Here is a 72,089-nt window from a genome sequence, read left to right as displayed (position 1 = left end):
CACGCAGGCCGGGGCTTACCTTGTGGACGTATCTCTTCCCGGGATCGATAATTTCTTCTTTACACCATTAACTCTCCGCCATCTTCAGCACTGTTTGTTTAAATGGGAAACACTCTCGGAGCCCAAGAAGCCAGTTCTGTAAGTTGAGGCGCCGCGGTGGCTTGTGGGAAACCGAGTCCGGAGCGCCGGAGCCGCGCGCATCCCGCCGCTGCGTCCCACCCCGGATGCGGACTACAGGCGGACTCCACCACCGCAGGGGGAGTGGACGAGGAGGAGGAAGGTGGGAGGTGGGAGGTGGAGGTGGGGAGAGCAGCCGCTGTCTGTCTCTTCTGCCTACAGACGGAGGAGAGACGATGCCACGGTGCGGCTCTCCAGTTAACCCCCGCACGCCACGCAAAAGCAAACGCTGACTTGCTTGTTTTGATGGGCGGGGTGTGAGGCAGGGAGGGAGAAAAAAAAAAGCCCACGATCACCAGACTTTTTTTTTTTTTTTTTTTTGAACCAAAAGAGGACGTCTGGATAAAGAAGAGAGCCTAAACTTAAGAGAGAATTAGGGCACAGAGGTTTTATCCTTATCTGATGAAGATGAGTTGGTGCAGTTGAATGTTGGAAGAATTAAAGCCTCATTTCTGTGCTTGTCGCTAAAAAGCTGTTGGTTAATTCTCACAACTTAAAAAAAATATGTCTTTCAGGTTGCATGCTTTGACAAGTTTATATTGAAACATTTGCGATGAGTAAAAATATTAGATGTGAAACAGGTGTTGAATGTATTTTAAACTGAACCTCTTCAGAAATTAACGTTTTCACTTCTATATCGTGCTGTCCATATTAGCATATGACATATGCATCTATTTCGTTCATATTATTCTAAATAAATGCAACCAGTCAACTTTGTAATATAAATGTGTGTTGTATTTATGAAATCACTGTCACCAAAATCAACGCATTAATTTGTTTCGGTAATAGGACCTAACAGTGAATGTCAAGTTTTCACTTATTTTATCACATTATTCAGAGAGACAGCTCAAGGGTTTACAAAGCCAGTGAGACCTGGTTGAGATTGTTTGGGCAAAGGGAGAATCACAACAACAAGAACACCCAAAGTCCTAAAAAGAGCAAACCTTAGCACATATAATCAAGTCTTAAGGTTTAATTAAAGGGAAGCAAGAAGCATCCAGATTGTTGTAGCCAAAATACATTTATCCATAACCAGTTTATTTATAATATATCTTTATGTGCCAATTCTTTAAATCTTATTTTTGCAGAGAAAGTTCAAAGCTATGCCAAACCTTAATACACATCTTTCCATAAGTGATGACTCCGGGGACGTATTTACACATGCTATATTGTTTTGTTATAAACCTTTTTTGTTTTCCCTGTGATTTTTATTGACAAACATTTTAAAGATCCCTTTAACAAAGTGATCCTGATTTAAAACCAGCATCTCATCCATTATCATCTTCTACAATCTGGAAGTAAAAGATAATTGACTGTGCACATTTACATTTTATTTTCAGGGAGAAGCTTGAAGAAACAAAACTGTTGAATGTGTTCTCCACTTTTAATCCTGCTCCTCAGACTAGGACCTGCTTTATTTTCTCTCTTGAGGTTTCTGGTGTGTTTTGGTGACTTTGTCTCGGATATTCTTGATCTAAAACTACTTGCTCTCTATTAGCTTGTGAGAACTTGCCATATGAAAACAATATTAAGTTTTCCTTCAGAAGAATACATAAATTTTATTGACCTCTATTGATTTCTTTGATAAGACAGTTTCAAGAGTTTCCGCTCTTAAACTCATTGGAATAGAGTCACATGAAAACCAAAAAGACCGAGTAAAACAATGTTACTGTGAGGTAACTTAATAGCTAAGCATTTACAGGTCATATTACTATTCAGTCACAGATCAGCTCAACTGTACCATGATGACATAGCACTGCAATTAAGAAAAAAAAAGTGTTTCAGACAGATGAACCCATCAAATATGATATTTTTATTTGAATCAACTTTAGAAATAATTTGTATTCTGTCATAAAATTCTTAAAATCTTGTGGTTTTCCAGCTCAATTCTTGTTGTAAAGGCGTCCGGTCAAGCTTGACATTTTGAAGACGTGTCACCTCTCATCTGAGGGCTGTTCTTGGAGGTATGGCAGGTTTTTACAAGCTGAGAGAGAAAAGTGATCTCTTTTTAAATCTGGCATTTCTGAAAATGTAACCTTCAAGCCTCATGCAAAATATTAGAAAGTACCAAAAAATTATATAAAAGTAGGTCTTAACTTGAAGAGCAGGATTCCTTTGGGGGTTGAAGGATAGATTTGATGCTTAAACTTTATGTAGCTTAATGTTGCAGGGCGCTGGAACAGATCCAAAGCGAAGGCATGGTTCAGACCCATCTACTCTTAATAATCTCAAATGTATGTTTTGTTCTTAACTGGCAGAGGAAAAGTAGAGTGAGAACATGCATATTGTGCACTGAAAGGCCGGGACTTCAAACTGGGAGATATTTCACTATGAGGCCAGAGTGCAAACCGCTATATTATTGTCTGCACCGCTCCTCATATAGCCATTTTATTCTGGTTATTATGAACCACACTTGAGGATGATGTGGCTGAGTATGCGTAACCATAATCTGTGATAAGCAGCATTATGTGCAACTTAATGTCACACATGGTGCTGCTGATTGTGCAGCAGCTCTCAGATGTTCACAGTGTGTCAAAGGTGAGTCTTTCTGTTCTTTTGAAACATTAATAAAACTCCTCATCCTGCAGTGAAAACATGAAATATACACTTTGACGCGGAAGAAAACTTTTCCATTCTTTTGTTATCTGTAGCGCGCGGCGGCGGCGGCAGCGTCTGTGACAGATTGTTTCAGTCGTGTTTTTTTGGGGGGTTTTTTGCGGACAAACGCTGAAATGTCACATTACATCCCGCAGGCTCTACGTAGCTCCGGCCCCTCCTGTGAACTGGGTTACTGTGGCCTGGAGGGGCCTGCAGCTCCTCCAGGCCACCTATCTCTTATAGATGAGGCCCATATGCAGGCTCCATATGCGAGCTGGCAGGGTCACTGTGCGGCAGTGACGTAGGAGCCGGGTGGCCTATGAACTGGGACGCGTCAACACAACTCCCCGACCGCTGCCAAGATATACAAGGCGGGGACAGATAGCACCAAAATCCGTCACCATGGTGATACCAGCCAGACAGGAGTGCAGATAGACGGATAGATACACATCCAAACACACACACACACACGCTGAGTGTAAGGATCCTGTTGTGTCAATGACAGTGGGAATGAAAGAAGAAGGTGAGAGAGAAGTGAGACAAGATGATGAGATAGCAGAGTTTAGTTTAAGGCCGTTTTTTTTTTTTTTTTTTAAAGGTGCCAAGACAAGATCACAGAAAATGATAAATGGCACCTTTTTTTTTTTTGCTGGAAGAGAGGAATACCTGGGGAAAACCTATGGGTGTTGAAGACTCAAAGTAGAAGAAGACGAGCAGCGACGAGAGGGCGGGGTTGTGGGTGGGTGTGACGGAGGAGGAGAAAAAGGAAGTGTTGTGGCTCAAAAAATAGCAAAGCGTGAGTGAAAATAAGGCAAAAACTACACGGGTTTGGCTCAAAAAAGTGATTGAGGACGAGAGGAGACGAAGTAGAAACTAAAAATCTGTCGTAATGGGCTTGTTGAGAATATTTAAAGCAGCTATCCTCACGGGTTAGGCATAATTCATCATGCAAAAAAACCAAAAGAGCCACCGAGGAGGAGAAAATGTGATAGGAGAGTATAACTCGGGGAGAGATGCAAAAATTCAGATTTTCATGAAGAAAGAGTGTCAGACTTTTTGTGTGTTAACAGCAGCTGCTCATTCTGCGACAAAAAAAACACACGTGTGCTTTAAGTTTGCTTCATCCTCTCCTACACACACACGTACACACACACACACACACACACACACACACTGGGATAAGTCCCGGCCAAAAGATTTGAAAACATTTAAGCCTCCTTTAAAAGAAATTAGACTTGGAGCACATTTGAGGTCCAGTGCAGGCTACAACTTCAAGAGTTAAAGCTTCGAGGCGTTGAAAGAGAGAGGAGAGAAAGAGAACATTGGGGAACCGGGGAAACATGAAATGAGGCCCGTCGTCACTGCTCGGTAGAGTAATGAATAAATAATGGTGTCCTGGTCTGTTTATGGTGTCTTGCTGTAGATAAACAGACTGTATCTCGCTTTGGACAAAGTATGATATAAATTTTCAATGAGAAAGTTTTGAAAAAGTGCCAGAGAATGATGTAGTGGTTAGCGCCCCTGCCTCACAGTGAGGATGTCCCGGTTTAATCGCCGGCTTTCTGTCTGGGTTTTGCATGTTTTTCCTATGAGATCTGTGAATTGGCTGATTGGTTACTTGATTTACCTGTGAATAGTTTCCATTGAAACAACAGGGAAGGAATTTCTAGAACAACTTCACTTACACATGGAGAACAAGGACACTTCTGAAAAACAAAACAAAAAAAAACACGCACACACAAGGTGATCCTGGTTAAACTATTTGTTCATCTGTTTTGGTGACGCTGGACTTTTTTTTTCTTCCCACCAATAATGGTTGATTTTAGTTGTGTTTGCGTGAAATGACACTACAAGCACTCAGTCAATTTAAGGCATTTATTAATGAAACATGTTTTTCTTGATCAAACTTCAGCTGGTGATCAAAGTCTGGGACAAATAATAAAAGACACGGAGAAAAGTTAAAGGGCCCCGTTAAAAAACAAAGCGACCAAATACAATAATTGAACTGGAGATGTGATGTGAGGATTTATAGTCGCTGTTGTGACCATTAATACAATTCAAATACTGAACTTCACCTGCAAGAGGGGAACTTCACACAGAAAGACACAAATGTTACTTTTCTTATGGGTTTTTTCTGTCTTCAACCTTACCTGTATATTGAATGTAGCAATATTCATACGTACAATATCTAAATGATTTAAAAGAAAAAATATAGCTCCTCAAAATCAGTACACTTTCTTTGTAAACAAATGAACATGCTGATGTTTGAGTTGAACCAGAAGCATCGCTGTGCCTGAACTTTGTCTCACAGAGCTGTTACAGTGTGCGCCCTTGTTTTAAAAATGTATTTGTGAAGCTTTCTTTTTGCATTGATTCACTAATGTACTGTAAGTTTTGATTGAAGACGGAAGCTATCGTGTTTCTAAGATAAGAAAAGGTGTTTTTGTCATGTTGACAGTAACAGTGCTTGAGGATTTATTCAATCAGTTTGTGCTTGATGAGGGTTGAAAATCATATACCTGACATATAAAGACCCATTTTATACTCTTAATAATGCTTGGCAATGTCATTAAAAACACTTGTAACAAATTGGACAAGTTAGATTAATGCACTTGTATAATCAGATATCCATTGTTTCTGTGGGTTTATGTGTGTCACGCTCAAAAACTGAAATACTTTGACAAAATGATAATGATGTGTACAGCATTACTGTTAGAAATGCTCTCCGGCTTCTATTTACCAAGAATTTCACACGCAAAAATGTATTTAGTGGAGCAGCTCGTTGACAATATCTGCTGGGCATGCTGAAATGGATATTTCTCGATTGCATTTTGGTGTGAAACATTTTACTTCATTAGGTCAGTGAGACTGAAACAGTGGAGAATTGTTTTTCAATAGCCAGCCGGCTTCAGGTTGCGGTTCCACGATTTTTAAAGCCACATTATTGCGGTGCTTACTGTCCATCATTGAGAAAAATGTATAAGGTTGCCTGAGGCTGAAAGGGAACAGAAGCAGTCGCAAATGAAATGTGATGTGAGTACACACACACACACACACACACACGCGCGCAGACAGGAAGTGTCAGTGGTTTTGACAGTATTGACAGTAGTAACACCTCGACCCTGACCTGAGCCTTTACAGCGCGACTTGCACATAATCCTCAGAGATAGAATAAGGCACATGCACTACCTGACGCCAATCCATTAGGCGGTTACAGCACGGGCCGAAGATGAGAGAGCTTTATTTGCTGGCGCACAGTTTATTACGGAGGCATTTTCTCAGTGAGAATTTAAGGGACTGCAGAGAGAGTTGTGGGAAGGTGAGAGGAACAGCAGAGCTGCTTAAAATTCCAAACAGGTAGAGATGAGGCTTCAGGAGGGTAGTGGAACAGCTCCCAGCTCTCTCTCTCTCACACACACACACGCACACACACACACACGCACGCACGCACGCACACACACACACATTCAGATGCAGACATATGCACAAACACATGCATGCTTGCACACCAAAAAGCACACGCATCATATATGCACACACACATGTACAAACACATGCAGCTGCACATACAACAAACCCATGCACACACACACACACACATGCACACACTCAGATGCACACACAGAGAGAAAAGGAAAGTGTCAACCTATGTGCAGAAAACACAGTTTCATTAGTACGTGGAGCTTAAAGGTCCTTTTGAAGAAATTCACAAAAAATGTTTTTTTATATATTTAATTGCGTTCAGCTGTTTAAAAATGATTACTTTGCTTTAAAACATTTTAAACACATTTTACCACCAGGTTCTAGATATTTGAGGTGGCTTGTAGGCAATTAATCAAGATCATGACTGATAAATTAATTGACGATTACACATAACTGTTGGCTGCTAGCTTTTTTTTTTTTTTTTGTACAGTCCTACAAAATGACTTGGAAAATATTCAGTATTTCAAGTATCTGCACTGGTAAATAATTCCTGGCGCATCTAATCGGCTGGCGAAGGCGCGTCGGCACCTTGAGACGCCTCTCGGAGACAGAAAGCCGCCGTCTTTCTGCTCCACATTCAGAGGAGCTTGTGCCGAGCATGAAGACACGGCAAGGTGAAGGGGTGACCTTGCCGGCATAGACACAGCTGAAGTGGGCTTACAGCCACTCAAACAGATGCGTTACATATAGAATGTATTAGAATATTATCTGAAGGGAAGGAATTCGCCCGAAGGTCACTGAGAGAGAGAAAGATCTGTCCACAAATACATGATGGACCGTAAAGGTCTGGCTATGTTAAGCCACTGGCTTGTCGCATCGTGTGGCGTAGTCCAGCGCAGCCGTTTACCCTCTGCCTCCATTTCTGGTTTGTGAAATCTGCCTCAGCATCATACAATGCAAAAAAAAATAAAAATCAATAGAACATGATTGAACAGATAAAGCAAAAATGGGGGGCAGTTGTGGAATCGCTGGCTTGACGTGTTGACGGCCTCAAGGGACGATAAAGATGCTGTTTAGAAAAACTAAAACCCAACAAAGTAAAGTGGGCCGGGGTGGGGGGGGGGGGGGGGGGGGGGGGGGGGTGATGGAGCCCAGGGTTGTGTGTTTACTGTCAAACCACACAAAACCGAGATTCACCACTACAGTTCAGGCGTCGGAGCACTAGAGGAGGTTGTGTGACGACACGCGACCCCACATATGCTGGGACAGCATGTGTGAGTGTGTGTGTGTGTGTACGTTCACCAAGCGTCATGTTCCGGACGCACACCGTGTTTCTTCACAGCCACATGTGTGCAAAAAAAACAAATAAATAAATAAATTAAATTAATCCCCACAGTGTGGAAGACATGCATAAATCCTATTTATATTGCTCCTGCGTTTTTGTTGATTTCGGTGTTGCTCAATGTGTGCGCTTCAGGCAAAACCCCCACATGCCTACTCCGTAACAGAGATCTTCTTCAGCATGATAAATCTCACAAAGGCCACGGTATCATGTGGTGGTGGTGCAAACCGCCACAGGCGGCGATGACCAGATGCAATAAGAATATCTCAGAATAATCAAACAATCCAAACGTAGAGGTGTTAATTAGTTACAAAAACTATCGATGAGACGGAGGCAGGATGCAGGCTGTGCAGCGCGAGGAGCACACAGGTTGGTTGTCTTTTGAATTCCTTTCTGAAATGTGGAAAATGTCTTTGAGCATAATTTTTTTCAACGCGGTCTTGGCAGAGTTTGAGCTTTTGGGAACTTCGGGAGAGGCAAAAGATTTGAGGATAACATGCTTCAAAAGGAGTGGCTCCCAACATAACGTATGGAAGCCACAGGAAGTGAGGCCAGCGAGAAATGAGCGACGCTCAATTCAGCAAATAGACAAGATAGTTCGGATGATACCACCTTAGTATAAACTCCAACAGGGGAGGTTAAATCAGCAAATCGCTGATTCAAAGTGACGAACAGGTGAGGGAATATTTTCTATGAATACCAATGGAGGAAGTCTACTCTTGCAAGTCTCACTCGCAGAACTGACCTTGCATATAATGGTATAACCCGTATTTAGGTCATGCTCAACAGATTGTCCCATTTATTCTCCGTAACTACTTTATTCAAGTTAATGTGGCAAGTGACTGAGAGAGAAACTTTAGCAGACACTCATTATCACCGATGGCCTTAAGAAACGTGACTTTAAATTGTGGCAGGAAGTCAGAACATGCAAACTCAACGGAAAAAAAACAAAAGCTTGTAAAGCCTGGGCATTGTGGCTGAACTAACCACTGTACCAGCATGCCACCTGACTTTAAAAGATCTGCTTCTTGGTTCAAATACGTCTGTAAAATATTTTTTATATCGGTTGCTGACATGACTGGAGAGGAAACAGCCGACACTCGCGATCGAGCAAGCTCTTTAAAATTATTTCTGACTTGTAAGTTTGTCCGTTGACGGAGTCTGAAGGAACACTAATGCTCTCTGAGGCTGGAGTCGTGCAGCTGCAGAGCGAAATGTTTTTAGATTCTAGTTAGAAATTCAGTTTTAATGACGTTTAAAAAAATAATAATTATTTAAGAAAAATATAGTCCAGTGTCTCAGAGTTCAACTGAAGTGTTACTAATCTGTTATTTTCTTTTCCTAAAGGAAGAGTCGCCATCAGCTACACTTGTTGCATTAAAGTAAACTGAGCGCACTGTAAACTTTTACTGGCTTGAATTTCCAGACTTGAACTTTACGACTCCCGGGATTCTCAAAAACATGGACTGTTCCCAAGGATACAAAGCAAATAATGCTTGATCTTGGATACTGATATTCATAATCAGTTCCTTTAATGATCACTTTCACTATTAGATGTTCATGAACAGGGTGGGATTGTTGAAAATTTAAATACACGTTTCAGAAGTTGATGATTTGAAAGACAAATTACAATTGTATGTAAATGACAAACATGTCAAGCAATACCAGATTATTATTTGAGGATATCTGACTTTATACAGGCTTTACAGCATCCTTTATATTATCCATAGACGATATATTGTATTGCAAAAATACTCCCTGTATTCAGCCAGAACTTCTGAATTAGCAAGTGCAGTAGGTGTTTCACTGCTTTCTGTTTAAATATAGATGTTAAGAAAAGTTATTTCACTCCTTGTTTGTAAACGATGTAAGGAAACAAACATTTTATCTTCCTCTTGCATCAGTCAACATCCCCTCCAGCGGGCTGCGACCTGCTTACAAACACAAAATATAACTTGAACACTCATTTGCATTTAATTTTTCAGCCGTTGTGCCATTATTGACCTTCCACTCACACTTCATACTTTTACATTTCTTCATCTGCTGTTGTTGGACTGTCTGATTTCCCCCTCTCCTTTACATCAATGTGTCTCAGTGATTTCTTCTGAAGAGATTTGCCTGATTAAGAGCAACAGAGACAAACACACATTATCACGGTGCCACGTGAAACGGCACAAAGCTCAACGCTGCAGAAGGTAAAAGAAAAGCAGTGTGAACGAAAAACAACCTAACATGTATTTTGCCAGTGTGTCTTTTATTTTACCTCCTTCTTCCCATTTATCTTACTGCTGCCTATAGCTCCTACACTTCTCCTCTTTGAATTTGCTGGCTCTGACTGATAGACCGACGACACACACACACACACACACACACACCTCTTTTCTTCTGCTTAGTTTTACTGTAAATCATCACGGCTGTCCTCGACGCTGCTGTGCCTTCATTATTTTTTACCTTCCCTCCCGTCTGCTTCTCATTCCCGCCCATCAGATCCTTCCAGATGTTTGCACCCCTCTCCACACCCTGTCCTTCATCGGCCTACACCGGCTCTGCCGCTCACCTCAACACACTCCACTCTTGTCTGCTCACCCACAAATAAGCACAAGGTCACCGGCGTCTTAGATCTCCACCAAGCGTCATGGATCACTGCGAGCAGACCTGACTGGGAGAGCAGCTGCTGCCCAATTTGCTCATTCGAGACAATCAATGAAACTGGGACTGAAGGACTACAATGCTTCCAAGAGATTACACACACCCCCACACACACGCACGCACAGCCACACACACACACACCGCTGTCCTGCTAATTGTTGGCTATTAGTCTGCAAGTCTGGGATTACATGTCTTATTAAATACAGAATTTCAAATGAGCTTCGTTAAATAAGAAAGTACTCTCATTTTAATGAAGCTAATTTATATGGAAATTACACATAATACTGACGATTCAGCCAGAGATTTATCCTCATTGGATGAAGGGGAGGAAATAAAGAAAAAAAAAAAGAGTGGGATAGTGATTTTTTTTTTTTTTTTACTCCCCCTTCCTTGGGTGCTTTTCTGCAAGTTTGCTTTTAAAGCACAAGCCTCACAGGGTCGCAGGTCATGTACGTCGTTCACGTTTGGGGATGCACGTGGTTGATGGAGAGCGTGTGCGTGAACTCCTGTCCTTGTGACGACCCTGCAGAGCTCCAGCCTGCCTCCCTGGCTGCCACTGATCCATCATGCTGTCTGATTGCCCAGAGAGAAGCCATTAGTCTGAAACAACATCACACATTAGCAGTGAGCTGCAGGTGTCTCGTTTTTCCTGCGGGCGTCATCCACAGTGCACGTCGAACACATCGGAACCGAAACGCCTATATGTGGATTAAATAACTTTGATTGTGCAGATGCATTGCCACTTAGATCTTCTGTAACGGTGCTGTGGCTCATATTGTGTGATAAGACAATGTTTCTGTCGTTCCCACTCTTGCCTGGTGATTTATTAATGCAGGTCTGTATGCAGCTTTGCCCCAGCAGACCGCTTCGGTCCCTCAGGCAAAATAGCTCACTGTTGCCCCCTGGTGGTAATTATCCCGGAATTACCAGTTGGACAATATCCCTCACGTCTCATGACACAACCAACAGTGATTAATGTACATTCAGAGTGTTATAAATTAAGATTCTCCAAATATAACCTGGAGGTTTAATGTGTGAAAAAGATGCAGTGAGAAAAAGAAATAAATATCCCAAACCAATAACTCGTGTGTGGCGGTGCTTTCTGAAGGACACTTTACTTGCCGGTTCACAATAAGAGTGGATAATTATCTGGAGCGCTCATAATTTACTGTGCACTTTGAAACCACCATGTGTTTGCATGCTTTTATTTTTTTCTTCTTCCCTGGGGTTTCCATGGAGACAGATGATTCAACCTGCAGGCAACATGTACCAAAAAAAATGTTCAACAAGTTGCTTGTAATGAACAAAAAGCTTTATTTAAAACATGAAATAATAAAAAAAAAATATATATAGTGACAAAGAAAAAGGATCAGAACTCACAATAATTTGCATAAATATATACCATCAGAGCAGTTCAGAGACAACGAATTAAAAAAAAAAAGAAAATATCTCGCAACATCTATAAACAAGCCGCAAAATTAAAAAAACAAACAAACAAAAAACAAACAAATCCAAGGACAATGCAGAAGGAAATAAAAGAATACAATAAACATTGTGTCTCTTCTGTGCAGGTGTTTTTTTTAATGCAGTCTCATGTTTAAATGCATCGTCCACTGTTGCCACCTAGAGGTTGCTCAACACAGTTAATTCACTGCAGTCTCTTTTTACATAAAAGTTTTCAACAAGACAAAAATGCACACAGCAACTCCAATTTGCACTTCATTGAATAGAATCGATGCAGGAACAGCCCGGAAGTGAGCAGTGTTATGGTGCATAATGCATACAATGCAAAAAAAAAAAAAAAAAAAGAAGAAGAAAAAAGTGCATTCCTGTGGGATTATACAGGCTATTGTGTCTCCAAGCGAGGGGAGGTTCATGTTTCACAGCCTGATTGTTGCACAGCATGACATCTGATGAGCAAGAAAAGCCTACAGATGTTTTCACTCTGCAAAGAAAAAAAAACCAAGCAAACCAAAAAGTCCACATCTTTACTTAGCGGGCCAGTCACCTGCCCGACTTGGAACACGAGAGAACACAATACTGACCTTTTTGTTTTGTTTTTTTAACTACTCGACTGATCGCATATTTAAAAAAAAAGTGTGGACGACTGGTGTCGGTATGACGGTGCAAGTCACTACCATGAAAGGAAAAAAAAACAACGATTATTCGTGAAAGGCGCCGTGTTCGTCAGCCGCCGAGTGTCAACTGCAATACGACTCGAGTTCACTTTGCTCTAATTAAGGCCGTGAAGTTAAAGAAACCATCGGGCGAAGTACAAGTTACACCCATACCACAATGCACACCAACAATTCAGCAAGCGTCATTCTTATATTTAAAAAAAAAACAACAAAACAAAACAAAAAAAACAAACAATTTATAACATGGATGCATAACAATTATTCACACGTGTGTACTGAACAACAGTTTTAACAGTTTTCCCTCTATAAAAATAGCTTAAAAATCTGACACATAATTTAGTACAGTGTAGGGTTAAGTCAGTTTTTTTGTTTGTTTTCGTTTTCATTTTTTAACATCTGAGACGGTTTAATAACAGGCTGGTACATAAGTCCTCTGCTCTTCCTTCCCTCCTATGACACTGCTGTACAACGGACGTGTGGCTTTAAAGACCACCAAACTCCCGGTAAGGAGTGCTAAAGGGAGTGTTTTAAAATAAAAAAAACAAAAAAAACTAATCAACAAGTGGCATCTTTTGTCTCCTCCCTACTTTTATGACTCCAGCCATATGCCAACAAGTGGTACAGTCTCTTCTGTACAGCGCTTTTACATGCACAGTGCTTTTAGGAGTAGAGAAGGACTTGGTCCAGAAGAGGAAGGAGCACCACCCACAGTACAATACTCGTGCTCAGAGCAATGTCAGAATCATTGAAAAGGTGAAGCAGGAAGGACGAAACATGCCGCGTTTGGCAAACAAGCACGTCTCTCTCTCTCTCGCCCCCCCCCCCCCCTCTCTCACAGCAGCGGCGGGGCAGAGACACCAAACACAGAAGCATTTAGTAACCTATAGAACAAACACACCGATCCACAACTCGGTGTATTACGGACAGGAGGCCCTGACGACTATAGAGGATTGTGAAATACAACCAACGGGCAGGAGTCAATGAACAGATTGTCACATTTCATGCTCTGCTCACAGGCAAAAAAAAAAAAAAAAGAGATATATATATATTTATATCTTTTTTTTTTTTTAACGAGACAAGCAGTAAACATCGTTGTCACCATCATCATCATTCAGGCCCAGTTATTTCACAAACATACACGGAAGGCAAAAACAATATTGTACACACAAGAGTAAGTGCACTGGCAAATACAAATGCAGTCCCTGGCAAACGCGCCCCCCCATGGCACCCCGGGATGTAATTCATGGTGTTAAATGGTGAATAACGTGTCCCCTGATACCCAAGAAATAATAATAATAATAATAATAATAAAAAAAAACAAAAAAAAACACGACGAAGAGGAGAACACAACACGACACAAGCAGAACCAGTGATATAAACCACCAACATTATAAGGACACTTGAAGAAAGATTGTATTGTTTGGATTAACTCAATGCAGTTGCTATGTACCGCTGTGTTTGCTGGTTATAGCTTTTCAAAGAATATATAAAACAATAACTATCTGTAGTAAATGACAAAAATAAATAACTGAAACCTCTTGCAGCAGTTGTAAAAAGGCCACTGAATGCTTGTGTGTGCGTGTGCGCGTGTGTGCGTCTTTGCAGTAGTATGCATGTGAGAGAGATGCAAACTGAACAGCGCAAGTAGGAACTCGCCAGAGAGTCTTTAGCCTGAAACCACCATGCATTAGCATTACCATATAAAAGACTTTAAGTACAACCTCGCGCGCGGTTTCTTGCTTGCTCATGCCATTTGTGACGGTGTACCGAACGTTACGGCGTCGCAGGTTACACTCCAGCTTCCTGAGCGCCGCCCCTCCCCCTCCTGAAACAGGTCGACCACCAGGAGATGAACGCAATCTAAAAAGAGCCTCAATCCAGTAACGTGTTGGATTTCAATGGCAGAGGCAGTCAAACAGTGGCAGTTACACGATCAGGGAGTTGAGCGCAAGCGTCACTTTTCTGGCTGCAGAATACCCAAGTCGCAGAAATGCTCCTCCGGAGTCGTTAATTTAGGATGTTTTTTTTCCTGACGTGCTGTCCTGCAGAGTGAGAAAAGGCTTTATTTTAGGACACGACCCACTGGCCGGTTCGATGAGTCTCCTTTAATAAGGCTCAAGCTTAAAATGACCCCCCCCCCCCCCCCGTACAGTTGATCTGTACACCAACATTCCATATTAACTTGTCCTGAAGTTTGAATTGGCTTTTTTTTTTTGTTTGTTTTTAAGGTACTGTGAATTTAACCGATTCCATGTCAAATTGCTGAACAGCAACTGAAAAGTACCCGACGAGTGATCGTAGTTTTACACAAAAAGGACACTTTGAAGAGCTAAATCCACCCCCCACCCCTTTTTTCTTTTTTTTTTTTTTTAAAGCATTGCAACCGGCGCTGCCCTGCCAACGGCCCGTCCGCAGCAAATCCCAACGGGCAACAAACACTTGGAGCAGACCGTCACGCTGAACTTTTTCAAAAAGGGGAGTTTAACCCCAAGAGGGCCGTTACGTAAGGTTCCTTAGTGCGCTTGAACATTTGTTTTTTGGAGAGGATTAGACAAATTTTGAGCAAAGACAAATTGTCAAATTGTCAGAAGTCCCTCACTTGTGTGTGGTTGTTGTTGTTGTCGTTTTGTTTGTTTTTTTTCCCCCTTCCACCGCAAACTCCCGTGTCTCTATGAAGCTTTGGCTTTTCTCGCTCGCGGTGACGTTTTATCCTCCGACTTGACGACTCCATTGGCTGCACCTCCTGGATAGAGAAAACAAACATTTCAGACAGAAGCGTTAAAACACGCGCCGCCGTGGAGCAATAAAGATTGTGAGGCGCGATTCCTTCACCCCTCGCAGGTTCCCTTTTGTGTGGCTTGCTCTTCGGGCTGACCGTCTTCTTCTTCGAGGCTTGGTTCTGGCTGTGCTCTCGCCATTTTTTCAACTGGAAATTAATGAACTTCCACATCATCCAGGCCTGCGTCAGGCAGATAGCTGCCAGACACGTCATCCTGAGGGGTAAGACGTTTTAATTATTTATTTGTAATAAGTTACTTATTACAATTTTGCTCATTAAGGGCGAGTTCACACTTGTGGTTCGGTTGCCGATTTGGACTATCTGGCAAATGTGACACTTTGGAGACGTTTATCAAATGACACAATGTCTGGTTTAATGCACTCGTCTCCAGGTCCTACCTCACGGTGAGCACATTGAAGTTGCCCTCTGCGAGAGAGAAGCCCTGGTTTTCCGTGCGGGGCAGGCCGAAGCCGAACGTCAGGACCGAGAGTGTGAGGGTGAGGAGGCGGGCGATGACGAAGAGAAGCGCCCACAAAGTAAAACTGAAAAAGCAACAAAAAAAACCAAAACATGTGTGTGATGAGCAAGTGACGTGTTTCAGGCTCCAGAACTTCACACGAGCAGGACTGTCAAACACATTTTAGTTCAGTTTAGTTCACTTTGTCTTGAATTAACCCCTAAAAAAAGTGTTTCTTTGTTGTGGCGCAGAATAGACGTGACGAGAATGTCGATATTTTCAACAAAACTAAACAACTGCGCCGAAAAAAAGCTCAACATAAAACTAATTTTAATGAGACATTCTGGTGAAAGGTACAGTGAAATCTATTGAAAAGCATCACTAATATCTCAGCTTGTGTCTCAATGGTGTGTTGCATCTGCTCCACTTAAAAATTCTGTTATTATAAAACATTTAAAAATCAATGTTGTCTTTAGAATTTGGGGCATCTTGTTGAGAAAGAATTCCCCTGATGTGGGAACGATTCAGTCCATGATATGTTATTAGACACTAAGTGACCTGGGGGGGGGGGGGAGAAAAAAGTAAAAATGATACCCTTTCTGCTTGTTCTCGTCACTGAAGTAGAAGAGGCGCGATGCGTGAAACAGAAGCTCCACCAGGTAATGAGGAACCAGCAGCACCAGGCCCAGTCGGTGGAGGCTGAACGGAGAGACGAGGGAGAAAAGTACATGACAGGAGGGCAGAGAGCTGGTTGAACTCGATCGGGAGATTATAAACTGGTGTTTCAGTCATTTTGAGGGAGAAACACACCAAAAAAAGACGCCTCAATGGTTAAAAAAAAACAACAAAACTTTCATCTCCTGCAGAGTCGGTAAATGTCAATGAATTTGGTTAAAGAGTTGAATAAAATTGGTTCTTGTGAGGAAGAATCAAGAACGACATCTACTCACAGTCAAACACTAGAATAACATTTTTTTTTTTTTTTAATGATAAAAGGGACAAGGCTTCGAAAATAGAATAATGTCAAGCATGAGGTCACAGCTGTTAATTACATAATGACCTACTCATTTCACTGTTATACACCGGAGTGCAATTCATATTATAAAGTTACATTTATTTTATTAGGAACAGTCGAGGGAGTGAATTAGATTTAGATCAGATAATCTTCCTTTGGATTTTTTTTTTTCTTTTTTTTTTTTATTATGGGACTCACTTTAAGACGTAGGCACCAGTGATGTGGACAACGTAAAGGCAAATGTAATAAAGCTGGCGGGGGATGTCTTCCTGCAACGGCAGAACAAAGCGGGAAGGTTTGTGTCAGCAACAAGAATACAAAGTGTCATATATGATAGAAACACACACAGCGACCCACCCACACACACACACACAAAAGTTTTAGAACACCACAATTAAAAAAAAATAAAAAATTCCAACTGATAATCTAATTAACTGTATTGTTCAGAGATTAACAATTCAAATGTACATAATATTTATATTAGAATGCATTTTATGATATTTAATACAAATAAATAATAATCAAATAAATAAATAGAAGCCTGGTTAAAATGTGTCTGTGTCTTCTACGTTTGTAAATAATTTTAAACGATGTGCTCCGACTCAATAACAAGAGGATCCCTTCTTTTGATAGATAATTGAAACGTTCTTGCTTTTGTCACTTAATTCAACACTCATAACATAAATACAAGCATTTTTTTTGGTCATTTAAATTGTGATAATTATGCACTATGAATAAATAAAAGGCTTCTGATGTTACTTTGAGATTCCATGTATTTTAATCTGCGATTTATCAGCTAGAATCTAAGAAGAAAGTTTTAAATATTTCATTTTAATTCTGTACGTCTCTAAATCACGACAAAAATTAACTAAATTTTATTTATTTTTTAAGACGCTCATGTACTTCAATTTACTGGAAACATTTTATTTATTTTTTTTTTGCACGTGTGTAAGAAACTTAACATTTAACGACGAACTCTAGAGTTTCAAAGCCGCGACTCATTAACCACCTCGGCTTTGGAAACACGATGGACTTCCTATGCAAATGAAGCTGTGACATCGACTGAAATAACGGAGAATGGATATCGACAAAATAGCTAAAGATCACCGCTCGCGTGAATTATTCAACAAACCTCAAATCAATGTAGTTTTTCAAAGAGAAAGGGGGAAGGGGCATTAATAAATAATATCTCCTTCATCCTATCTGAGCCAATACTTCTTAAGTTCTTCTCACTTGTATTAAAGTGGTGCAACACAAGCACAATTTAGGTTTTTGCAGCGTACACCTGTAAATCAGAGTTTTCAGATGATTTCTGCTCGTGACTAAACTTTGAGTGACTGGAGGTTATGTGGTGCCGAGCTTGATTTACGAACGCCACAGAAATCCTGCTTCATTTGTAGAAAATAAGAAAAATTAACTGAATCAGTCCGATGCTACTGCCCCCGTTTGATTCATTTGACGTTCACCCTTCTATTGTACACGCTTTTAAATTTGTTATATGCAATTGTTTATTTCATTTTAAGCCATTTTTGAAAATGAATACAAAAAAAGAAAAAGAAATGGCCGATAATGAGGAAACAAATTGTTGAGAAAACCAAAAACACAATTAAAACTACATTAAAATTTTAACAAAAACAAGTTGATACATATTGTGAAAAATATTGACAAATGGACTTGCATTCAGTTGTAATTCATTGATGAATTCAGGATGTTGTAATACGTCACAATTAATAACCAGTGTGACAAACACGAAACATAACTCTTGTCCTGCTTTGGATTTCAAATCTTCTCAATAAAACTGAAAATACGAATTTTCAGAACTAAATTAATGACTGTTATCCTAAACCCATACACTTTTCCATCAAGAATTCCTCTCCAAAAATAATAAAATAATAATAATAACAATCCTGTTTGAAGGGCATTCCCCTAAGCCTCAGATTTCTCTTGTTGCCTGCCTCAGAATTTGAGAATTACATTTGCTTTGAAGTGCACGGGTGATTCACTCATTCACAAAAATGAGTCATGCCGAAATAGTTTGACTCACACTTTTGTGTCTGAAGTGCATCGTTGATTAAAAAAAACAAAACGACTCTTACCTTCCGTACTTTCTGAAAATACAGCTCAGGAAGCGCATGGAGCCAGTAGGCAATTTGGCAAATGTAGAAGAACTTGACCTGAAAACTAGAGAGAGAACGAGTGAACCTTTGCTGCAGCGACGTCACGTCATAACAGTTCTGCATGCTGTGATATTCAAGATTTTTTTTAAATTCTATTTTATTTACAGACAAATATAAATCTTTGGAAACACAAACTCTTTTTCATGCCGTTCTGTGAAAATGCCCAAATAAGTACATCACACAGGAATGAACAGCCGGGTGAGGAATACTCGTCAATACTAGTCAAGGGTGATCGAGCTTCCCTCATTTACCAGATTTATTTATATTTACAAACATTTAGCCTGTGTTTTATATTATTACACATTTTACATATAACTGCGGTTGCAAAAGTGCTATTTTTATCAAGTTGTTGATTTGTTATCATTAAATTCGGTGGAGATCCGGTGAAAAACACAGGCACAAACTTTCATAAAAAAATTTTTTCTTTTTAATTTAAATGGTACAGTGAGACAACGGATAATTTGTATCTAATCTGGAAGCTTTGATTACAACTTTCGTGGCGATTAAGTTTAATGAAACAAAAGAATGTGCAAGTAATCCGATCCTGCCACCTTTAGTAAAGGCCACTGCTTTAACTTAGACTAAAAGTTAGTCATTCCAATGTTGGCAACCAAACCAAACTATTCTCCTTAGGGTGGACCACTCACACATGACTCAATCATATTAACCCTGATGTGATAAAAAAAAGCCCCTCCAAACAGATAAAAGTGTCACTAAAACTCCTTATTAGAAATACCATCTGTGTTTTAACTCAATCAAGGATTTATTTCGCCACCAAATTGTGAAACACGAACCGTGAAAGAGACACTTACACCATGCGAGTGTGTGGGTAACCCTCCCATAAGAAAGTAGGGTTAGTTGCAAAGTCCTCCTGTCAGACGAAAAGACATGCTGCATTCAGAAGACGTTATCTCGCACGTGCGCGCCTCTGTGTGTGTGTGTGTGTGTGAAATCCTGCTGCGTCGGAGCAACGTACCGCTGTCAGGATGCTGCAGCCCCAGATGAAGGAGAACAGGTAGAAGGCTGCGAGCTGCCCGGACTCATTGAACTTGCTGTGTTTGGTTTTCGACAGATGCAGCCTCCTGTTCATTTTCTGAAATTGAATAGAAGAAATCAATTAACTGCATCACAAGATTCAGCTCAACTTTATTCCGCTTATTGAAGCGAAGTATAGAACATAAAGAACACGTATAGACGCATACAACATTTCAAGAAATCCAACAGGGAGGGACAACACGGCGTGCCGAGACGACATCAGCTGTAAAATGTAGGATGGGTTAACGTGCCATCAGCGCATATTAGAAGTCCCTGCCTACCTGACGAGAAGCCGCACGATATCAAATTAGGTACGACTCCTCCTCCCCCCTGTCCTGAATTCAGAAGGGAAAGGACTTCAGGGATGATGGGAGGTTGCTCGTACCTGCTGCCCTTCATACGAAGCAGCCTGAACCACGAAACAAAAGGATGTTTCAATTGACTTGACTTCTAACCGTCAAAACGCTTCTCCGAAATCATGCGTTCAATTTTAAAACCTGCAAATAAACTACTTTTACCTGGAAACTCTAACTCTAACTCTAACAAAAATGGAAATAAATGGATAAATAAACTTTATATTTGTGTTGTGATTCAATAATATAAAAAGAAATTATAAAAAATTCCCAAAACTAAGTTGCTCTGGGATTTTAAAGAGAGGGCATTCACTTTCCAAGAGCTTCACTGGAGATGAGCCACAAAACTGTCCTTTCTACCAGAGGAACAAAATGTCATCCGTTACTGAACAACGATGCTTTGAGCTTGTAGTTTAGACCACTTTCTGATGTTCGACTGACGCCTTGTCAAGGTGATTCGCTGTTACGTCACACAAAATTCTTTCTGGTTCTATTACTACTTGGGAGTGTGTATATTCTCACCCGTGCAACTCTTTGTCCCGTTACTCTGGCTTAGCAGGTTAATTAAAAGCTCTCGATTGGGTACAATTGTACCGTATATGCCACGTTGACTTTCTATATTAACCCTACGTTGACCGACAAATTCCCTCGACATTGGATTAAAGTCCAGACTAAATCCCAAGTATGTTTAGTCTGGATAACAGTGTGTATTCTTTATTTATATTATAAATTATAATTATACACGTGCAGTGTGAATTTCACTCCATAATTTGTTCGAGATTTATTCAATCCAACCATAAAAACTTATTCACGATGGCAACCGGGCAACAAAATAAGAGGTTTAAATGTCCCAACCAGTTCCAGCTCTCACATGGAGGAATCATTTTACCAAATATTTAATTGGGTTTTTTTGGGACCATAAATTTGCCAGAAAACCAGAGATGGGACTTGAAAGTGGAGAAGGAACAACTCTACTTCCGTATTACAGGGATGCATTTCCAGCCAAACTATTTTTAGGCATAAAACAACACATAAAACACAAAATATTCTTTTGCTAATGACACCCCTCCTGGGAATAGTCATCAAAGGCAGCCGGTGTCAGGAGAAACACAAGCATCGTTTCTGTCACTGTGCTTTAGCGCAGGGATGGGGACGGAATTTGATCACTTTCAAACCGATCCCGACAAACAAAAAAAAGGAAGGAAAAAAAAAAGACGCCCAACACAGTCGACACGTATGGCAACAGAGAAACTTCAGATCCTTTTGAAATGAAACACTTCAGACTTTAGTAGGGAGGTTGAATCAGGTATTATGATTCACTTGGAAAAAGAAACCTCAAGCATGAGCTCTTGGATTACAGATGGAATGAGACCGAGACAGATTTACACATGTGAATTAAAATGTCTTTAAAAAAAAAAAAACAAGCTGTTGTGTTTTAAAGGCGGAACAACGTGGGTCGGTGTGATTCGACGCCGACGTACTCACATCGAGAATGTATTCTTGTATCAAGGCATGAAGAATGACTGCAATGAGCAGGTAGAAAAACACAGTGGCCACATCTTTGGGGCCGTACTGGTAGAGGTTCACCGGTTCACTTTTCTCATCTGCAGAGAAGAAATTGAACAAGACGACAAAACAGAAAAATACATGGTTATAAACCTTAAAAGCTGACCCGCGGTTAAATAGATGGAATAACAACAGATGGATAATGGACCTGTTAATATCTGCTCACCAAGAACTTGAGTGACGTTGTACTGGACTGTGATGAACATGATGGCAAACTTTGCTGTGACCTGGAGAAAAAAAAGAAAAGAGAAACAACATTAAATCGAGTGTGGATTAAAATCAGTACTCAAGGTGACATTCATTTTAAATGCATAAATGTTGTTCCTGTATTTTACAATATGAAATTAAAGGGATTACACAAACCAACAACAGAACAACATATTAGAACAAGAGGCTTCTCGCCACTTCAGTTTTCAATTCCACATCGCAAAGCTGTGCTTCTTTATACGCATGGAAATGTGATCAGTGATTAGATATATTGCCTTTGGAGTGGAGTAAAGTTGTGTTTGCTTAGCGTGGGGACAATCGTCCTTTTATCAAGTCATTCTAATTTGGCTGTACCTCGTAACTTGGCTCTTTTATAGATTGGATGCTCTTCTCACTACATCAGGGATTCAAACCTCAGTCTGCACATTCAAGGTCAACATTCAACCTGATGAGCCACCAAATATGAAACTGCTTTCTGAATGGGACACTGCCATCTTACCAATATCTGTTTTGGTTTTTACTCTTTCCCGGCTTTAAGTCAGCAAACTCAAGCTCTCAAACACTGCAAACCTGCCCTGCATGTCTTTGTCTGATCTCTGCATCACCATGTGCATCAGTGTGTGCGTGTGTGTTGGGGGGGGGGGGGGGGGGGGTAATCCAGAGTCATGCGAGTTTACGTGACCTTTCAAATGTCAAAGTCAAATCTCCTCCAACCTCACACACTCAGGTGAGTACTGGTGTGTCACTGCCAGTGTCCACGTAGTGCAAAACCCAAGACATTTCGTTCACGTCAGTGAAGACTGGAGTCTCATGACTTATGTAGCATCCTGAAATCCCCACCCCACAAATGGGGTCTGCAGACTAAAGGGAGCTGCCTCGAGGGTCTGATCTCATACAGAGTGAAGGTGTTCACCACCACAGCTGAAATCTGTCTCACGGTTGGAGCATCATCAGGGTGCGTCGTGGGCCTGAAGGACAGGGAGTTTCATTTCTGCACCAGGTTTTCAAGCCTTCACACACTGATGCTGAGGGAGACACACTTGAGTTGGGAAGGGGAAGGGGGGGGGGGGGGGGGGGGGGATGGCTTTGGGTGGGGTGTTTGATTGAAACCTGGTCAGACAGCAGCTGCAGCTGGACTTGCTGACCAGATGTGTTGTAGCATGTAGCCTGACTACTCTGCTCATAAGGCCAGAAACGAGTTGAGCTTTAGCTATGGGAGGCAGTGGATTTAACCTGCTGGTAAGATGACCTGTCAGCCGCGCCTCATCATCATCCCACCACCACCACCACCACCATCATCATCATCTTTGGCAAGCAGTGAGACACATGAGACGGGAAGGAGAAAGACACACCGGGAGCGCTGCTGTCATGTCGGCTAACGGCAGTTAGCATCGGGCTAGCGGTTCACTCAGCCACACAGTACCTCAAACATCAGGCCCAGGAGGATAATCATGGCCAAGCACGACACCATGTCGGCGTGATTCTGGATCACAAACTCATGGCTCAGCACCGGCGGGCTCTTGTTCTTCTTGCGGAAGCCCATGGCTGCTGCTGCTGCTGCTGCTGCTGCTCCGGTGTTGCGGGTTTTTTTTTGCAGGAGCTCGCTCCGCCGAGGTGGCCTGCACGTCTCAGCCGAACGACGCGAGCGCTTTGACCGGGGCTCTGCTCCCTCCTCTGCCGTCCGGAAACACGGTGAACCCGCTGCCCGTGTGTTTAAAAACAGGCATGAAGAGAAACAACACAACACCCACTTTCTCTTCTTCTTCCCCTCTATCGCTCTCTCTCTCTCTCCCCCTCCCTGCCTGGTGAAGTCAGATGACGGGCCCTCCCACTTCAAGCCCTCATTCATGAACCGCCCAGTGTCATTGACGTAGGAGGAGAACCCGGGTTCGTGGTGCGTTCACGGACCCCACGCGCGCCACGCACTCGGCTTGCACACAACTGCTTCTGACGTCACACTAGTTATTTTCTCCAGCAGGGAGGTCAAAATCAACTCCTTTTCAGCCCAAATTCCATCTAGAATGGGAAATAACAGCATAATAATGTACAAACTGCCACGACTTCAAATGTTTCCTTCATTTTAGCGCAAATACGTAGAAATACTTTTACCAAGTCCTGAAAAATTTCAAATTTAGTACGTAAAATTAATCTAATTTTAGGATGATTCAATTTTAAAGATACTTCCTGGAGTAAAAAGTGTCGTGAAATGTCCCAAAAAAAGCACAGTCTCCTTTTGCAGTGTAAACACGGTCAGGTTAGGGCACTTAAACAAAAAAAGACCAAAGAAACCCCAAATATTCCACATGAGCATACATAGGACATATTGGAAAGGAAAATGAGTTCATTCTACACCGCTGTCATACTTGTTTTCATTTTATACATTATTTTTCGTATATCTTTATTTTGCTTAGCATTTTTTTTTTGTGATATTCTGTCCATACGTATGGTTCTGTTTTCCTCTATTGTTATTTTGCATCTCATCCAGATAAATCACAGAAAGTTTTAAAATTCCCTTTTGTAAAAGAATGCCAATTTACCAGTAAAAATATACTATAGAAATGCAGTTTGGCGAGCATAATTTTATTCATAATGTACTCGAAAATGTATTATTTAATCAGGCATTTAGGCATTTTGGTCATTAGTTCTTCTACTACTTTTCTTTTTTATTGTTTTTTTTTTCTATTTTCACAAATTATTTGACACTTTCGATAACTTTGCATGAATGAGAATTGAGGATTCAGACATGCGCAATTCATTCCATATTCGACAGAACCACGTAGTGACGATCAACATGGTGAGACTCCTCGTGCTGTGAGAGGTAAACCCGTTTTCTGGTTTGATACTGAAATATGTCACTAAATGCTTAAACTAAACGATGATATTCCAAAAAGTATCTCCGTTTTGCTTCGTTGTAGACACGAGAAATTTCAAAGAAAACGTTTCTTCCGCTCGCAAGGCAGAAGGGAAATTTCTTTTTTAATTATTAGGTAAACGTTGACACTAGAGGGCAGTATAATATCAAGTCAAAAACAGGCCATATATAGAGTAACTTCTTAAGACATCTGTAGTTTGCGGCGTGGTGTCTCGCCCGGCTAGCTCAGTCGGTAGGGCATGAGGCTCTTAACCTCAGGGTCGTGGGTTCGAGCCCCACGAGGGGCGCATTGTCTTTTTCTTTTTTTTTTCGTGGCTAAATCAAGAATTGATACACGTTGTGAACATGTTTGTATCTGCATCTGTTGCTAAATATTTTCTTGTCTTATGACTTTTAAGAGTTTTCTTTGTGGTTCCCCCCAATAGCTTTATTGGATGGATTCTTTTTTTTTAATTGGGCACAGATTAGATAAATAGACAGACAGACAGACAGACAGACAGACAGACAGACAGATAGATAGATAGATAGATAGATAGAACACAGTATATAGAGAAGTGGAATATGCACCAACAATATCAACAATTATTAAAATGGATATTCACCCAAACAATTACAGCCAGTATTGTCAATTATTCGATCATGTTGACGTTGAAGAACATTTTATACAGAGGGGGTCCTTATGACAGTGAAGCTGTCGGTTTGAAAAGGTATACTCAGCTGTCTTAACAAATTTTGATGGAGAAGGTAGTGGGGGCCATACATGATTAATAATCGTTTGTTCATTATCCACCTCTCTATCACGTCTTTAAAAGCATCCGGTTTGAATAGTGATTCTGTTTCTTTGGGTGTCCAATGTAACAGAATCACCACTATATATGCTGATCTCCAGCTAACTTTCACAACAATTTGAAAATCGCAATGTCAAAGATGTAGTTAAGTCATCCCTCTTGAGCAAATTAAATGTTTTTATTATCATTGTTGTTGTTAGCAGAGCCAGATGTTGTATTAAGACATATATGTATGATCTACACACTGGGACCAAGACACTGAATTACAACCTCAAAAAAACCAAAACTTGACTTATAGCAGGTAATTCAGATTTTGTGCATTTGCATGTTTTTAACATTATCTTTACTGGATGGTTTATTACCTGGCATTACAGCAGTGAGTGCACTTCTTCAATCAATACATATCAATGTATGTAAAGCCATGTTGATAAATCTCATGGAAATAAACAAAAGTGTTACATTTTTAATTATACTTAGAGCACTCCTTCAGTATTTAGTATTACATTTTTCAAAGATGACATATGGACATGTATTTTTACATCTAATTATATTGTACTACACTATTGTGCTCATATTACTGATTATAGATTTATTTGGTTGGTTTGGTCTGTATGGTTTAACTCTCTATATGGCGAGGCTGTACAGCACCAACAGTCCCAGTGTCACATGAGCAGAAACGGTTTGCTCATACGTGCAGTTTTCTCACATTTTCTTCGCAACCCGCTATGGAGGCATGTATAATGACATGTTAGTTGTTGGTTTTTTTTGTTTTGTTTTAGCTGTGTAATCTTATTGTTTTCAGACTGTATTGCCAAAATAAGTCAAGAGCCGTAGCCTCTCCTTTCTGTACAAACAGCCAGCATTGAGGGAGGAGTTTAAACAAAGGCCCTCTCCACATAAAAATGGAGGCTTGTGCAGAGAAGCCATGGTGTCCTGCTCCCAGCCCTCTACATGCTGTCCTTTCTGCTTCTAGAACCTTCATCTAAGGCAGCTACCGGCAAATCCTCCTCCTGGAAGCTTCAAGGCATTGTCAAATGTGGTTTGTACGTCAAAAATACTTGTATTAATCACGTTGTTTGGTGGTTTTAGACCTAGCTCTGTGCTTATTTTTCTTCCCCTGTCTCTGACTCTCACAGTGCTGCCCCTGCCTGCACTGAACAAAGATAATTACTCAGGAAACATTTGGGCCAATCAGGCGCGGCCTTGCATCCTGCCTGCGAGCGGACCAGCCAGTCAGGATCTGGCTAACATCGCCGGGGCCTGATCGCCTTGCTTGAAGAGCGGAGCCTTCCCCGGCTGAGGGCTGAGAGTGTCCTCCATGTTTTATAAGTGTTGACATAACAGTGTGTCAGGCAGCCATGCATCCACAGAGGTAAGCTCTGTCTTTTTTATCTCAGCCTTCTGATAACAACATGGCTTCCTCGTTGTTGTTGTGGTGACTGTTGGTTTCTAATGATTAATATTCACACCTTTAAAATCAGTTTGCTGTGCAGCAGCAGCAGCAGCAGCAGGAGGAGGAGGAGGAGCTGGGGTGGATTGGAAGGCCTCGTCAGGCCTCCGTGCTGCACAGGACTGTGAGGGTGGGGGGTTGGGTAACGACTCTCACCCTTGCTCTCTCTCTTATGTCTCAGGGTCACATGCGTGCCCTCAACAACCAGGCTGCCATACAGGAGGCAGAGTGGACCAGGGCAAATCCCCCCCCCCCCCCCTTTTTTTTTTTTTTTTTAATAACGCAAAAGGGAGCTGGATTTATAAATGGCACCCACATCTTTTTCTGTGGTGGCAGTCCTGTGTTGTAGCCTGGCAGAGAAAGAATGGGGGATGGGTAGTGGACTAAAGAGGACGAAGAGGGGGGTATTATGTACCCTTTGTAAGTGGATTGGTTCTCTGTGGCTTTCCTTGTGTCATGCCAGGCCACCGAAAAAGAGGCAAGGGGCAACAGATGTGCTTGTTGGGAGGGCAGGACACGTTCAGTATAACATATCTGCCTACTGTATCTCTGTGAAGTATATTAATGAGTTACTATACGAGTCACAGGGCCAATCCTCTTCCTGTTTTTCCAGTCTAAGCCTCAGAAATCAAACGTGAACGCTCTGGTTGCTTCTGTGTGGAGTCACAGGACCAGAGTTGCCTGCCACTGTCGTGTTGTGAAACACGACTGCTTCCTCCACTCAGTCGGGCAGGGGCCATTTTGTGTCAAGGAAACTCTCCCGAGGAGAACTTTAGCCTCTCTCCTCACAGATAAGGACAAACAAACAGGAGACGTCGCATAGTTTTATTGTGAACTGTGTGGTTATCGCCTCCCTCATCTGTTTGATCGCTTTGTTTCGGGCTTTTTAGAGTTGCTTGGGAATTCCAGTGACTGAGATTCAAGACACATGTGTAAATATTAGTGCAGGATCATGTAAAAGTACCCACAAAAAGGTTTTTGGTTTTTTTTTTTTTTTTTTTTAGTTTACAATTCAAAGTGCTTTTTGTAAGACTGAAATGTGGGTGAGCAGGATCAAAAATGAAACCTAAAGAAGGATAAAACAATTGCAGGAGGCTTGAATATACTCCGAGACTTAGTGTTGCATCATGCAGCACTGTTTTAGCAGTTTCATCTGCGTGGGGGGAAACAAAGAATGTATTTTCTCTCCTGTGGCGTGACACAAGGCATTCTTCAACTAAGCACAAGCCAAAAGTAGAAGAGCGTAACAATCAGTGTTTCCTCTCTCTAATTTATTCAAACCAAATCCAAAGTCAGGTTGTGCTCCACCTAAGAGCCCGTGAAACCATGTAACGTGAATGTTTCAAAGTGTGCAACAGCTTTGATGCTTTGAACAAACTGTGCAGGGCCTCATTTCCAGGTTGTAAACACCAGAGGTTAGATAGTTCAGTCATCGAGTTGTACCCGACAGCCATTCATGTAATCTCTCAAAAAAGGCCTTTTTAAAAATCTCCTCGGGTTGATACTGTCATAATCAGGAAGGACGAGCTAAAGTGAAAGAAAATAAACCCTCTAATGCAGAAAGGGGGGGGGGGGATCTCTGCATTGCAGCAAAAATGCTTTTTAAGAGGAAGAGGGGAGCTTGCACACTGTGATCTGTGTGGCACAGCACAGCCGACCAATAATGTTCCACCCTGTTGGCCCTTCAGCCAATTGCAGCTGCAGTCGAGGTTAAAGATTGACAATCGGAAGGCGAGCAGCAGGGAGAGCAAGGGCCTTCTGGAAAATTCCACAGCCATCTTTGATTCACCCTGTACAGCCTTATATAAAATCCAGGTCAAATCTTTTCTTTTATACACATTACATCGTGCAGACTAGCAATGTACTTTTATCTGCTGATTACATGTGAAAGAGCCGTGCTTGAATGGACGTTCAGCAGCCGTTAAATAATTAATTAATGGAAATGTTGCCATCTTCTGCTCTCAGTTTTGCTCCTTGGGGCGAGTAAATGTGAATAGTGTTTCTGCATGTGATTGTCGGTGTTGTGAAAGCTTGATGTCTCTCGTCACGTTGCGAGGTTGAATAATCCCAGAGGCTTTTTTTTTCTTTTTTTTTTCTTTCTGTTAGGCAGAGTGAATATTGCAGTTTTCAGTGGCATTTCCAGTGCAATACGACGACCTACAGTGTCATGTGTGCTTTGAATAGCATTCCCGGATGCTCAGTCAGAGCCGTATGCCAGATATTTGCCTGTTCGGTGTGTAAAAACTGATTGTTCATGTACAGAGAGCAGCTCTGCCAGGGTCTCACTGTGGGTTTTTTTTTTGTAGCATGGAGCGCTCTCTTTCTTGAAAATGAAATCTAATTACTTGATGGCAGCAGTATTCACAGGAAAGGAGGGAAGCCTGGATTGAAGTCATTTAAAATAAAAAAAAAAGAAGAAGAAGCAGATGAGTGTATCTCACTTTACTGGATTTCCCCGTGATTTCCTCTGCTAGTGTCTCTCCTCTATGTCAGTGGCTGCAAAGGTTTCACTCTGACATATTATATGTTTCTTTCTTCCTTTAAAAAAAAAAAAAAAAAAATGTTGGGACTGTAATCTCCACAGATCTCTCTGGTCCTCCTGCATGGATGTGCCAGTGCCTGAGTCTGAGCCTCGGAGTGGGGGATGGGGGAGAGGGGGGAGGGGAGCAAGCTGTGGCCTCCATTTTCTGTGACGGGAGAACCCTGCTCGTCTCTCACAGGAGTGGAATCCAAAGGCATTGACTCATTGTGTTTCCTTTTTGCCCATCAGGTACTACAGTACACGCAGAGAAGGGGAATGCGGTCAGTGTTTTCTTGAACCTGGTGTCTCTCTGGAATATATCTCAGACTCTGCTGAGGATTAATTTGCCTAACTCTTCCTGTGTGGTGGTGGATCACTGCTCCTGATCCGAGCAAGCCCTCTGGATCATCATGCATTTTTACTACTGGCCGTCTTGTCTTCCTGGTAGTTGCAGCAGAGCTGGTTTATTGGTGTGTGTGTGTGTGTGTGCGCATTTATATACGCACGCACATTGAGCATTGTTGAGAAGCTGTGAATTGCCTTGTGGTGGCGAAGGTTCTCTCTTTTTCAGATTTTCAAGGCTGTGGAGGGACTTGGCCACCGTTTTTTTTTATTTTTTTTTATTTTCATGTGGGCCTCGTTTGTTCACTCAGTCCGGAACAGGAAGGCCCTGGAGGGCTCGGGTGTGTGTGTGTGTGTGTCTCTCTCTCTGTATGCGTGTGTGTCTGTGACTGTTGGCAGGCTGAAACAAGATACCCAAATGCCATTTTTTGCAAAGAATCTCAGCTCGGCTCATGCTTGTCATTTTTTGAAAACAGTGCAAGCTTTGAGGCATTTCTTCTTTTCAGTTTCATTTTTATGAGCCATTTGTGATTTACAAAGTTCTGATCGTGAGCTGCAGTGTTTGTAGCAGTTTTGATTTGACCATTTGTTTCGCCGAACAGCTTTAATAATTGTTAAACATCTGGGATATTTGATGTCGAAATGAGTACAGGCTGACGCAATCGCTTGCTCATCTATTTTCAAAAGCTTTTATGAGAGGTTTTATAGTGCTCTCTTTCCTCATCAGTGAACTGACGTTTGATCAGTTTGTGTGGAATGTCTCCTTCAGGACAGGGTAGGGAACACAAAGAACATTCTTTCAGTTTCTGCAGGGAGGGAAGAAAAAAAAGAAAGCAGAACAACTTCTCCCATAAATGCCGTTGACCTTTTGAGGTGAAGCCTGAAAACTCATCACAACTCGCTGGAAACCAGAGCTGAAGCTAAAGCTGTGAACTGGACAAGTGTGTAACCTGCCAGGGGTCTTGGGCTGGGTTTTCTTCTCTGTGCTCGTGAATAAAGGCTAACATCTTTGGAATGGGTGGGGGGGCCTCTGCTGCTCTGACAAAGGAGGAGCCAAACTTTCAAAGAACTTCATTTATTTCCAGACCTTTCTTCCTCATCCTTCCTTTTTCTCTCAGATGTAGTAAGATGCCTCACAGAGCAGAGACTCGCCTAATCAGGTTTTTTTCTTTTTCTTTTGCAGTGATGTAATGATTAAATCAAGCCTGTGATCAGGTTGAAAAAAACAAATCGGAATCTTTCGGTTTGTGATTTCAGAAACATGTTTGGACTTGAAATTTCAGATGTTTTCGGCTCAAAATATTCAGACCGACTGTTGTTTGAAGCTTATAAGGTTTATCTCTAGGTATTGGTCTCTAAGAATGGGCTCAAATCCTTTGGGGCTCCTCTGTTGTCACTTAAGGGGCTTGAGCCGTATCAGAAACCTATATTCTAAGTTAATCACCATGAGAAACCATCCCCGCAGTGGTTTCTTGTTACGATAGCTTCGACATAAACCACACACAGCACTGATCAGGACCGAGTTGGACTAAAATCCTACAATCACTGCGTCTCCTTAAGGACTGTGATGCAGTAAAATGCATTTGGGAAAAAAAAAAAATGGCCCTATGTGTTGTTGTGAATTTCAACTTGTGCTCAGAAGAGAGGAGCGTTGCCATGGTGATTGTTACCATTCTCGCTCATGGAACATAAGGGGAACGTTCTCGGACTCGATTGTCACAGATATGGAAATGATTTGAACTTGCTTGCGTAAAGTCAGAGATGTGGTTAAAATCAAATGACAACAATAACAATGGCAACCAGCAGCGTCCCTATTGACAGATCCTCTGGGACGTGGGCGCCTTAGGTGGTGTTCCACTTGTTTACTATTATTCCGATGTGGTTTCTGAACACCCATTCTGACTCTGTGTTTGCCTCTCTTTCTGCTTCTTGTGCGCTCTCGTTCGGCGCTCTGCAGTCTGGCTGAGGAGGAGATAAAGACAGAGTCTGATGTGGTAGAGGGGATGGATGCATCTGTGCGCACCAAAGGTAAGCCTCTCAGGCCGTGTATTGAGTGTCAGGCATCCTGGACAGTCTAGTTATGGGCAATACGGAGGTTTGTCACATTGTTTACAAGTTGCGAGAGTATTAAGGATTCAGTTGGTCTCCTCAGATTGTGAAGATAATCTGTTATGCCTGACTGCCTGTTTGTTTGTGTGAAAAAATCAACAAAACGCGTATTTAGCTTAGAAAAAGCCTCGAGGCAGTTTGCTGCTATGGCCGAGTAATTTCCTTTTTGTCAAAGGAACCTTATCATATTTGCAAAGCGTTTAAAGCCCAAAACCTGAAGGATGATCAAAATAACGCCTCAAAATATACAAATTAATTCCAGGACTCATTTAATTCGTTCCATAGCACATTTCTTTTACTTTTCTTAAGCATTTGAGCATTATGTAACTTGTTTTTTTTTGTTGGTTTTTTTTCTGTGTGTATAACCCCTGACCAACTACCCTTGCAGTTCCAGATCCACCGGGGTCAGCCGAACGGACTGTGGCACCACAGAAACGAAAGGTGTCAAGTCCCACCCATTCCTCCAATGGACACTCTCCCACAGACACCTCCCCCAGCCCCCTCAAGAAAAAGAAGAAGCCCGGGGCCGTGCACAGCAGCAAAGACCAGGTAAGAACACGAGCAAGTATGGTCCTCTCAAAAACGGACATACTTTCAGACGCTGCTTCTTCGGCCAAAAAAGTGATCCACAGCAAAACTGCATAATTAAAGAGTCACAAACGCATCCTAAGACTTGTTTTCTCCTGGAACAAACATTGGCATTTTAGACAACCAGATGGGTGCTGGTAGCATTAAAAAAAAAAGTGAGTATGATGCCTTTCTTTCAGTTAAAATTGGGCCACTAAACCATAGCAATACACCAATTTGGATTCAAATGGTTAAAAAAAAAATGAAGCATTAGTGCAGTGGTGTCCAGTACTGTTGCTGGGGAAGCTATACTACATGCTTTAGCTGTCTCTTTATAATTATAATCATCATTTATCTCCTGAGATCTTATGACCAAGTTCCCTCATTGCACTCCAGTGTGTTACAAAGTGGAGAGAACTAAAACACGCAGGCTATGAACCTTCCAGGACCAGGATTCGGAAACCCCAACATTACTATACTTTGTGAAGAAGCAGCGTCGTGGTCAACTCAGATGTACTTATCTGATTTTTATCACTACTAAAAATGTGACTTTAACCACCAATTCAAAGTCTGTTCAGTGTTTTTGAATTGTAATGTTCTGCATTTTGGTACTATAGTATTAATGTGGCGATTACCGAATGTTTACGCACGATACTAAAAAGTAATTTTTGCCATGTTGGTTTAATATTCTATCATTATTTGCCACAAGCATAGTTTGTGCTTCATGATTTTATTAGAATGGTCTGGTTCTCTGGGGAGGGTTGCGTCTTGCCACTATCAAGCACTGTGGCGAAAGCTCATTGCAATTTGAACTGTGAAACTGAATGGCATTCTCTTGTCTTCATTTAGGTTTTATATGTAAAGACACAAGGTTTGCCACCTACCAGAGAACCACACCATGTGTTAGTCTTCCTGTTTAGAGGAAAAGTAGAACTGTGCTAAAAGCTCTAAAACCTGCTGGGTTAGTTTTGGTTACTGTTAAACCTGTCTTGTGGCTAGATGTTGAGATAATTTACACATTGGGAGAAAAAAAACAAAAAAAAACCAATATTGTGTTGGATGTATTGTTTGTGTTGCTTACCCTGCTTATCCCACCTCACTGCTGCCTTGTTTCTGTTGCACTGCACCTTTTTTTTGTGTTCCTGCGTGTTTTTTGAAACCTGCCCCCTTGTTTCTCTTGCCTGCATTTCAGTCAGAGCTAAGACATGGTCCCTTTTACTATATGAAGCAGCCAGCACTCACCACAGACCCTGTTGATGTTGTACCGCAGGACGGCAGGAATGACTTCTACTGCTGGCTGTGCCACCGCGAGGGCCAGGTGCTCTGCTGTGAGCTCTGCCCCAGGGTGTACCACGCCAAGTGCCTCAAACTACCAGCCGAGCCCGAGGGCGACTGGTTCTGTCCAGAGTGTGAGGTATCTCGCTGAAGATGTGTTTGTGTGTTGGTGGACACAAAACCAAAAAACAAACAAACAAACAAAAAAAAGAAGTGTAGTGTCACACAAGCGCACAGTTAGTTCACACCGCGGGGTGTCAAAGTATTTATTGCGTGCAAAGCTTTAGGTTGCGTTTGAGCCAAGGAACCTGCAGAATCCTGACCTTTCGTGACAGGTTTGTGTAGGTTTTATTGATTGTTTTAAACTGCGAGTTATCGGAAGATTCTCGTTTAGTTCTCTGCAATTAATCTGATTAAATGTATGACGGAAGCATTTGCAGAGGAGCATTTTTAAATCTATCAAATGAGAAGATTGCGGATGAGATAAATTCACCAAATAATAGGATCAGAGTAGTGCGTTTTCTTTTTTTGTGTGTGTGTGCTCGCCGACTGATCTTTAAAGAATTATTTCATTCATTTTGCAGAAAATAACCGTAGCGGAATGCATTGAAACTCAGAGCAAAGCAATGACAATGCTGACGACAGACCAGCTTTCCTACTTGCTGAAATTTGCACTCCAAAAGATTAAACAGCCTGGGGTAAGGATTGTTTACGACTCATTTTCATGTCCAAGAATGTGTTTCATATTCTTACAACAAAATAAATAAATCCTTGCACATTGATCGATTTTACATGACTGTTTACATTTTATTCAATGCATCTGTTTTGCTTTGGCCTAAACGGAACAGACTGAGCCTTTTCAGAAGCCTGTGTCTCTGGAGCAGCACCCAGACTATGCAGAGTACATCTTCCACGCTATGGACCTTTCCACTTTAGAAAAGGTACCAGCCTGTGCTCTGTTTATGATACTTGAGTGTCTCTTTCACCTGTTACTATGTGATGTAGTTACGAATGGAATTGGGTGAATCTTGCTTTGCTTGACCGAATTATTTTTCAACAGAATGTCAAAAAGAAAATGTACGGCTGCACCGAAGCGTTTCTCGCTGATATGAAATGGATCTTACACAACTGCATCATATATAACGGAGGTAAGGACACGTTGATATGAACAGTAATAGTTCATCCACTGTGCTGATTTACAGAACAAAATGTATTCTGACCTTCAATTTTATTCCAGGTAATCACAAACTAACAGCAACTGCTAAAGTCATTGTCAAGATCTGTGAACATGAGGTAAAAAAACAACTTTTATTTGTAAAGATGTTTTTAATGTTTGAATTATTTCAGTACTTTGCATTGTCTTTGCGTTTATAGATGAATGAGATTGAGGTGTGTCCAGAGTGCTACTTGTTTTCATGCCAGAAAAGGGAGAACTGGTTCTGTGAGCCATGCGTAGGTTACGTTGTCCGATTTGACACATTTAAACCAAATTCATACATTTTGCTTGTATTTCAAATCTGAAGCATGCACCCATTTTACACTTTCTCTTATAGAGTCAACCACACCCGTTAGTGTGGGCTAAGCTGAAGGGCTTTCCTTTCTGGCCGGCAAAAGCTCTTCGCGAAAAGGACGGACAGGTTGACGCGCGCTTCTTCGGGCAACACGACAGGTGAGATTAACGTTTGGCACCACGAAGGAAAGTCGGTTCTTGTAAAAGAATTGGTCTTAACAGAGATTTCCTTCTCATTATTAGTCAAATTATTTGTTGTCCTTTGTGCGCTCCTTCTACAAAGGGCTTGGGTTCCCATCAACAACTGCTACCTCATGTCCAAAGAGATCCCCTTCTCTGTGAAGAAAACAAAGAGCATTTTCAACAGCGCCATGCAGGAGATGGAGGTGTACGTGGAGAACATTCGCAAGAAGTTTGGGGTCTTCAACTACGCGCCCTTTCGCACTCCGTACACACCCAACAACCAGCTGCAGATGCTGCTGGACCCCTCCAACCCCAGTGCCGGTGCAGTGAAGACTGAGAAACCTGATAAACTCCGCTTCAACTTCGACATCACCGCTTCGCCGAAGATGGTCCTCGGCAAGAGCTCCACGCCCAGCGGGATGAGTCGGCGGGTCTCGATGACGGACATGCCGCGGTCTCCCATGAGCACCAACTCCTCGGTTCACACGGGGTCTGACGGGGAGCAAGACATGGAAAAGGCCAGCAGGAATCCTGCCTTCCACTACAGCACGGGTGAAGAATCAATGGACTGTAGTGGTAAATACTTTTGTCGACTTTCAAACTTACCTGATACTTTCACAAAATGAAGCACCCCTATTTATGTCTCTGTTACTTATTGTTCCAGCGTCTCCTGTCTCGGGGAAAGCAGTGACTGGTAGCCCGAAGCCTCCAAACCCTGGACTGGTACCCAAACAGGAGCGGACTGCAGGCACCGGGAGCATCCTCAATCTCAACCTCGGTGAGTCCAAACTGCACAGATGCACTGAACTCTACTTGCAATGTGTGATATTCAACCCATCATGATTATAATAAACTCCCGAGTTTGTTTTTTTGCTCATTTACGGGCTCCATTTAGATCGAGTGAAGGCTGAAATGGACCTGAAAGAGCTCAGCGAGACCGTGCAGCAGCAACAACAACACCAGCAACAAGCAGTGTCGACTGCTGTCACAAACCCAAAGAGACCCATCAGAAGTCTGGACAAGACTATTGAAAGCTGCAAGGCACAGCTTGGTAGATACAGTCACTTTTCTGTTGCGTGATGAAGATCTTTGTATGCACGTGTTTGCTTATTCTCGTGGCTGCTTGCAAGAATAATTTTAATTAGAAGGTTCTTAATGAGTTTAAAATGTTACATTACATTAACTGTGTGGTCAACAGAGATGAATATTGTGTACAATTGGCAGCGATGATCAAAAACTACAGTGAAAAAGAAGTTTTAAGCGCCAACAAAAGCGAGCAAATTATGAAACCTGCGATAACAATTTCATGTGTACCCCCCGCCGCCGCCACAGGGATTGATGAGATTTCTGAAGATGTGTACAAGGATGTGGATCATAGTGACTCCGAGGATTCAGAAAAGTCGGACACGAGCGACAGCGAGTTTCTCAGTGACGAGGAACACAAGCCAAAGAGCGCCACCCCAGACGAAAAGGACAAAGCAGAGAAGAAAAGGCCCAAAGGGGGCACGGAGAGGGAGAATAAAGAAGGAGTTGCACAGACAGGGGATAAAGGCACCCCTGAACCCCTGCTCAAAGAGAAGCTCAGCAGCAGTGGTACAGATCGAGACCACCAGGACAAACCCAGAACACCCCAATCTCAACCCCTGGCTGAAAAGGCCAAAGCCCCAGAGGAGGTCAGGGTGGCTGCTGCCACGTCAGCGGCTGAGCAGGACTCGGACTCTGAAAGAGAGCTGGTGATCGACTTGGGAGATGAACACGGAGTCCGCGACTCCAAGAGAGCGAAACGGGAACCCGGGTCCTCCGGCGCCAAAGCTCCCAAAGAATCTAACGTTGCCAAGTTGGAAGGTGAGGATTCAGTTGAACTGGGTTTCATGTCTCTAATCTGATGGGAACAATTGTTTGAAAACATGGACAATAACGCTCAAACACACAAACTCACACACACACGCGTGCAAAGTGAGGCTCAAACTACTGAGAGCGTCTCTCCTCTCCATTACAACATGAATTATTCACCACACATTCCCAGCGGTGTTTTAAGAATAATTTCTTTGACCGTTTTGTGGTTCCCCATTCATTTCTTACAAAAGCTAAATGTTTTCTCGATTTTTTTTTTTTTTTTCTTTTCTCCAGTGAAAATAAGCCAATACGCCCCCCGCAGCGTATGACCTTAGATTTTGTTTTGATATCGAGTTGTAAAGTTTCAGAACTTCATTAATTATTTAATGGCTGAATGGAGTACTTCAGACTCGGTAATGCAGGTCAAAAACTGCCAGCAGGATTCATTAGTCAGTTGCTCTGAACCGTGTCCAGTTAATTCTCGAGATTTTACGGCCATTTCGATCAACTAATATCAATCAAAGAAGAGCCGTTTTACCACACACAGACTAATTATACTTTAAGCCTGCAATTTTGTGGAAAAAGTTAGAATGACACAAGGGATGGTGCAACGTTTAACTGTGGTCGTTATGAAACGTTACATGTAAAGTCTGCAATTCGTCATCTGGATAAGTGTTAGTTGTGTCACATCTGTGGTAAAAGTTTCCCCTTTGCCCATTTAGCCAGTGAGTGTGTGTGAACTGAAATAGTGTCTTTTAGGTTATTTGACGGTTGGCACCAGTTGGATCAAAACTGGATCAAACTACTTGGATCAGGATGAAGTAGTGTTTCTGGTTACTGAAAGAGTTTACCAAAGTACACTTGTTTTAATAAACTTTTATTGGTTAATACTGTTAAACACTGCTTCGGGGTACCCAAAGCTTTATGCTCACAATTGCAAAACAGTCAATGTAATTTCAAATGAAAAAAAAGTTTTCCCTGTGGATCTCTTGGGCTGAAATTGGTAGATTTAGAAGTCCAAAGCGCCTCAATATGATTTTTCCCGCTGCGTTGCGCAGGCACGTGATTCCCGCTTCCAACCTCGAAGACTCGTTAAAACCTTCCGTCACAGCAGCACTCAACCTTGTTTCCACTGCAGCTCCCGGTCAGCCCAGTGCCACCACGACTGCCAGCGGGTCTGCCAGTGCCCCCTCTCCTGCCACGACTGCGTCTCCAGCACCTGCAACCGTGAAGAAACAGCGCCCCCTGCTGCCCAAAGAGACGGCTCAGGCCGTGCAGCGGGCCGTGGTTTGGAATCCCACCAAGTTCCAGACGTCCTCCCAGAAGTGGCACATGCAGAAGGTGCAGAGGCAGCAGCAGCAACATGGCGAGCAGACGACTGCACAGACGACTGCGCAGACGACTGCGCCGAGTCAGGGGCCCACCCGCAGCCCCCAGCAGCCGCAGCTGCAGCCGCAGACGCAGCAGCAGAGCAATTCCTCCAGCACTCGCTATCAGACCAGACAAGCAGTCAAGGGTATATACACAATCCAATGTCTGCCGAAAAAAAAAAAACTAAACACATGGAAGTGTGTGTGAGGCGATGTGTAATCTCTTCCAGCTTGTTTTCATGCTGTCGTCTTTCACAGTGCAACAAAAAGACCCTCCTCAGAGTGCGTCCTCGTCAACAGCTGGCCTGGTCACATCTGGCTCTTCCTCGATATCGGGAGACCTGCAGATCCCCACGGCCTCGGCCGATGTAGCTGCAGATATCGCCAAGTACACAAACAAAGTGAGTTAGAATCCTACACCATGGGATAATTGTATGTATTGTATGTCGCATAGTGATAATTGTGGCCATATTTTCACAGGAGGAAGGTAGATGAAACAGTACTTTAATTAAACATGTCTTTTTTTTTTTTTTGTTAAACTTGCAGATCATGGACACAATAAAGGGGACAATGACTGAAATCTACAATGACCTTTCCAAAAGCACGTCAGGGAACACAATCGCAGAGGTGAAACAACATTGGACAATGTGCCTCTGAATGTGCCCTAACAGGATTTCTGAGATATAATTATTGTGTCCTTGGCTACAGATTCGACGGTTAAGGATCGAAATTGAAAAGCTTCAGTGGCTGCATCAGCAGGAGTTGTCTGAGATGAAGCACAACCTGGGTAAGATATGATTCCATAAATGCACATCAGTCGCTCTCTGAGACCATTTTATTATAATTCAGTTTTCACACGATTATTATGTTTTAACAGCACCGGTTGAGTTTTAGTTCAACCGGTGGGCCACATACAGCCCAGTTTGGCTCTGAGTGGGCCATGTCAGTAAAATTGAAAGTGAAGAACTTCAAGACACACATTTCGAGATCACTCGTATTGTTTCCCTTTTGGTTTAGTCATTATATAATTGTTGACAAAAAATGGCAATTATCCTTTCACAAATCATCACGTTTGAATTTTTATAGAAAAATGGATGCCATATTTAATTAGGACTGCTTCAAAATACGACATGTTTTTCAGTTGCAGCATTCATCATCCTTTTTTTTTTGTCCATGAACTAGTATTATCTCTTCTACACTGCAATCCCCAGTAGATAAATTACAAACAGCAGTTACTTTTCTGGAAACATTCCGGTCAAAATCTCCTTAATAGGGTTTACATTTTTTTTTACATGTTTGACTTGAGTCTCAAGTGACTTGTCTCTGCTGAATGCAGAGCTGACGATGGCGGAGATGAGGCAGAGCCTGGAGCAGGAGAGGGAGCGTCTGGTGGCCGAGGTGAAAAAGCAGATGGAGTTGGAGAAGCAGCAGGCGGTGGATGAGACGAAAAAGAAACAGTGGTGTGCCAACTGCAGGAAGGAGGCCATCTTCTACTGCTGCTGGAATACGAGCTACTGCGACTACCCCTGCCAGCAGGCCCACTGGCCAGAGCACATGAAGTCCTGCACGCAGTCGGGTAACTTAAACCATACGTACTCTCGCGGTGCGCTAACGTCTCCAGCAGATTCAATTGGCGTCGGCAGCCAGTTGTAATGAAATCGTAACATCTGTTTTTTTTTTTTTTTTTATTCACAATTTGAACTCTGATTTAGAAAGCTGTCACAAAAAGGAATGTAATTGGTTCAAAGCATGAAAACGTTGGCGGTGAATTAAAGTGGCTTTTGACCTGATTTTACGAACTACGACAGAATAAACTTGTATCAAGCTGACTAAGACGTTGTGCAAGTGTTTATGAAATCAACAATTACCTGTGTTTTCGTTCACTTTGTTGCAGTAGTATGGATCCACGGAGTCTTACCCAATGATTGTCCTTATTTCACGATAAAGTGTTTGAATTTTTCAACTTTAAAAATATTATACAAAAGAGGCATACTCATTCACTTTTATGATTAGCAGAATTTATTTCTTAAAAACCTCCCAAATTAAAAATGCAGCATATTTGCTTTTATCATTGATATGCTTATTATATGCCAAATAATTTTTCCTGGTAGAGATTCGTCATTTCCTGTTCCTTAAAATGTCATATTTTTGACTCGTCTGGCATTGAGCAGTTTTGCATCCAGTAGAAATGCATGCCCCGCTTTGCTGATTTGTTCTGTGCTTAAATACCAACCAGAACTTGTAGGTTAGTGGAGCACAAATGCTTATTGAGAATGATTATTTTGAATTATTTGTGAATATGCGTACGTTCCTTCCTTTTTTCTACATTTCTCCTTGATATACTTTCTTTTCTGCTGTGTCTGTATTTAAAAAAAAACCCAAAAAGATTATTTAACACTCTAAAATGTAGTGTGACTTTATGGACAGTGCTCATCTTGTCATATCAATCCAGGCGGATACCGTGAGCATGCTTTCAACGTATCTGCGTTTCCCTTCCAGCCACGGCGTCGCAGCAGGAGCCAGAGGGAGAACCCAGCTCGGAACCGTCAGCGAAACCATCCGGCCCCTCTCCCGCCGCACAGACCCTGCCCTCAGGCACTGCATCCATAACAGACAAAAGCAAATCTCCCACATGTGTGGACAAAAGCAAGGACAGTGCTGGTGTTACTGTGACTTAACTACAACACTACAGGCTCGCTCTCTCTCTCTCTCTCTTTTTTTTTAAAGCCGGTGCTCAAAGGCCTGCACCTCAGTGACAAATCACTTAGATTTTTCTCATTCCCATTTGTGCATCTGCCTGGTGGACATTTTTTTTTTATATCCATTTTTTTTTCTTCTAATTTGGTTCACAGCTCCCATGTGCAAGTTGAGGTGGATTCACCATGTGAAAGTAGTTTGTCTCGAGAAGTAAATGTGAGTCTGTATGTTTTCAAACTGTAAAATGTATGTTTTGAGCTCTGTTACCACTCTTCCAGCTGTGAGCATGATTGTATCGACCCACCGAATATTTTCTACATTTTCACTTTCAGCACTGCTATACAGACTTATTGGCTGTTTTATTGTGTCTTGTTCTCCATATTGCGAGACAAAACATTTTTTTTAACAGCCTTCAACAGCGGATACACATATGTCATGGTGCCATCAGAGATATTTTGAGTTATGCAAGTTTTATCTATCGTCTCAATCGCATCTGTGTCACGGCAGTTGAGGCATTTTTTTTTTTTTTAGTAATGCAAGTTTAAAGATTACATTTCAACATTGTCCTCTTTCTGTCAGTGGTGGACTTTTTTTTTTTTCTCATACCAGTTTTGTATTGCAGCTTGACATTGTATAAGGCCTACATAAAAAAAAAAAGAAAAAAAAATATCGGATTTATAAAAAATATAACTAAAAAATTTAAACTGTACAGTTTTTTAAAAAAAAAGGAAAAATACCTGAACAATATTTATAGTGTTATATGTTTTTATATGTTTATTGAAATCACATTTCTATGTGTCTAAAAGAAAAAAAGTTATTTGAAAAGGTAAGTACTTTTCTTGAATGTCAGCTCCGAGCAAAGACTTTGTTTAACCGGTTATCCAAAGCTGATATAAATCCTGGTCAGACTGTGTCTTAAGAACTGGGTGGACATGAATAGAAACTGCATTTTGGCTGGATACCATTTCCTGTGCGCATGTCTGTTTTGAACTTGTCTTGTTCTTGTTTACATATTGTACATAAAGTAAATGGAACCGTGAAGATAAAAAAAAAATAAAAATGCACTTATTAAGCTGCTGGAGTACGTGGTTACCTTCGCCAACGAAACTGGCACACGCGTGTGTGTTTGTGTGCGTGAATCAACGTTCCGTAAAAACTACTCGCCTGAATTACATGAAATTTACAGGGATGATTTGTCATCATCCAAAGACTAATCGATGACATTTTGGGACAGTAACAGCTCACCGTTTCTGAATAAATCCCAAAATACTGTGAAAAAATTATCCATTCATTGATGTTGACAGGGATAGTTAGGTTTTATCTGCGTGTATTTACTTATTTATTGGTTTGTATGTATGTATTTATGCATGTTGAATTGCACGAAATATTTAGGGATGATTTGTCATCATCCCATCGATCAGCTTTTGGGACATTAACAGCTAACCGTTTCCAAATAAACCTCAAAAGACTGCGAACAAAATGTCCCATTCATCTAAATTTTTGCTGACATTTTCAAGTAATTGTAGCACTAATAGGAAAGGCACCTCATGAATGAATGAAGTTTTAGTTTGGTTGTTTATATTCACCAATTACATATACCCTTCAAGAACACAATTCTCACAACCAAAAAAGGGTTTGTGCTGACGCAATGCTATTTTTTCCAGCCCAGTACATCAACTCAACAACAATAAACAAACACTATGCTCACCTTCATCTAACCATTTGTAAATTCCTTTTCAATTAAGGAAATTTACTGCATTAACTTTTACAGAGAACTGACTAACTTCAGTTGATCACCAAGATCGTTCCATAATTTTACTCCAACACCTGGAACACATCTTTGTTTGACATTGGTTTCTAATTTTGCTTGTTTCAAACCGAAGCAAACCTCTTAAATTAAAATGTCCTCTTCTTAATTTGAAGAAGGATTGTATGCTCGTTCACGTCACGAAATATAACTTCCTGCCATTTTAACTTGACTAAATCTATAAATTTGAATTGGTGGGATTTTATAAAGAGTTGATTTGTCGATTCCTGGAATCCAGCATTATTTATTATTGTAATTGCTCTTTTTAGTAGTTTAACTATTGGGTCTCGTAATGTTTCACACAGTGATGTCGATACCCGACCAAAGTAAACATGTATTTTTAACGTGTTGACGTAACATCATCTACGAAAGAACTCTGCCGCTTGTAAATGACACTAGACTACAAGTCCCATCAACTCCGATCACGAGACTTCGCAACTCTCGAGCCACCTCTCGCGAGACTACGCAGCAGCACAGTAAAGAAAATGGAAGGCTTAGCTGAGTGGCTAAGCGAATAATACCTTAACTGGACGATAACATGTTACCTTGAAGGTACGCTCTCTACACTGGAGCACAGGCTTGCAATCTTTTCATTCTCAAACCGGTACTACTGAAGACAGGTAGCTTTAGCGGCGTATTTACTGGCTGGCGCGGCGGTCATTACAGCTAGCGGTGAGCTGAACTAGCTGTAGACAACAATGTCCGCCAGCAGTAACAAGACGCCTCTCGAGACTTTAAGGCAGGGTTGTCCAAACTCGGTCCTGGGGGTCTGGTGTCCTGCATGTTTTAGTTCTCTCCTTGCTTCAGCAGACCTGGATCTAATGATGATGTCATCATCAGGGTTGTGATAAAGCAACTTCATTGCAATCAGGTGTGCTACAACTGGGAGAGAGCTAAACCCTCCAGGGCCGAGCTTGGACACTCCTGCTTTACGGGACCATCAGTGAGTATTTGTGGCGCAGCTCATAAAAGACATTTCGTGTGTGTCATTCCACAGGCTTGACGGTGGAATTAGTCAAAGCTGCCGTCTCATGTCTTGTGTGAAATATAATGTTAACACTGCACTCACTAATGTCGGATGTGGACAAGGATTTGCATAGAGTTTTGCTTTCGGTACAAATGTAGGGCTTTAATCAAGTGCTGGTTAATGTTGGTTAGCATTATTGGAAATGGCGATTGGTAAGTGGTCAAAAAAACAAGCAAACAAAAGCTCAAGAATGCTTGTTTACTCATCAACACATAGTTACGCAACTAAACCTACATCACGTGATTAAAGATGCTCACAACAGCTCAGGTAAATGAGAAAAACTTTAACCTAACAACTAATCCACTGATTTCAGATTTCTTTAATGGGATCAATCTTGTTTGTATGTAAAACGTACATGTGGGCATTGATAGAAAATAAAGTCTGAGACCTTTTGAGCTCATCTTTAACTTTATTTCTCATTTTCATCTTTTCTTGGGGTTTGGGTAAATATTAGGGTGACATATCCAAGTCTATGTTGTAGGTTGCCAAATGTATTTCCAGGCAACGACTCTAAACCTCTGAGTGCTATAACTCTGTGTGTTGTGAAACCATTTGTCTAAATTCATCAGAAAACCACTGGGAATATAATGCAAACTTTACACATTCTGAAAGCCTGTGACTTTGGTGTCAGTCTGCATATCTTTGACAGAGGTATTTGTTTTTTGTATTCACCCCTCATTTAACAATCCCTGTAGGGAATGTCCTTCATTGGATTGCACACTAATTCAAATTATGTTCTAGGTGTGGAAAACGTCACCGGTGAACATCAATATGGACCCACTGGAAAGTCATGTGATTGATGACGATGATGGTCCTGATGATGCAGGTATAGCTAATTTGTGTGTTCCCTAAATTTGCTATTGGGGGGGGGGGGGGGGGGGGTAAAATGATATGATTCTTTTGTCATTCTGTGTGTTTTGTTTTTCTTTCTTTAGAGGAACAGCAAAGGCAATCAGAAGAGGCAGAGTCGACAATCAGGCCCACTCTGTCACAGGTTACAAAGTCCTGGGGGTTTAGACGGACAACCATCGCGAGACGAGAGTTCATAGAGGAAGTCCGAGATCTAAGCGCGAGTCCTCCACTTGTTCGGAGAGGGAGAAGCCGGAAAAGAACTCGGACCCCTGCGACTGCGAGAGAGACTCCCTCCACACCGAACACAGCTCGCACAGCGAAGAGTGTTATAGATGAGTTACAGTGGTCCGCCCCATCTTCACCTGCCTCAGAGGATAGCAAGCCGGCCTCAGAAGCTTCTGCAGGAGCCGGCCTTGATCCCAACTTATGGCAGGATGTTGGGTCTGCCTTTCACACTGCCTTCTCCCTGTTAGGAGGGGAAGAAGGCTTGTCCATGACAATGTCAGATGCTCTTGGAGTCCCTGACATTTTAGAAGCGACAGATGTTGTCGATTCCCCCAATCCACCCATTCTAGAAGAACCTGAGACGCCTGATAATATGGATGACATTGAGATTGTCGAACCAGTCACACCTAATAATGGGGCGGAAGGCAGGGAAGACGAGATTCCAATATCTCGTCAAGAAGACAGTGATGACATGACTCTGATACAAGTTGAGGAGCAGGTGGCTTCTGATGTCAGGCAGGGAAGTTCAAGAGGAAGGGGTGGGCGAGGACGTGCTCGAGGAAGGGGAAGAGCCAGAGGAAGAGGCAGGGGCCGGGGGAGAGGCAGGGGCAGAGGAAGGGCAAGAGGTAGGGGCCGGGCAGCCACCATTGACTTCAGCACAGAGGATGATGAAGTCGATGGTGATGAGACGATGTTTCTTGGAACAGTTGAGCAGCAGCATACAGTTGAAGTGATGAAAGAAAATGACACACCCAGACCGGCTGAGAAGCCCACGTCAGCTGTTCACTTTGATTTCGGTTTGACTCCTGCTCAGAGCTCAGACTTGGACTGCATGATCATAGATGATGATTCTGACAATATTAGCATTGCAATTCCTGGCCAGTATGATGACGCGGCAGAAGAGGGAGAACAAAACACCATTAGAGAGTATCCAAGCATATCAGACACTGCCAGGTCTCTGTGTGGCATCTGTCAACAAAAACACGACAACAGGTGTGTGATGGCTTTCTTTGTCTCAACGGCTTTAACTGAATTTGCATCCCTGAACCATGTTTCATATTCACTTCCTCATGGTTACTGTTCACTGCTTCTTGCAGGTTCATGATGTGCTGTGACAGTTGCCAGGAGTTGTACCATGGCGACTGTGTCGGTATCAGTGTAGCCGTCGGGGCTACAATGAAGAACACGGGGCAAGAGTACATCTGCCCCACGTGCACTACGAAGAAGCAGAGCCTGCTCCAGTCTGAGTCTGACCCTTTGCTGTTCCCTGAACTTTGTATTCCTGAATGTTTGAGTCTAAGTCCTTACGGCGAAGAAGGGAGGGAGCAAGAAGAGCAGCTGCAGGACCTTAAGGTTTGAATTTGATTTGGAGTGTCGCATATTTATTTTCTAATGGTGTGACGGGGAAACTTTAGATTTTCGCCTTGTGTATGTCTGAACACTTTACTAATGTCTGTGTGATTTGCATGAAAGGGGTTCAGTTCTCTGGGTTAAAAACAAACAAACAACCAATCTGTCTTTAGGAGGCTGCAACAATGGAGGATGAGAGGAAAGAAGTTCCTGTGTTATGTGGACAGTCTGAACCTGAACCTGAAGCTGTGATGGAGACGGACAGTTCTGTCCCCCTGTGTACTGGCCCCGGCTGTTCCAAACAGGCTCTGCCAGATTCAGTTTACTGTGGGCCTGGCTGCATCCTTCAGCATGCTGCTGTCACTATGAAGACGATCTCTGTCCCCAAAGTTCCCGTCTCCAGAGGACGGGCACAGAGAAAGACCGAAACGACCAGACCCACAGCAAAGGTAAGCATCTTCGCTGTGCATGTTGAGGTTGTGCCCTGAAGTATTTTCTTTTGTCTTCCCTGATGCAACCTCAATAATCATGTAAAAATGTCACCCACCACAGGCTCAGAGGTCTGGCCGGACATCTAAGCGGTTAGCGGCAAAAGCTGAGCAGAAACACGAAGAGGAGCAGAAGAGTGACGACGAAGCGCAGGAGGCAGCTGGTTCACCTAAAGCCTGCGACCCCAGTCTGACAGAAGTTCAGGCTCCTTCCATTCCGCCACCTAAGTTGCACACAGCGTGTATGTATCGTTCAATACTCGTACACATTCAGCCATTTATACACAATGCACAAAAGTGGCATCGCAGTTTAATTGGCGTTTCCCTCGATCTTCCCTTCCCTTAATCTATGCAGTTCAGTTATACATAAGCACAGTGAAACACACACACACACACACTCTCTGAAATGTACCTCCAAGTACTTGATGGAATGACTCATAAGTAACAGGGGTCAGCAGTGGGTAAGTATTTAACTTTTTGTTAGTTTGTTACTTTTTTTTTTAAACTCCTCTTTCGAGCATGTCTGTCCAAATATAACGATTCACAATTCCAAGACCAACTGAACACCCACATAAATCTCGTAACTGGAAAGTTTTTTTTTTTTTTTTTTACACGTGCAACATAAAGCAGGTCGGTATACAAACCTGCGTCGGTTTTTGCTGAACGGAGTTCTTTCTAATAGTTTCTGTATCCAGGTCTTGAAACGGTGCCTTGTTGGCCTTCTCATAACTTAGAGGTTTTCACTGAGAAACGGACCTCACTCTTAGGAGGGTTGAAGGATGAACGCACGTTGGAACTCTGACTCGGTCGGATTTGGTGAAGTAGATGGCTGGCCTGTAAGAATCTGAAAATGTTCAGGAGAAGTTTGAAGTCAAGGTTCAGGATCTATAAATTCTAAACGGTTCATGAAACGGTACTACGTGAAGGGGCTCACATTTTGTTGCTCATTTTAATGATTTAGTATCTTGCTTTTTTTTAAATCCTTTTTCTTTCTGATGTCCTACAATCACATTTCACTGATACAAAAAAGATTCTCAAATAGTTTCCCCTCAAACATTTATTTTGTAAATTAACTTTTTGTAGTCTATTCTGATATGAAAAAAGTAAAATTCTTGCACTAAGATAGCTTTTTTTTTTTTTTTTTTGCAAGCTGCAGCTCTGTCCAGGCATCAATCCTTAACCATCATTCAGCTTTTTTTTTTTTTGCTGATCGACAATAGAAAAATTAATTTATATATACACATTATAAACAATTATTCATCATGGACTACATTCCTACTTATCATTTTTCCAAGTACAATTAACTCATCTGAACAATACAACAGCACACGTTTCATCTATTGTGTATATTTTCAGTAACCATTATAAGCACAGTCTCAACCTACCTGTCGTGCTGCTGTTCACTACACGTTCCCCTCAGATATCGCAGTTTCGAGTTTCTTTGCACATCAAACCCACGTTTCTCCTCCGTGCCATCGAGCACAGTGGTTGGCCCGTTTCACGAAACACGAGTGCTCAGACCCGTACTGCGTTCACGTCAACGCTCATCTTTTCAACGCAACGCCCCAATGCGATACCAAGAATCCGCAGCAGCTTTTATTGGGATTGAGATTCCAAGTCAAGGAAGCAGTTTCTACCAAAGCTTTGCACCAAATCTGTGAAAAGCACTACATTCACGTTCTATAAATACTTTTCACCTTCCCCTCACCTCTGTGGCATGCTTATACCACCTTCCAAATGTCTGGCAGAACAAAGTTTCATATTGATGCAGTTTTCTGTGTCTTACCTTGCACTAAAAACACACCACTTTGACCAGTTTGTATACAAGACACACCCGAATTAGGTTGGACAGGACCCTGGCTGATCGTGGCGGAACAGCTGGTACAAAAAAAAGGAAGTGGAAGAAGTGACTTCCTTTGGCTGCAGAGTTTCAGACTGGACGGACGGATTCGCCTGTGCAGATGGTATAATGAGGTTTCACCTGGAGTTCTGTGGGCGGCGAAAACAGATCTGTTGTCACGTTTTTCACGGAGAGGATTTTCAAGTGCCAGCTGACTGCCATCTGTAAACGGCCCCACTCCACCGAGCCCCTGGGAACGTGGATCACCTTGTTCCAAGTGAAAAAAAAAAAAACCCTGCACACATTTCCAAAGTCTTGTATATAGAAACAGAATTGCGCTGGAGTTTTTTTCCTCCGTCCTCAGCCTGGATAACACTATTAGCATAAATATAGGTCATATTTACTCCAAAATAACATGAATATACAGTCAAGGTGGTGCCATTCCAAACCTTCAGTGTTTACACAAACGCACACTTTCCCGCTCAACCAAGTTTCCTCTCGTTTTCTCACACACACATTGATATCGATTTCTATACCACATTTGGTGCGTGTGTTCACTTACTGACCAGAGGTCAGTGCGTCTTATCTTTTTCCAAACGCTTGGCTAAAAACTTGCGCAAAAGAATTTATCCGTACTCTCGCAGCAAAGACACTTGTGTTGAACAGTTTGTACTTTGGTTTGCTTTGACTTCCCTCTGGTATTTTGAAATGAAGACCTAAAGATATATATCAAATGTACCTGGATAGTTGAAGTCACGTACCCTCTACGGTATATAACTCACAAAAACCAGTGTGCAGGGGAGGCTTTCAACAAAAGCGGATTTAGAACTTCGTAAAAGCTTCACAATAGTGGCTTTCCTCCGGTTGTCCATATCAATCATGATATGCGGGCAAGATCAGTAGTCGGATGACGTCCTGTGTTTGATCCTTTTAGAGCACTTTGTTCTGGGTTGTGTTAAGATTTCCATTGAATTTCAATTCAACACCAGAGTCTATTTGTAAATGGATACACTTGCTATTCAAATCGATTTGGTCAACTTTTTTGTGTATTTATAGCAACATCCACACCCTCACAAATCGCACGAACACAGCAATGATGCCAGGGTTTGTTTTAACTTATAACTTGTATAACTGTGAACACGCTTCAGATGAGGTCAGTTTAAAAGGAAGAGGATTAGCTGCATTTTCTTTTTATTGTGGAAACTGAAATAATTTACATCACTTTTGCAATCTTTGGACAATGAGTCCAAAAGCATCTAAAGTCACATTTAGGTATAGAGGCATGATATGTTCTCCACACATAAGAAAGGAAAATGACCTCAATTGATGAAATATTTATTAGAATTTTGCCTTGTGAGACCAGGGTTGACTTTTACCTTGAGACATTTCTCTTCACAATATATTTCACTTCATAATCGCCTGAAGCAAATCGAGTTACATGTAACCATATGTCTAATGTATTAGATTCACAGGCACTTGAGATAATGGTAATCTATACTGATGGCCAAAGGAAAATGAAACCTCGTAAAAAAAAAATTTTTTTTTAAAAATGGTGGCAGGGAAAAGGAAAAGGGGCCATTTTGTTTTGTTACTTTGTTTTAGACCTTTTTTCAGCCTGAACTGTAGGAGACCTCATGAAAGCAGTGGTTTTCACACAAACACATTTCCAGTGAAGGTTCTGACTTGGATGCTGATTCTCGTCTCGAGTCCAGCTGTTGTGCTGCCGGCGTCGCTCAGCCTCTCGATGGTGTCGAGGTCACGACGCGATGTCGGCCGACGCTGCATCTCCACGCCAGTTTTTCCTCTGGGCAGTTGTGACCGCAGCAGCAGTGTGTGGCCGGAGGAACTGTGGCCTCGCTGTAGAACAAGTATTCTCTATAGTTTTATCTCCGACTTGCATTGTATAACTAAGTGTGCTCCTTGTCCAGGAGTGACCTGAACAGGATCAGTGTGTAGAACGATGACCGACCATTGCAGACATTAATGGGTATCCAAGCAATTCAGTTGATCTATATTTTTTTTTTTCTGTGTTCATTCAGAGAAAAGCCTGATTTTGATTGGCTTGACCTATGGGGGAGAGCTTCTGCCTTAAAAAAAAAAAAAAAAAAAATCAGAAATAATATTCCAGCTTAAACAAATAGTTTTGACATTTAGTTGATCTTGATGTTTTGTGTGTCAACTGAATATTTGTTTTTGGAACAAAGATTAACTATGCACATGGCTTTTTTCTGTAGGTAGGCGATATGAGTAATAATGAAGGGTTTCTGAGGGAGATAGTATTTTCTAATCTAGTTTTCATAGTTGAGCTTACCCTTGATAGAGCGAGGACTTACAGTTTGCCGTTTGCAGGATAAATTAGGTGGTTTCTGGGTTATTGTTAAATTCTGGAATTTACCTTTTAACATGTCCAATTTGGTGATTTATGAGGTGATAGGGACAACATATCTTCTTAATCATCGAAGATGACGCGTTGGTGCATGTCAACATGACAAAATAAGCATTTTAAGTGAAGTACCTGGAATCAAATCTTGGTAATGTCCTATCAAGCAAGAAACCAGTAAATCAATTATTAATCAAGTCAATTTAGAATGCTTTAGTAAACCCACGAAGCATATTCAATTCAAGCTGTTTTTAGTAGGGCTTTGCTCTTTAGTCAAAACTTATTAAAACGGCAGAGTGTCCAAATATGTTTTCTCCCCAATTAAAAAAAAAAAAAAATATAGAAGACTTTTGGAAATGAATGTGCGATCAGTGTGTGTTCAAATACTGGCTGGTTTTAATATCATGACAAAAAGCATCACATACAACTGGTTAATACATCTCACAACCATGTTGAAGTTCATGGGTCAGCACCGATGCCAAAAAGGTTTAGTCATGCAGATGTCGTAGGGTCCCAAAAGTTACTGAAATTCTTTTTCAAACTTAAACTTTATTCAGAAGAATAGTTCCACAAATACAATGGATGATACAACCAGCTGTGTCATTGTTGCATCGTAACACTTTTAAAACCAGTGACCCCAATGATGGAGCAAACTGAAAGCTCTTCCACAAACTATAATAAAATTGTACTTGCACAATACACGACTCATGTAAATGTACAGAGATGTGAAACAAAGTCGAAAAGCCTCAAACACAACCGCAACGCCAACCGAAGTACCAAAACACTAAAATCAATGTCATTTTGTCAAAACGCTTGCCACATTTCTGACACGAGCCCTCTGCTGCTCGGGGCCACTCACACAAACTATATAACGGAGAAAGTCGAGATTCGATAGACGGCGTGAAGAAAACTGTATACAATCCGAAGAAAATGGGCTTGATTTGAACAGACTGTCAGGCCAACAGTCCGACTCTTCTAATAATACTATTTGATATGAATAATTCATAAATGCATAAAGTTATTTCTGGCTTATGAAAGATTTAATTGTTACAAAAACAATGCATCAGTTCAGAGTTGAAATACCATTATTCCAGGAAAAAAATTGAATGAATTGTGAACCATATTTGCTTTTTATGACGTATGATGACAGCGTTCACATTCAGGCTTCACTTTTGTTGTTGTCTAAAGATGGAGTTGTTGATGCAAAGATTGACTTTTTTTTTCCTGCTGAAATATCCTCCAGGTCTTGGGAGAAATCTGGGTTCTTTGTTGCCTCATGGTGACTCTTATAATGTGGCAGAACATAAAGCACCTGTTGAGCTGAGACTGTCCAGTCGAGGGTCTTTATATAATTCCAGTTGTTATGACTGAATTTGAAATAGTTTTATTACTGACCACCTGCACACAGTGTTGCAAACAAATCCATCTGTCATTGTGAAGAAATTCACTTTTAATTTTTTGGCCTTTTTTTTTTTTTTTTTTTTTCCTTCTAACTGCACCTCAGGAAACCTTCACAGACGACACTGTGCGCCACATGGTGCTGAAACACCTCAGAGTATAAAGTCCTTCCTGCACGTGTTGGGATAACATGCACCCAAAGACGACGTTAAATCACGACTTGAACAGAGTGAAACACAAAATGTGTCGGGTGTTGATTCCTAACATTTTCTTTTAGTGGAATGCTTTATTTCTCCTCCACAAGCCTTTGACCTGAGGCTGTTTACATGTCCAGTGTGAGGCGATCACATGGGGTCGTGTGGCTTGAATGGGAAAGACACGTTGGTTGACTGGTAATCAGTCCAGCAGAGGTCAATCCGGGACAGCTTCCGAGTACACAGGGACAGTTTTTGAGTTTACGTTTGCTCGAATAAGTTTTTTTTAAGAGGTGAAGTAGTGAGTTGGGAAAACTTCTCTGAATAGAACAAGAAAGCTTCTATGGTATCAAAAGGCCAGTGAGCAATGTCTCACTTTGACTTCATTCTTTATCTTTGTCAACATTTTGTTTCATCTTTATCTTCCTCAGTTTTCTTTGTGAGGTTCTGTTGAAGGTTATTAGTCGGCATTTCCCCCACCCTCCCCCAGCAGCAGTTTTTTTTTTTTTTTTCCTTTTCAGTTCTTCAAGCATTTTAATTGTACAACACGGGCCCCCTCTAGTGGTCAATTAAAGGACATGCAGCCACAAAAAGCATTACCAATAGTCCCCATGCTGTACTACTCGTATAGAGGTGGACGCCGCTGCAGAAAGGCCTCAGTCGTCCAACTTCAGCACATTTTGAGGGAAAGAGAGGAGGCTCTTTCCTCAAAACTCTTCAGAAAACTCAAGACTGAATTATTAGTCGCAAATTGATGTGCTGAGTGGAATCCAGAACCATCTAGTGCACTGTTCAATGCTATAACATCAAATAATTGCAATCAGATGAAACGTTATTTGGCAAAACAGCCATGTTCACTCTGTTGAAATGATGAATCCCCTTAAATGGACCTACCAGTGATTTATAGGCTTACCCCAAAACAACAAAGTTTTTCATACCTATTCAGCTCTATCTAGCACACACACACACACACACACACACACACACACACACACACACACACACACACACACACACACACACACACACACACACACACACACACACACACACACACCTACTGTGACCTGTCTGTGAGATCTGTCCTTATGTTTCCCTTGTAAAATGAATCGTAAATCACGTAAGAGATTCTGTTGTTAGTCTTGACATCATTAGAAAAATATTGGTCCTTAATAGTTTAAAATAGGCTTCGATGTCTAGTCATAGACCCACGTGAAGCTGAAAACACATTTTAGCTAAGTAGAGGTCAAACCAGGAAAAAGAGGAACTTTGTATTGTTTCTGGACGCACTGGGGGCTCGAGGCGCCTCGAGGGCCCCGGCAGTCCTCACTCCAACCCGCTGTCCTGACTCACTCCTCCCTCGTACCACAAACACGGTTTCACAAAGTAACCAATTGTCATGACGATGGCTCAATGAAAGGTTTTACAACAATGTTCTCAATGGCAAATACAAACACAATATGAATATCAAAACCACACTTACATTTTCAATATAACAATAACAGAAATTTACCACACAAAAACAAAACTTTGCATTCTGTTCGAGTGCAAGTTTTTATGTATATATGTATATGTGTGTGTGTGTATATATATATATTTTTTATTTTTTTTTGTTTTGTTTTTTTTGTTTAAACTTTTGCTTACTGGCCACTTTGGTGTTTTCCAGTTTTAACGACCTTCCAACGTCACACTTGTGAGCCTCTTCGGGCACATGTTTGACCTCATAAGTTTTTATTGGCTCTTCACACAGAGACGAGACGAGTAAAGGAAAAAAATCAGTGCGATGTTTTGAAACATAGATCCAAATGCTGTTTTTTTTTCTTTTCTTAACTGTACATGGCATTCAACTGGTCAAAAACGTATGGGGGGGGGGGGGGGGGGGTGATCGTATGGCCTCTCCTGAAAAATCCACTTAACTGGACCGATATACACAACTCACTCAAACCAATGCATCTGGGACAGGAAATGACACTTTTTCACCTGTGATAACTTCTATAGAAATTAGTATATTCAAAATCTATTTTAGAAACAGTCTTCGAAGTGTAATTTTCAGAGTGTCACTGAGGTCCGCTTCATTTTATTTGCTGTCAACTCTCATGTAGGATGACCAGGGCCTGTAAGACCCATTTCTGCTGGGGACAGTTGTATGTTGCGGTACGAAGAAGATAGCCATCTCATGGCACATTTTGTAGAAAAAAAAATCCAACAAGCACAGGTGTCAATGGAAAGGAGAGAAAAAAATCCCCTTCAACTGAAAGAAACTGAAAAACAAACAGAACAAGACTCAGAATCTGTGATGTTCTGAGGCACTGGTTCAGGCCAGAGGACGGTTGGACAGAAAATAGGACAGAGACGGAGCTTCAAGGTTGTCTGATGAGGACAGAAGCACCAGTTATGTTCACAAATGTGGTTTAAAAAAGACCGTGAAGCAAACAACAATGAAACCTGCTCAAAGATGTTGCCCATAGTTTTGTTTTCTTCAGAAAAAAAAAAAGTAACTGGTCATTCTTATTAAATTTGCAGAAAGAGGTTAACTCAATAGATGCTTGAAAATGATTGTCTGAGGACCATTTCAGTTTATCTGGTGGTTTGCAAACGTGATCTTTTTATGCATTTTGGCAGGACGGCAAAACTATGCAACGATATCTGTTTGAAGCTGCTTCGTACTTGCAAGTTTTGGCAATATTTTAGTTTTATGATGAGGAATTTTGTCAGACCTTGTGTTTTCTGTCATTAATTATTATGACTCCTCACATTTACGTCATATCCTTGGGTATATGTGTGTTTTAAAGAACTTCAGACTACTTTCACCTCAAGCATCAGCTCTGAGACACAGAAGAGTCACTCACCCAAAAGCATTAAATTGATTTTCCAAAGTGACATTATCTTTCACTGGCAGGTAGAGGTCAAATAGTTTTGACTTGAACCATAAAACCTAGATTTATGGGATTTTAGTGAAGAAACTTTCTGAATCTCTGCACACACGTCTCTGTCACTGGAGCCCGGTGAAAACATTCTCGATCTTGGTTAATATCAGGAAGGAGGGAAGTTGGGTTGTGATGGCGCGCAAGCATTTTGCTGTCTGTCTGGTAACAATTACTTTATGTTGGAAGTACATAATGTTGCAAATCACCTCAGCACGTCCACAATACTTGTTGATCACAGGTCAAATCAAAATCTTTCTTTTGCCCAATGTGAAGCCACTTCAGCACACATGAACGCGCATCAGAAAACTGTGCGTTAAAATTCAAGCAGGGCTGCTATGTCTTACCATCTAATGGTTTTGCCGTTTTAGTTTGTCTGTTGGAAGAATATGCATCGTATTGAATTTAATAATACTTTCAAACTTTCTTCACTAATTTTTTTTGTTAAAACATTCAAGAGAAAAGACGTGGAGGGAAAATAAACCCCCTGGACAAAAGAAAAACAGATTCAACCAAATACTGAGTTGCACTGCTGCTGACAAAGCTGTTGCTGCAGATGGAAACGCCACCTGAAAGTTACACAGATGCTTAACAGGCTGCTGATCAGGTACTAAGATAACATAAGTAGGTCTTGTAGAAAGGCCACTCTTATTTGTATTTATTAATTAATTAATTTATTTTTTTACTTTTGTCACATCTGCTCCTCTGTGTGCTGCAGACCAGCACAGAAAATGAATTAGAAATGGACGTTTTTGCATCATGACTCTGTGACTAAAGAGGTTCATTTTAGGTACAGATTTACAAAATCTGAGTATCACCTCAACAGAAAGTTAAGTAATGAAGCATATTTTGAGTTTGGTTGTTGGACTAATGAATATGAAGCTTTTTAATCAGACAGATTTTTTTTATCTGCATTTAAAAAAATAAATAAAAAGGAAACCCCAGTAAACATGAATGCTGGTTTTTACAAGCATCACCAACATGAAATATACAAAAACATTCAAAACATTAGTTTTATAATTGCTTAAAAACACCACTTCTTATTGGTAAATTGCAATAATGAAAACAATAGGAGCTGTGATGAACTGGTTAGCCATCCAAAGTGTTCCCTGCCTTTTACCATTGATTAAGCAGGTTGGAAGCAGGATGAATGGGTGGCTGAATAAAATACTGATGGATGTATAAGAGCTGGTCTGTAATGTCAAATGGGGGGGGGGGGGGGGGGGGGGGGGATACGAAAATATGAAGACTTATCGTTTTCTCATTTTCATACCACATGTCAGTCCTACTCAGAATGTATTTTCACAATCACCCCTTATTGGGTAACCAGCCACCGCGGCCCTCCTTTGAGTAAAGTGGGTATAAATGATGATGGATGACTCGGCTTCTCCGACACTTACTGAAAACTCCTCTGTCGTCGACCTCCCTGCAGCTGTCAGGAGGTGAAAAGCCCTCCACCTCTGGTAATAGGTGCTTTGTGATTCTTTATAGCGTTGGAAGGGGATGCTGCGGAGCCGCAAATGCCTCACTCACGGTTTCATTCTTCTCTACAAATCAACATACTGCTTCCTCAGCAGCTTCCTGTTTCCTTTCTGCCCCCCCCCCCCCCCCCCCCCCACACTTTTGTACAGTTTGTGGATTTAGGTTTAGGTCTGAAGGTGCACTTATTTTGCAAGTTTTGAGACAGCCATGTAAAGAAAGGAGAGAAGATGCAATTCAATCAGAAAGTAGGAGTTGTGATCAAACCTCTGGTTTCGTGATTTGAGGAGTGCTCACATCAGTTGCATGCAGGTCTGGACAACAGGGCAAAAAGATTAGGATCACCATATTTTTGCAACAAGTTCTTTATCAGGTTTTTGCTGATACTGTCAGTTTGAAGACCACTGAGGCTCAATTTAATTTAACCTTTCATCATAATGTCTCTTAGGCTTTTTTGTAGTCAAACAGTGTACATTTCACATAAAAATACAACAACAAACAGCCAATCCACAACTAAAAAAATGTTGAAAGTAAAAAGAAAATGCCCTATTTGACTTGAGGTACATACACTGAATTTTATATTCACTTTCAATGTTGAAGAGACCTTTTTTTGTTTGCTCTCATTTCAAAAAACATTTATTCAAAGTGTTTTGTCTGCTTTGTGTTTGAGATACAATTAATATACCATTTAAATAAGCATGAGAATAATTTCAACCCTATGGAAGGAAATACTTAACAACAAAGGAGCAACCAGTGACTGATTTCCTAATTAAATGAAATATTACATTTTATAATTTTGTTTTCAGTGTTATTTCAGTAAACACGGATCCAATAAAGTGTCTATAGCCAGAGTTAATTATTACAAGCAGTGAGATGATATACTATACTCCTCTCATTGGTTCATTCCTATTTCATCAATTTGTTAGGTAACCACTATTTATGTCTCTTGAAATAAATTGATAAAACCTCTAAACATTGACAAGTTAATCGTCAGGATGCCAACTTTTATGACATGGCAGGAGCGCCATATAGGTATTTAGTTATGTGTCTTACACGAATGACGTATTTGTTAGTTTTATACCCCACATATTCTTTAGAATTATTTGTCATCTTAAAATTCTAAAGTAGACATGTTGAGAAATCCCACCATTGTCTGCTATCAACAGAAAGTGCAGTGTTTTTGAGTACATTGCATTTTATTCTCGTCTGTGAGACCAACTTTAATCTGATGCTATTTTTCCTGTTGTTTGAAGTAACATCCTGTGCATTTTAATCGGACTATAATTTCACATCACACATGCATTCAACAAAAGAACAGCTTTTATGAACTGACACATCAATGGATTTGTATTTAGGCCTCACAAAGAAAAAAGTTCATTTTCCCCCAAATTCCTGTTCATCTTTTCTTTATGTTGGATGGGCACCGGAGAAACATTTTCTTCATACTCAGCTGTGATCCATATGTGCAATGTACTTAATATTTAGATTGTTAGCGCCACAGGTATTAACCCTCCGGAGTGCTGCCCAGAGGATGTTGACCTCAACAAACACATCATATGTGCTTGAGAATTTTATGGTAATGTAAAACATGTTATACCCCTATACCTTCTTTTTTTAAATGAAATTGTTCAATTTAATCCCAAACACAAATACTCATATGTTTTAGTATGTACTATTTAGTTTTACTATTCTGAATTTATGTATGTATGTATTTATTAATTTGGAAGTTTGTTTGTTTGTTCATAAAATAAGGTCACTTCTTATCATAAATAGAAAATATTTTGTATATTTATTTTTAAACTTTCAATTTTTAACCCTTCCAATGCCATGATGTGGTCAGAACAATTCCATGAAAAAAACCCAAAACTTTTCTCTTTTTTTTTCAATATACTGCATAAAATTGGAATTAATTGGATCATAAACATCTATTCACATGCAGGGATCTGTCAATGATCCTATCTATCTATCTATCTATCTATCTATCTATCTATCTATCTATCTATCTATCTATCTATCTATCTATCTATCTATCTATCTATCTATCTATCTATCTATCTATCTATCTATCTATCTATCTATCTATCTATCTATGCCAAGTTTGTTTATTTAATGTATAACAAACTTGACATGTAATTCAGTCTGATTTGTTTAAGATTACAAAACTTCTCATGTACATATCTACAGTTCAACACTGGTTTATGTGGCAATCACTGCGCTTTCTTTTAGGGATGCACTGATGCCAATACTAATACCAGTGTCCGGTCTAATGCTGCACTTAGTAATCGTATTCAGAAATGGCTCCCCATACCCAGATTATCTAATATTGAGGAGGTTCTAGGATGATTTTTATCCCAAGCAAAGCTACATGCTACGCTTGACTCAAGTGTGACTCGTACATTAGTTAAAAGCGAGCTGGAGTTGCACACAGCAAGTTCTGTCCCTCGGTGTACGGTCGACAGGACGTAGAGCAGTGTGTAGTCAGATGTTATCATCTGCCCTATATGTGGTGTCATCTGTACGGCTGTTGGAGGTGCACATAGCGTGGGCACAGAGGCTGTGCAGAGGCAGTTGGCAGCAAACCATAGCCTTTGTATGTCGTTTGTGTGTGGAGTAAGTTAAGACTTAATGGCATTTAGTAGGTACTCGTGTCGGTATTCGTTATTGGCGAATAGCTTATGGTTAGTACCCGTACTCCTTAAAAAGGTGGTATTGGTGCGTCGCTACTTTATTATATATTCACTAAAACTCTGTTCTTTCTTTTAACAGCTAATTTGGATGGTGAGAATATTGAGACCGGCAAAGAGCCTGTTCAAACTTCGAAGCAATGTCCAGAGGATCCGTCCACAGACGTTGCTATGGTTTCCCAGCCTGCCGCAGAGGGTGTGCGACCACAGAGTCCCTCTCAAGAAAACGCAGAGCAGACAGTAGATGGTGACATGGCAAAGCAGCAGCCTGCCGAATCAGGTCCTTCCGCCCCGCCCGCCCCCACCGACACTGATCCACCTCCAGCCACCACTGCTGCTACCAGACATCATGAGACCGGAGCCCTCATGGTCACGAAGACGACATACGTCATCCCAAAGAAACCATCCGGATCACAGTCTCCATCTGGTCACCCAGCGGCCTCGACATCATCCCAGAAGCCCTCCTCGGCATCAACACCGGGTGAAACTCGGAATCTTCCTGTATCACCAGCACCCAGCGCGCCCTCCTCCAGGCCCTCTCAGCCCAATAACCTGGTCAGGCAGAGCATCCAACGCTCCCTCACAGGAATCCTGTTTAAAAGGTGAGGATGATTTTTACACACTTGTATGAAACCTACCACCTTTTGATTGTCTACACAGTGTAATTTAAGGTGTTTCTTAAAAAAAAAAAGATATTGGCATACACACACTATCATTTTACAATCAAGTCATAATATGCAGCAGGACATGAGTTGCATTTGAAAATCGTGACCTCCAATTCCAGTCACCAGTCAAATTGAAGTTTTAATTTCATTATATGTATGATTATTGCAGTATCTTGACCCACATTTGGTCAATATTGTGACTTCCACTGTTATTTGCTTTACAATAGTCACATGAGAATCCTGGCAGTTAAATGTGAGCAGCAATCAAAGGTTGAGTGCTGATGCACAATTTGTTCACTAACTCTTTTCATTTAAGGGTGTGTGATTGTGAGGACTTGAAGATGTCGGAGAGTGAAGCTGCCAAGCTTGTCGCAAGCATTGAGATGGAGATGTTCGACATTTTTCGAAACACTGACAGCAAATACATGAACAAGTACAGAACTATAATGTTCAACATCAAAGACCCAAGAAATAAGGTTTGTTGATCGAACCCCTTTCAGTTTCACAATCGCCACTCGACAGTTGACCATGACTCATGATATGGAAGATGAGGTTTGTGCTCATAAGTAGTAGTTTGCTGTTTGCTAATTGACGTTTGTATTTCTCGTTTTTACCAGGGCTTGCTCTACAAGGTGGTACGTGGAGAAATTGGGCCCTTCAGACTGGTCAGGATGAGCCAGAAGGATATGCAGGCTGTCAAAGCACCTGAGCCAAGTCCAAAGGAAACGACAAAGGTAAACAGGAGTCCAAGTGAAACGAAACGACCTCAAATAAATCCAATGTTTATTTTATTTTTTGCTGTGAAATATCATTAATTGCTTCTCCGTCTCTGTTTAGGCTTCAACTGCTAAAGAAGGAGGTTTGTTGAAGCCTGAAGCAGTTATAATTGATCTCCCTGCTTTGACTCCCAATCGACCTATTAAGAAACCTGAAAAGATGGTGTGTACATGTCTTTTCTATATTAAATTCATTTTAGCTTGGTTTTAATGTCACGTTTCATTTTCTCTGTCATGGTATGTAATTTGACCATTTTGGTATTTTTGTCTTGTTGCTTCACAGGAACAGAAGAAAAGTGTTCCTCCGCCCTCTCTCAAGACCAAAATAAAACTGCCAAGTCACACTTCTGCTGTGCCAGATGTTTTTGCCTGCATGCTTAAGGACACGACCTCCGAGCACAAAACCCACCTCTTTGACCTCAAATGCAAAATATGCACAGGTAAAATGAAAACCAGGTTCAGCAGGTTCACTTTCAAGCAACAAATTAACAATTGTTTACATTTTCCGTTGTTTAACGTACTTTGGTTTTCTCCTCTCAAAGGCCAGAGGCTAGCTGTAGAAGAAGAGGAGCCCAAAAAGAAAACACAAAAGGTCTCTGTATCAAGAGATAAGTGTGAATCGTCTTGGAGAACTTCTTCGGGGTTTGACTCCCCCCTGCGGGCACCACCCGACTCACCCGACATGACTTCTTCAGGCTCCTTCTTAATGGAGCCTCCTTCCAACCTGGTCATCGACTCTCCTGTATTGACTATAGTAGAATCACCCGCTTCTCCTTTAATGGAGTCTCCAGCCTCGCCGACTTTGGATTCACCTGCCTCTCCAATCATGGACTCGCCTGCATCACCAACTCAAGACAGTGTCAACAGTACTGCACTGAAAAGAGGATATGCACCAGTTGTGATTCCAACCGTTTCTACAGTATCAATGACCCGGCGAGACCCCCGTACTGCAGCAAACAGATTTTCTGCTTCGCCTAGCATCACGTCTGTGTCCAGTGATCCAGTGCCTCGTCAAACAGTTCCTCACGTTCTTAAAAAAGAAAGCATCACTTCTCAGGCAGCACCAGCACCAGCACCTTCTCGACCACCAACGAAAACATTGCCGAAATCCATATTGATGAAGCCGTCTTCCAGCGCGGATCCCAGGATTTGTGGCGCGACGTCAAGGTATTCATAGAACAGAAAACATCATGAGCACCCATTTTCTTTGTTTTATGTTGTATGCATTTCACTGAAATCAGTATGTCTGCAAATAGAATGGAAGAACAATGTAATAATTGTTATTGTTTAATTGTGGCTTGTGTTGTAGGACCATGGTCTCTCAATCCCCAGCAGAGGAGACGGTTCGGTTCCTGGCTAAGCAAGAAATATTGTGGAAAGGTTTTCTGAACATGCTCACTGTAGCCAAGTTCGTCACCAAGGGATACCTGGTCTCGGGATCAGCAGAAAATCTTAAAATGGTACATCAGTACATTATAACTATAAACAGATTTTCAAATGATTTACACATTTTTGACTGTGAAAGGACATACATTACATGTTAAACACATTGAACTTTTGTGTTCTGCAGGATCTACCTGACACCATACAAATTGGAGGGCGAATATTGCCTCAAACAGTCTGGGACTATGTGGAGAAACTGAAGACCTCACTGACAAAGGCAAGACTTGTCTTTCCTCCTGAATCTTGTAAAATTGTGGAAAAAGTGTCAGTACTTTACTTGACTTTATTTGTGTTTCGGTCATCAGGAGCTGTGTGTGATCCGGTTTCAACCTGCAACAGAGGAGGAAGAAGTGGCCTATGTCTCCCTGTTTTCCTACTTCAGCAGCAGAGGTCGTTTTGGTGTCGTTGCTAATGGTAGCCGTTCGGTCAAAGATGTCTACCTTGTCCCACTCGGTGCAAAAGCACCACTCCCGTCTATACTTCAACCTCTTGAAGGACCAGGTGTGGCAACACTTTCACTTTAAATGTTTGCGTATCTTGTGTCACCGCCTAAAGATTTTCCCGACTCAACATGAATCACTTGCATGTAAACTTCAATACCTGACCAAATCGGTAAACTGGTATTTCAGTTTCAGTGTCAAGTTTAAAATGGGAGCAAGGGATGTTGCTCTGTCAATTAAAAAAACAAATCCCAACTTTATTTTGAATCTTTCACTTATATTCACACTCATAAATTATTCATAATTGTATTACTTTGCAAGCATGTCTTCAACATTCTCATATGAGATAAAATATAATGTGCTTTGTTGAAGGTGTTCAAATGAAGAATTCTTCATGAATTTCTAAATTGGAATATTTGAGCATGTTTGGCAATGCGACAGGGCAGTAACTATTCCAGTTGCAATTGCAACAAAAATAATGGTTTTGATCATTTAAGTTGCCGATTCTTTCAATATATAACTGTCTCTCTATATTGTGAATCTTGCGAATTTCAGCTTTCTTACCACAATTGTTAGTTATGCTTTTTCAAAGAAATAATAAATCTAAAATAATAGAATATGTATAGAATCATTTAGGTTTTTTAAAAATATTTAATTTATCACAATTTTTTTTTCCTCAGGGCTGGAACCAAACCATCCTAATCTTCTTTTGGGTCTTGCCGTTGTTCAAAGGACAAAGCGTCCAGGAAGCTTGCTCCAGGAAGTTGAAGAGAAGAGACCCAATATTCATTTGGCCAAAGACCCTACATGGATCCCAAAACCACCCGTCCTTTATGGTTCTGACAAATTGGAAATCTTCCAGCCCTATGATCCGGAGACTCCTACTAATACTACCCCTCCCCTTGGATCATCGTCATGCCCGGGTTCACCATCTGACTCTTCTTCCTCTGGCTCAGTTACAATTCCATCTCTTTCAACTGCCACTAAAACAACTCCCCTTGTTTCCACCTCAGCCACTGTCATTGCTACACAGCCAACATCAAGTAGCAAATCTGACAATAACCCCAAAACATCCAAGGGAAAGAAAGCATTGCAGTCCGTCCGAAGTAGTTTGTATAGCCGTAAATCATCTGACTCCACAACCTCCTCTGATGCACATACTGCAAAACCAACAGTAAGTGCAAGAAAGACCTCTGCCTCTTCTGACATGTCCAGATCAATGATGGACCCAATTGTCCAACAGTATGGACAGAAGTCCAAAGTTAAAAAGATGGAGGAGGAAGAAAATGAATTTGATCGTCCATATGACCCAGAGGAAGAGTATAACCCAGTAATGGGATATAAAATGGTTGCTCCACAGATCTTAGACAAAGTTGAGGCAGAGGATGCAATATTATCAGACTCTGTGGAAGACGACGTGGCCTATGATCCAGAGGATGAGACAATCTTTCAAGCTATTCAAAGTGACGGTCCTGCCACAAAGCCACCAGTTCCTGCTGAAACGTTAGATTCTCTATCATGCCCAGCACCAGTTTCTACATCTAAACCAGTGCAAATGTCTGTCCCGACTACAATTCCATCAAACCTCCCGACAGGTACCGTGGTCGTCTCAGCTGCAACACTGAGTGAACAACAGCGCATGCTTGAAGAGCTCAATAAGCAAATAGAAGAGCAGAAACGGCAGTTAAAAGAACAAGAGGAAGCACTACGCCAACAAAGAGAAGCAGTGGGCATGTTCATGGCTCAGTTTTCAGTTTCTGATGCTGTCGTGTCTACTCCAGGAAAACCTTTGCCCCTGAACAAACTGCCATCTCTGCAGAGCACTAGCATCAAGCAGATGGGGTCAAAGTCCTCAGAATCGGCAGACAACGTCACCTCCCTAAAAGAGACCGCAGGCAGTTGTAACATAGAAAGTGCAACTGATGATCAGAATGTGAAACTTGAGACAAATGCCATTGTAGGGCAAGATGAAATGCAGGAAAATGCAGAGGACTCCAGCAAATCTGCTGGAGAAATTGAGGATTCTGATGTTGCTTATGATCCAGAAGATGAATCACTTTTTGATGAAATTCAAGAGGATGTATTTAAAGGAAGTGATTCCCAATCAAGAGCAGGGCATAGTGGCAGTCACAAAGGTATATCTCCAAATTCATACCACAGCAGAAAGCACATGTCATCACCAAAGAAACGAAGTCGCCATGATAGGGACCGCCATAGAAGTCCTTCAAGGCAGTCACAACGTTCTCCTTCACATTCCCGAAGACATCGAGAAAGAGATAGACACAGAAAAAGTGACAGAGACAGGTCAAGGCACAGAGCTCGAGATCATTCTGAAAGGCACCATCGCAAAGGCCACGCGACACGCCGGCATTCTCATGGACAGGGTAGGTCCTCATCTTCTTCTAGAAAAAGACTTTCTATGTCCCCTTCCCCCAAACAATGTAGCGGACCCGTCGCAGAAGTCCTTGAAACATCACAACCTGCAAATGTTCCGGGTCATGGTCTAGACTCTGTTGTTAAAGACAGTACTTCATCTCCCTGTTCACAGAAACAGCTTCATAATACCAAGCTTGAAATTTCAGAACCACAAAAATCTCCATCACCTCAAAAACAGCTAGTCACAGCTGACACCGCTACTTGTGATGGTGCAGCAAATACTTTATCGCAAGTTGAAAAATCCTGTCTACAAGATGCTCTATACAACAGCAAAATTGTAACAACAATTCCTTTAAGAGAACTTGATCCACCCATTAGAGATTCTCCTGAGAGCCCTGATCCAGAGCCACAATTTTTGAAACCTAGCTACACTGTAAAAGAAGAAAAACAGGATCCTGTTGATGATTCCATTCTTTCTAATGATGGCTACACAACAGACGTACAACAATGTATTCCTTCTGGTCAAGAAGTTGAAGATCAAACAAATGATAAAACATTGGATTTTGGATTTGTCCTAAATCTACAAACTCCTAGTGTCAGAGATCAAGGAGTGATTGCAACAGGTACACAAAAGACAGAAGGTCCTAGTTTGAGAGATTCAAAAATAAGTTTTCCTGGTTCAGGCCCTGATAAAACAGCTATCTCTAATTCACTCGGTGAAGAATCAATCCTAAAAAATGAAAGGGATTATCCATTTATGAAGGGTGTTTTGACAGATTGTTCTGATAAATTGGACCATCTAAATCCAGAGGCAAGGCAGCCCAGTAAATTTGATGGGGCAAACCAACAAGTACGAAAAGAAGAGAGTTCACATAAAGAGAAATATGCAGAAAGGAAAGTCACAGGGCCAAATTTGCATTGTAAAACTGGGGGCCCTGACATGCCTTGTAATAGACAAGAGGATTTGCATGCCAGTATAGACGCAAGGAATGCATATTCTGATTGCAGAGGTTCGAGAATAGCAGTTGCCAGCCCTGATATAAAAAGTGAGAATCAAGGTTTGGGTCCACTTTCAAGGGATCTAGATAGGAATGATTCATTGTCAGACATAAGAAATGACTGGAGAGGGCTTCGTCATAGTAGACCAGATCCAGGCAGAGAAGGGCCTTCTATACAAGATAACTGGAGAATCCATCAGGCCGATAGAGAGGGAGCAAACACGCAGATACAAACGTCTGGTGTAATTGGTGAATGCCAAAAATTTGGACAATCAGGGCCTGTGATGAGAGCTGTAAATATGCAGCCCTCAAGTCACGCTAATAGAGGACGAGGCACCGTTTCTTTTTTGGGACCAAGACCTGAAAATATTCGACCTGACAATGACATTCCAATGCATGAGGGAAGAGGACCAGTACCAGCTTTCACAGTTCCGGCAGAGACAGGTCCAACTATAGACATTCAAAGACCAGATCTGACAGCAAAAGGTCCTCCAGACTTTGTAAGACCAGAACCTGAAAGAACAGGTTTAGCAATGGAGGGTTCTGGGCCTAATGTGAGAGGACATCTCGATCCACAGTTTAGAAGATCAGCGTCTGACAGCCAGATACCTGACACGAGAGGGTCAGATATAAGGGGACCTTGGCCTGTAAGAAGTAGTCCAGGTTTTGTTGGTCCAGGGCCATTGCGGCATGGACCATGGGGTCAGAGTCCTGATTATACAGGGCCAAATTTAAATGGTCGGTGGTCTGACAGACAAAACGTAGAAGCTCCAGAATTCAAGATACCTGTTCCTGAAAGCAAAAAATCCTGTTTAGAAGGTCAAGGGCCTGACGGAACAAGTGCTGCAGAACCAGATTTAAGTGAATTGGTTGGAAGAAATCCCGAAATGGGTATTCAACGGCTTGAAAACAGAGTATTCGGGGCTCCAGATTTCATAAGACCTCGACCTGAAAGGAGGTGCCAGACCATTGAGCCAGTTGGGCCTGGAGGGGTAGGCCCTGGTTGTCCAGAGTTGAGTCTGTCAGGTCCTCAGAACAGTGGTTTGTACATGGAAGGTGCTGGACCAGATCCGAGAGGGCCTGGTGGTCCAGATTTTATGGGACAGCAGCCTGACAGAGATTTATTCATGGATGGTCCTTGGCCTAACAAAAGAGGACCTGGAGGTCCAGAGTTGCGGTTACCTCGACCTGAAAACAGTAGTTTATCTACAGATGGTCCTGAGGCTAACAGGAGAGGACCTAGAGGTCCAGAGTTCAGAGACCCACGGCCTGAAAACAGAGGCTTATCCACTGAGGGTCTTGTTCCTGATAGGAGAGGGTCTGGAGGTCCGGAGTTCAGACCAACAGGTCCTGATAACAGAGGCTTATTCAGGGATGGTCCTGTCCTTGATAGAAGAGGCTCTGGAGGTCCACAATTCAAGGGACCACTACCTGAAAATAGAAGATTGTCCAAGGAATGTTCTCAGCCTGAACCTGGGGGGCCTGATAGAATAGGACCTGCGGGTCCAGAGTTCCGAAGACCCGGTCCTGAGAACAGAGGCTTATGCATGGAGAGTCCCAAGCCTGACAGGAGAGGACCTGGCGATCCGGAGTTCAGGGGATCATGTCCAGAAAACAGAGGCTTATCCATGGATGGTCCTGGGCTTGAGAGGAGAGGACCTGGTGGTCCAGGGTTCAGAAGACCAGGTCCTGAGAACAGAGGCTTATGCATGGAGAGTCCCAGGGCTGACAGGAGAGTACCTGGAGAGCCAGAGTTCAGGGGAGCATGTCCAGAGAACAGAGGCTTATCCATGGATGGTCCTGGGCCTGAGAGGAGAGGACCTGGTGGTCCAGAGTTCAGAAAACCAGGTCCCGAGAACAGAGGCCTATGCATGGAGAGTCCCAGGCCTGACAGGAGAGGACTTAGAGATCCAGAATTCAGGGGAACCTGTACAGACAACAGAGACTTATCCATGGATGGTCCTGGGCCTGAGAGGAGAGGACCTGGGGGTCCAGAGTTCAGGAGACCAGGTCCTGAAAACAGAGGCTTATGCATGGAGAGTCCCAGGCCTGACAGGAGAGGACCTGGAGATCCAAAGTTCAGGGGAACATGTCCAGAGAACAGAGGCATATCCATGGATGGTCCTGGACCTGAGCAGATTGGACCTGGGGGCCCAGAGTTCAGAAGACCAGGACCTGAGAACAGAGGCTTATACAAGGAGAGTTCCAGGCCTGACAGGAGAGGACCTGAAGATCCAGAGTTCAGAGGACCATGTCCAGAGAACAGAGGTTTATCCATGGGTGGTCCTGGGCCTGAGAGGAGAGGACCTGGGGGTCCAGAGTTCAGAGGACCATGTCCAGAGAACAGAAGCCTATCCATGGGTGGTCCTGGGCCTGAGAGGAGAGGACCTGGTGGCCCAGGATATATGGGACCACGGCATGAAAACAGAGAAGTATCCATGGACGGTTCTGGGCCTGATACTAGAGGCCATGGAGGACCAGATGTCAGAGGTCCACGTCCTGACAACAGAAGGCCACCCTTGGATGGTCCTGGGGATGATCACAGAGGACCGAGAGGTCAAGATTTCAGAGGACCTCCAGATTTCAGAGGACCACAACCTGAAAACAGAGGCTTACCCATGGATGGTCCTGGGCCTGATGAGAGAGAATCTGGGGGCCCACATTTCAGAGGACCATGTCCTGAGAACAGAGACTTTCCCATTGCTGGCTCCGGGCCTGATAGGAAAAGGGCTGGCGGTCCACCTGAATGGAGAGGTCCCATTATGGAAGGTCCTGGAACTGATTTTAGAGCTCAAGGACCTGGTGGAAGAGGTTCATTCATGGCGCGTTCTAGGCCTGGTAGGAGAGGGCATGGTAAGCCAGGGCCACATGGTAATGATCCTACTATGGGTGGTCCAAGGCATGACGGGAGACTATCGGGAGAATTCAATTTCAGTTGTTCAGAACATGAACAAGGACCAACAGATCCAGATTTTAGAGGACCAGGGTTTGGAAGGAGACCACCACCTTTTGATGGATTGCAGCCTGACAGAAACGCACCAGCAGAACAAAATTACCATGGGCAGTGTGAGGCAACAAAACCAGACTCAATGAGACCCTTAGAAAGACCAGGATTTACATTTAGGAGAGGAATGCGGCCCCCATTTAGGGGAGAAGGTCCAGGTGGCCCACATTTAAGGCAATCGGACTGTGAAAGAGAAGAACCTGAATGTGAGGGTCTACAGTCCAATAGACAGCAAGCAGAAAATTACAGCTTAAGAGAAACTGGGTTTGAAATGAGTGGTCCACATCTTGAGGGCCCAGAACCTGACTATGAAAGATCACATGATCCAGACTTTGGGAATCAAGGCATCAGGCCAAGGCCCCCACACACTGAGGTTTTAAGACACGATAAAAGAGATGACTGGGGAGGATCACAGCCAACTGATGAAGGTTCAAATAGAAGACATAGCAATAGACCTTTCAATGAGCAGGGCCAAGAACATAGCTGGCAAGGCCCTTTTAGTGAGCGGAGAGGTCGTGGAAGTAGAGGGCTGAACTCGAGGTTTGAAAAGCCAACAAGGCCATTTCCAAGACCAAGAATGGCTGCACCAGATGAGTGGAATGATCATGATGATTTGGTTTCAGGACCTGAGCAGAATGATCCACATATGTTGCCCTCCGGCCCCGGAAGGGGCCATCTTGGTAAATGGAGAGAGCCTGATCATGTGAATTCTAGACCATTTTATCCGGGCAATGAAGGACACGACGAAGGTAGTCAGCCAGGACTGACCATTCAAGATGATTCACATATGGAAAATTATGAACGACAGCCACCCTTAAGAGGGAGATTTAGAGGGAGAAGACCTAGGTCTTTCATTCGAGGACGAGGCTCAACTGATCCATATTATAGTCGGAGAGACTTTAACATAGAAAGCTGTGATAGAAGAGACCCTGGAGGTCAAGGACATCCAGTATCTGGAAATAGAAATTTCAGTCTTGAAGATCCTGTTACTAATGAAGGATTACAAATGGAAAATTCTGGACAAGGTACACAAAGATTTGAACATAATTTAAGACAGGAAAGACAGTTTGGTTCTAATAGAACAGATATGACGGGGCCATCGCCAAATGATTGTAATGAGTTTGATAGATGTTCAAACACAATGGGATCAGATGTGGTGGGTCCAGTCCGTGGCAGCAGAGGTCCAGATGCAATGCACAGAGAACCAGAACAGAGAGGTCCTCATCAGGGCCCAAGATACCCAGATCCGAGTAAACTCCGTTTGGTGAATAGACCTGCTGGTCCTGATCCTAGCAGTGGAAGAAAAATGTTTCCTGGACAACCTCCCAGGCACCGAGGTGCCTTACTACCAACACCAAGAGGAGGCCTCATTCGTTTCCCAAAGCATATGATCAAGAATGCTGATCTTTCAGGCTTGAAACCAATAATGAAAGGTCACCCAGTCGACGGGCAACCGAGTAAATCAGTGACTAAACATGGAGGACAGAACACAGCACAAGAATTGGCAAGTCCTTCTGTAAAAATAAACACAACTGCAGGTGAAAGGACAGAAGGAGAACAAAAAATTAAATCGGGTGATGGAAATGATGCAAGTGTTAAAATTAACACCACGTAAAATTTGGACAACCAGTCCAATTCTAGTAAAACCAAGACAGAACTTTTCACCTTTACCATGATTTTTGTTTGTATTGTCATATTAAAAGATGTGTATATTTTGGAAGCGTATCAAATGTGACTATCATGCTTACTATGGATTTTATGTTTAGAATATGAAAGTTGGTTTGTTTCATGATCTTTCTGAATACCAATGTAAATAAAGTTACATACTTTTGTGTATGCGTTTTACATTATATTTTGTCTTTATATGTTTTTATTCAGTGATTTCAATATGACGTGCTGGAATCAACTCAAGGACCTGTGATCTTAAACAGGATAAACAATAGAGGAGATAGAAAATTCAACACTTTCACTGAAACAAATCTTACATTGAAGTTAATTGAACTCTGTTTCAAAGTTAATTTAATTTATTCTTGTTTAGTTGAAAGTAAAATGCACATATTTAAAGATGAGTGATTAAATTAATTTGGTATAGTGAGAGAAACTGCTTTCAATTTACTCAAATTATTTTTAAATGATTCGTTGGTACTGTTTTTAGGGGTATGTATGTAATCGACTCAGCCATTTTGTTGGAGCAGTTAATTCAATCTATGAAATGTTCACACAATTTAGACGGATCACAAATACACTGTCGACTACGTTTATACTATTTGAAACTGATATTTCTGTTTAAACATGTAGTGGGT

At 41.8% G+C, this 72,089-nt stretch overlaps 3 protein-coding genes across 7 annotated transcripts; 2 read left to right on the top strand and 1 right to left on the bottom strand.

The window, feature by feature from the left end:
- Positions 1-14,509: 14,509 nt before the first annotated feature.
- Positions 14,510-23,660, bottom strand: LOC308130284 (translocating chain-associated membrane protein 1-like 1). Its single transcript, XM_080496540.1, has 11 exons — positions 23,340-23,660; positions 21,876-21,936; positions 21,629-21,747; positions 19,732-19,848; positions 19,568-19,626; positions 18,675-18,759; positions 16,777-16,847; positions 16,158-16,262; positions 15,505-15,648; positions 15,160-15,320; positions 14,510-15,070 (listed from the first exon to the last, which is right to left on the bottom strand). The coding sequence occupies exons 1-11, from the start codon at positions 23,457-23,459 to the stop codon at positions 14,997-14,999; spliced, it is 1,116 nt and encodes a 371-aa protein (XP_080352666.1). The 5' UTR covers positions 23,460-23,660; the 3' UTR covers positions 14,510-14,996.
- A 2,824-nt stretch (positions 23,661-26,484) lies between these two features.
- Positions 26,485-42,515, top strand: LOC308130279 (MYND-type zinc finger-containing chromatin reader ZMYND8-like). 5 transcript variants are annotated; one of them, XM_080496529.1, is made up of 21 exons: positions 26,485-26,619; positions 26,713-26,948; positions 31,847-31,917; positions 32,387-32,547; positions 33,758-33,979; positions 34,425-34,538; positions 34,689-34,781; positions 34,901-34,988; positions 35,078-35,133; positions 35,215-35,292; positions 35,394-35,509; positions 35,634-36,109; positions 36,198-36,311; positions 36,429-36,584; positions 36,866-37,378; positions 38,508-38,885; positions 38,998-39,140; positions 39,286-39,366; positions 39,448-39,526; positions 40,076-40,315; positions 41,239-42,515. In XM_080496529.1, exons 2-21 carry the CDS (start codon positions 26,935-26,937, stop codon positions 41,415-41,417), a joined length of 3,372 nt encoding a protein of 1,123 aa, XP_080352655.1. In that variant the 5' UTR covers positions 26,485-26,619; positions 26,713-26,934; the 3' UTR covers positions 41,418-42,515. The 5 variants fall into 5 exon arrangements, with proteins under 5 accessions (XP_080352655.1, XP_080352659.1, XP_080352657.1 ...); XM_080496531.1 differs by lacking the exons at positions 26,485-26,619; positions 26,713-26,948 and adding an exon at positions 28,655-28,841; XM_080496530.1 differs by lacking the exons at positions 26,485-26,619; positions 26,713-26,948 and adding an exon at positions 29,727-29,828.
- A 4,156-nt stretch (positions 42,516-46,671) lies between these two features.
- Positions 46,672-65,207, top strand: LOC308130532 (death-inducer obliterator 1; the record flags this gene model as incomplete). Its single annotated transcript, XM_080496935.1, has 12 exons — positions 46,672-46,700; positions 46,871-47,146; positions 47,250-47,427; positions 60,167-60,686; positions 61,066-61,225; positions 61,367-61,483; positions 61,587-61,688; positions 61,809-61,965; positions 62,068-62,692; positions 62,835-62,985; positions 63,096-63,185; positions 65,190-65,207. The coding sequence occupies exons 2-12, from the start codon at positions 46,883-46,885 to the stop codon at positions 65,205-65,207; spliced, it is 2,382 nt and encodes a 793-aa protein (XP_080353061.1). The 5' UTR covers positions 46,672-46,700; positions 46,871-46,882.
- Between the last annotated feature and the right edge of the window lie 6,882 nt (positions 65,208-72,089).

This window comes from Blennius ocellaris (genome assembly GCF_963422515.1).
Source record: "Blennius ocellaris genome assembly, chromosome: 5".
Lineage (NCBI taxonomy): Eukaryota > Metazoa > Chordata > Actinopteri > Blenniiformes > Blenniidae > Blennius > Blennius ocellaris.
This window is presented reverse-complemented; position numbering and strand designations above follow the sequence as displayed.

Excerpts from the sequence above, each read along its gene's own strand:
- LOC308130279 (XM_080496529.1), top strand. Across the intron at positions 34,989-35,077 it reads CTGCATCATATATAACGGAG|GTAATCACAAACTAACAGCA; the intron begins GTAAGGACACGT and ends ATTTTATTCCAG. Across the intron at positions 35,510-35,633 it reads TTCTTCGGGCAACACGACAG|GGCTTGGGTTCCCATCAACA; the intron begins GTGAGATTAACG and ends CCTTCTACAAAG.
- LOC308130284 (XM_080496540.1), bottom strand. The coding sequence starts at position 23,459 with ATGGGCTTCCGCAAGAAGAACAAGAGCCCGCCGGTGCTGAGCCATGAG. Across the intron at positions 18,760-19,567 it reads TACCCACACACTCGCATGGT|TTTTCAGGTCAAGTTCTTCT; the intron begins GTAAGTGTCTCT and ends TTCTCTCTCTAG. Across the intron at positions 15,071-15,159 it reads CAAAAGGGAACCTGCGAGGG|GAGGTGCAGCCAATGGAGTC; the intron begins GTGAAGGAATCG and ends TTCTCTATCCAG.